The 72,089-nt window shown below is 40.3% G+C and overlaps 1 pseudogene; it reads left to right on the forward strand.

Annotated features, from left to right (window-relative positions):
- Nucleotides 1-18,662: 18,662 nt before the first annotated feature.
- On the forward strand, nucleotides 18,663-52,755 carry LOC132809962 (Ig heavy chain C region-like; annotated as a pseudogene).
- Nucleotides 52,756-72,089: the final 19,334 nt, after the last annotated feature.

Here is a 72,089-nt window from a genome sequence, read left to right on the forward strand (position 1 = left end):
CCACAATTAAAATTGCTTGGCCTTTTAACTCTTCCTACTTCTGCTGTACCTTTGATGGTGTGAGTTGCCCTTGAGGACTTCGAACATAAATTATTCAATTTACTGGTGATGGTTAGTACCTGAAAATAAAGATACTATGCGTGACTTGGTGATGGGAAGTAAATATGTTACCTTGTGTGGAAGGAAGGTTCTGGATATAAACAACATTTTTGTAAATAAAACAAACTCCATTCTGTCTGCTCAGTTTTTTCGTACACTGGTTTACCTTCAGCATATTTTCCTTATATTTTGATTAGTTCAAATTCATCTCATCCGCTGTTTTATACTTGTCAGCGCTTTGTTAACGGGTGTTTGCTGTTTCACAATGTATGTCGCCTTATCGTGTACGCTCTGGGAATTCAGTATTTGTAGTGTTTGTTGTTTCAACCTGTGCCTTGGTCTATTAGGCAAAATTACAGAAAAATGTTAATAGCAATTTAAGTTAAAATGTTAGGATATCGGAAGAACAGCTAAGCGCTTCAAAATATAACAGAGGGTTTTTGAGAAAAGACATGGAAAGCAGCAGGGTTTCCAGTCCGTTTGATCGCTGCCTTCCCTTATCGAAATCAACCTGTGATTTATCATTTTTGAGGATTGTTGTCCATTAATATTGGTGCATCAGATAGATCTCAGTCTCGAGCGGGTGTGACATGCCTCTTTGTTTTATGATGAACTCAGGGGTACATATAATATTAAGGGTGTAAATCCAAAGTGGTGCAGGAGCAGAGGATCCTCCGTTATATGTGCATAAATCAGAGAATGTACCATGACAGGTGGACGGAAGAACAATAAAACTTACTTCAAGTACGCTGTAATTATGTTAAACTGAAATAAAACAGTCGCTTGTCTCACCTGAAATAAAGCATCCAGTTTCAGAAGCCACATTTTTAAAATACGCAAATCTATGAGACAGGCTGCGTGCCGGATTCACAACACTGTTCCTGGGATGATGTACCTTACGGTTTCTGAGAAATTGGAACTGTTCCCCACTGCTGAACATGTGAATAGTTGCTATGATTGGTTCTCAATTCCATCTTGCGTCATATAGATTGCAACGGTTGAATATTTCTAGCACTTCTTGAGCTCTGCCTTGTCTGATCGACATCGACCACTGATTTATTATTTTTGAGGGCTTCTGTTCAGTAATATCCCTGAGTTAGAGAGACCTCAGTCTCTTTTCCTGGGATTTGACAGATATGGTGTTTCAAATAGATCCCAGAAATTGTTCTCCGTGACATTTAAATGTGAGAAAAACCCCAGTTCTGAGAATTCGCTCTTGGATTGTGCACGTGTTGTTTCTGAATACCTGACTGAACGGTGACATTTTTGGCTGATGAATGTTTCGTTGGGTGTGTAAGGTGGTGATTTGTGCATAACTAATCCACGCTGTTGCAACTTTTGGAGTAAATTTAATTTAGACAATGTAGAGTAAAGTTTCAATCTCCGTTGCCTGCCTTTTATAGGCTTCTGGCGGAGCAACGCTCCAAATTTGTATCATTATGTATATCAAGGCTGTGACCGTTAATGCGAAAGAGGAAAAGTTCTCTAATCATTTTGTTTCCGGTGTGTTCCACGAGGCATATCGTGATAAGTGGGCCACGTGGTGGCGCAGCATTCACCTAAATGACTGGATGAAACACAACCAAACAAAATAAGTGAAGGTATTTCGCTGGGAAAGGAGTGTGGGGACGTGAGAAAATGTGTTATTACTGACTGACCTTGAAGCAACAATTAAGCAAACTCAAGGTTAGTGCATATTCATTCGAGATTAATTAACCATTTTAGAAGGCATTTTTTATCCAAAACGTTGATGTAAAAGATAACAGAAGCAAATACTGTGGCTGGATGCCGCATTGAGACAAGAACGCATGCGCTGTGAGCTGTGAACTTTCTGTGTATCTGTAACAGTCACCAGAAATGGAATACAATGGCTCATCACCATTTTGAATAATGAACAAATAAAAACAAAACAAATAGGCTTCAAACAAAGGGGAAGCTACAAGTTCTTTCAACCACAATCATTACAACGATATCAAAGGATATAATAGGAAAACCCATCAATAATTGTCTCAGTTACACGCTGATAAACTGAAGTGATCTCAGCAAGTGAACAGTCAGCAACAGGGCTGATTGTCGATATGGAATTCAGCGACCTTGTTATGCAGATCAGGAAAACCTACGGGGTCGACAACTCATTCACTTTACCTGGAAAAGGGAGATAAAACAATGATGCAGATGCTTATGGTCAGGAGCATTCAGATTCAATTTTTATTCAATGGCACACTTAGAGATTTCACAAAACATATTCGGCTGCTTGGCGTGTGAAAGATGTTATTATTCTGACATTCACCAGAGTGGCAGCAGCGCTGTAAAAAGGTACTCAGGAAGAATAGGGTGATGAATGTGGAAGCAGTTGTACAGATGTTGCTGTTATCATCTTCATAATCTTCAATCCAAGTGTGATCTATTGAACCTACGAATATAAAGACGAGAGAACACACTTAAATAGTTAATTGACCCAGTCCGATCTATCTGCATCTAAGTTATGTAATTAGAGACCATTACATGTTCAGGAAGTAGTCAGACATTTATCAAACGTGACTCTGTTAGCTGTATCTATTAGAGCATTACTGATTCTCAGCAGGAACTTACAAATTCTAACTGCACATGTTCTTTCATCACTGACTGTCAGAACATTTCAAATTACTTTTTCTTTTAATCTATTATTGAAGAATATTATTATTTGAGGAATGGATATTAGGAACGAGTATCGTAATTATTTCCTTATATTTTAAATATAGGATGAGCCCCTCATAATACGTGTGAAGAATTTAGATCCATACTTGCAAAGGCAAGACACACAAGGCAATGGATCAAGTGCTGGCACATGAGACTGGAATAGTTAGGTGGCTGTTATTTATAGGATGGACCAAAGAGCTTTTTCCTGTGCTGTATAAGGCGAATCTTTTAAAAATGTTATAAATAATGCCTTACTCATGTTAATCACAGATGTTTTGTTTATCTAATTTACCACAACACTTACCCTGACATGGCATTTCTTTGCTCTTGTGCGACCCGCTGTGTTAAACCAGTAGATTTTGCTGGGGTAATCTACTGTTGACCCGGGCAGGGTTAATTGGCTGCGCTGGGTGTAGGTTCCCTTGTTGTATACCACTGATGGGTAAGTCTTCAATCCAATCGTGATTAGCTCTCCACCTTTATTAAAGATTACCTTGGTTATTTCAGGGAAATAGTCCATCGCCAAACAACCAAAGATCACAGAACCGGTATCGTGGTCATGACAGGACAAGAGCAGGCCATAAAGCGTGGGGGAGACGGGATAGAATGACCAATTGAGCACATTAGGTTCTGTTAATTTGTCCTTGTCAGTTACTCAAATGTATCCTCAGCTGTACAAGTTTGCCAGTATGCTCCTGCTGAAGTCTACAGCGTAACTGGAGTTTATTTTTGTTTCTTACCAGTTGTTGATCATGCTGTATTGATTCCCTCTTCAGAAACAAGCCCTCTAACATGACCATTACCATAAGATTTATGAAGAAGAACATCCTGATCCCACTACCAGTAACTATTTGAAAATCTCACCAACTGACATTTTCACTGGGTTGCAAGTGAAGAACGGAGAGGTTTCACAAAATACAAACCAAGTAAATACGGATTCATCAAAATTCGACAGTGTGTGCAAACAGGCCATTTGACCCAACAAGTCGACAACCACCCTTTGAAAAATAACCTATCCAGACACATTTCACCCTGACTAATGGACCTAACCTCCCAATCCCTAAATGCAACATGACGAAGTCACCCAGTTTGCACATGTTTGAACTTTGGGAGGAAACCCTGACAGACATGAGGAGAAAGTACAAACTCTTCACAGACAATCAGCCGAGGCTGGAATCGAACAAGAGTCCCTACGACTGCGAGGCAGCAATGCTGACCACCGAACCAGCACGCCACCCCACTATGCACTGTGCAGCTGGAAATCACAAACAAAATTGCTTGGAATTGCTTGACAAACCCGAAAAGCTGGCAGTGTTTCTGGCGATAAATCCAAGTGAATGGTTCAGGTCCAGTGATCGTTGTTCATTTATCAAAACAAGGCAGAATGTCCTCTCTGGGAAGGTCACTGCAGCAGCAGCACAGGCAGGAGCTGAGCACTGAGACTGGAGGATGTCTGTCACTGCTGACCTCATGCCAATTGTCTGGAGGTTGAAACTTGTAATTTACAATTATCTGAAGTCTGGTGGCTTCTGAAAAATGGAGGACTCATAAAGGTTCAGAGACTTTGGAGCATTTCAGCTAACTGAGCCGACAATGTACGTAAATCTGATTTGAAAAAATAAAAGTACTCTTTAACTTTAATAACTGTCAAACTGACACGCAGTTCACTACCAAAACTCTCATCTGTCACAGACAAACAACTGTTCTCCCTCCCTATCCAGACATGAATTTCCACACACATTGACAAACCTTACCCTGTTACACACAATTCGTGGCCGGAGTACAGCACCCCTTTCACAAGAAACACATCCAAGGCAATCCATATCGGTAGGGTAGATGAGCAGAGATATCCTTGCGTCCATGTACATAGATCCCTAAAAGTTGCCAGGCTCGTTGATAGGAATGTTAGGAAGTCATACTTTGAGTTGGCTTGCATTGGAAGAAGGGCTGAGATTCAAAACCATGACATCGTGCTGCAGCTGTACAAAAAAACTGGTGTGGCCGTACTTGGAGTATTGTGGTCACCACATTATAGGAAGAATGTGGAAGCTTTGGAAAGAGTTCAGTGGAGGTTTAACAGAATGTTGTCTGGTGTGGAGGGAGGTTTAATGAGGAAAGGATGAGGGAATTGAGGTTGTTTTTGTTTGAGAGAACAAGGTTGCGAAGTGACTTAATTTAGACATATAAGACAATCAGAGGGTTCGATAGGGTGGATAGGGAGTCTTTTGTGATTTACACATGAAAGAAGTTAAACTATCACTGTATTCTAACAGATGAAATGCTTAACAGTCAATCAATTTTTCAATGTATAATTTCAGTTATGGCACACTGAAAAGTTTTGCTATAAGTTCTGTGTTACGATCGAGCACTCCACAATTACCTGATGAAGGAGCGTCGGTCCGAAAGCTAGTGTGCTTCCAATTAAACCTGCTGGACAATAACATGGTGTTGAGTGATTTTTAACTTTGCTTTCCTAGTATATGCTTATAGAGTTAAAATCGCCTATCATATCCATCCTATTATTCTTACATATAGCTGAGGTATCCTTACACGTTTGTTTCTCAATATCCCTCCATCTATTAGGGGGTCTAGAATACAAAACCAAAGCGCATAATCATCCCTTTCTTAATTCTCAGTTCCACACAAACAACTTCCCTGGATGTATTTCCGGGAATATCCACCCTCAGCACAGCTGTAATGTTATCCCTTATCAAAAATATCAATCACCCTCCTCCCTTGCCCCCCTTTCTATTCTTCCTGTAGCATTCGTATCCTGGAACATTAATCTTCCAGTCCTGACCATCCCTGAGCCATGTACCTGTGATTGCTATGATATCCCTGTCCCATGATCCTAACCATGCACTGATTTCACCTGCCTTCCATGTTAGGCCCCCTTGCAATGAAATAAACACTGTTTAATTTATTCGTCCTACTTTGTCCCTGCCTGCTCTGACTGTTTGACTCGCTTCTGTTTTCAATTGCACTAGTGCCAGATTGACCTCTTTCCTCACAATCTCCCTGGGTCACAACACCACCCCTCTCCCTACCTTACTAGTTTAAATCCTTCCGTTCAGCTCTAGCAAATTTCCCGGTCAGAATATTGGTCCCATCCAATTTAGGTGCAATCCGTCCTTCTTGTCCATATCACTTCTAACCCAAAATAAATTCCAATGATCCAAAATTATGAATCCTTCTCCCATACACCAGCTGCTCAGACTCGCATTCATCTGCTCTATCCTCATATTCCTGCCGTCTGTAGCTCGTAGCATTGGGAATAATCCAGATATTACTACTTTCCAGGACCTCCTTTAATATTTTCTGCCTAACTCTCTGTAATCTCCCTTCATAATCTCAATCTTTTCCCTTCCTTTGTCCTTGGTTCCAAAGTGGACAATGTCCTCTTGCTGTCCCCTCTCCCCCATGAGAACTTTCTGCACTCTCTTTGAGACATCATTGATCCTAGCACCGGGGAAACAACACACCATTCTGCTTTTTCGCTGCTGGTCACAGAAAGGTATCTCTGCACTCGGATTGCAGAATCCCCGAACACAATTGATCTCTTTGAAGCCGATATAACCCTCATTGCATTAGACCTAGTCTCAATACCAGAAACTTGGCTGTTCGTCCTATGTTCCCCTGAGATTCCATCACCCCCTACATTTTTCAAAACAGCATACCTGATTGAATCGGTACAACCACAAAAGACTCCTGCACTAGGTGCCTACCTATCTTACATTTCCTGGAGTTAACCCATCTATGTGACAGTATCTGAGACATCGCCCCTTCCTATAACTGCCATCCATGAGATACTGTTGCTTCTAACTGTCTCTCCAACCGATCCATTCGATCTGGTAAGATTCGCATCAAACAGGACCTATGACAGATATAATCTGCAATAATGCTTAATCTCTCTTTAAACTCCCACATCTGACAAGAAGCACATACCACTCTATTAAAGCCAATTTTTACTCCTTCGTAAGTTACAGAGCCAGAAATTAATACAGTCTTATTCCTCGAGAAAACACTGCCCCACACAAACTTTAGCAATTCAAGTCAGTTGATGATGATTTGTTTCTCAAGGAAAAGCCTGACACTTCCACGCTTGTCTAGAGATGCAGATAATCACTGGAGGCATTGAAAAGTATTTACACGAATTGCGAATGGTTTCTTTCTGTGTAGTTTGGCTTCTTTTTCTCTGAACAAACAGTGTTACTTCTTAATCATATTGTGGGAATGAAGATTGCCTCATTTTTTAAAGCAGAAATCACACATTATACTTCCCTGGAATAAAGAAATATAATCTAAACTTAATGGAATATGGTGATTGGGATGTTTAAATTGTAAGTTATCAGAGATTTAAAGCTTATTTTCACGACCAATTAATTCCAGCCTCAATGGGTCACTTTAACTTCTCACAGAAATGTCTTTAAACAACGGTTTCTCCCTTTGTTAAGGAAAGTAAAATCATTGAACTATGGATAGGTTTTACTTGCTAGTCAAAGATGGAAAAGAGTTTTAGCCAAAGAGAGGCCTGAGAAAATAGTGCGCGGATGCACCCTGATCTAAGTAATGGGGGAACAGCTCGAGGGGCTGAGTGCCCTCCTCCTGCACTTTCCTATAATTGTGTCCTTCATTAGGCTAGCACTGACACTGAACAATTTTTATTAAAATATTTTAACAAATTAATTGTTTCACAAATTCTTAAAACATCTTTGATTATTTGGAACGCGAGCATTGACGTTCTATGTTTGAGTGATCAAAACAACTCCCACCCAATTACAGCAGTCACTGCAATCTGGAGTGTGTTGTTACTTCACGAAACAGTTTCTTGTGAAAATACAGCTTGAAATCAGGGTTTTCACATTCAATGATTTTCTGATATTAAATATCTCTGAACATTCTCAATTTCTTCAAACGCATCTTCTCTCTGTACAGCTTGTTTAATCGAACAGAACTTCTTTTTAATGAAACAACAAACTTTGATTGCTAGCAAACCAAAATAAAGACAGAAGTTTCTGAAGATTCTCAGTAGGTCTCGTGGCGGCTCTGGAGAGAAAGTAAGGTTGACATTGCGCGTTCCGAGATCCCCCTTCAAAAAATTGTTTTCATGTTTTTGGCACCTGTTGAATTAGACAGCGATTACGTTTGCTTGACTGCTGTTGCAAAAAGATTCTTAGCAAAGGTACTGGAATGCGTAAGATAGCAACTGATGACTAGTTGAAAGGCTATCACCATCTGCTGGAAGTGTTGGATTCAGCGGAACCCCCACTGCACTGAACAGTCAAATTCAACCACAGCACTGGTTAAATATAAAATAAAACAACCTAGGCATGATCTCAACAAAAATGCTTCAAAGCAATTCATTCTGGAATAGTTATACATGTTATTGTTAGAATGGTAATTTAAAAGCTGGGATTTATTTGAGGGGTTATTCCATTAACCCCAGCTAGTGATGTCCAAAAGCTTGTGAACAAAAATGGACTTGGAAAGAGCTGCTAACCGCCAAAGTTGTTTAATATCTAAGAGACACAAATCAGGATTGCGATTGAATAGATTTCAACGGCCTCTGTGAATGGAATTCCAAAAAAACTCCCAAACGACTCGATCTGGTTTTTTGCCCCGAATGAAACTGATTAGAGATGATGTTACATACGTCTCTAACAGGTTGTAAGTGAACACAGGCCACGTGGCATGGAGTCAGGGTCACTACTACAATATCACAGCAGACCTGAACACAATGAGCTCGACACTATATCGGAGAGCACAGCCCACCTGTTTTACAGTGCATAAACCATGTTAATTATTAACACATTCCAACAAATAAGGATTGTTCCAGAATGTTTATGCAATGAAATTAACATTGCAACAATTTTCCAGGAATACTTTGACTGTAAGTCTGAATTGTCCAAAGTCTGTGGGAACTACAGAGGAATAAAACTATGAATTGCACTGCCATAAATTCACTGTCACTGGACTTCAACGTTGAACTCCCTTCCTCTTACTCATTAATGTTGATGCACCAGATGGTCTACTTAGTTAGAAATAGATTAAAACATTTTGAACTGTATTATGACATTTTCCAGTGACATTAAAAGCTGGCAAAATGTTTTCAAATAATACAATGCAAATTAATTTCTGATCCTACATTGTGTCACTAAACACGTCCCGGACAATCGAGGCACAACGAAAATAAGCAGCATATTTTCCTCTGCCTCGCTCAATTATATATCCCTTGTTGCCAACAACCAATTGAAACACTCTTGCAATCTGCCTTTTGTTACTGATGTGTTCGTTCTGATACTAAAACATGACCAGGGCTCTCAATTCAGAGGCACCTAATCAAATATTCTATTTCTGGCAGATAAGCATGGTTTTGAAATGGGATATGAAATTGAACTGTCGGAGATTCAGGTATTGGAACCGGACAACTTACAAATGGTCAGGATCAGTTGACAAGTTAGTCGGAGATAGCACCGAAACATATTGTACAACAATCTTGGTCTTTCCAATATATCTGCTCAATTCCTCAGGTCCAATATGTTCACTGTAATTGAACATTCATCGTAGGAATGAAAAAGATAATACCCATTAATGTGAACGAGAATGGGTTCACAATGAACATAGATAATCACCGATTTAATCAACTAAATAAGTCATTGTAATTAACAACATTATTGATGTAGGACATATTGCAAATTTATGCACAGGTGCAAAGGAAATGGATTCTTCTTTAAATTATTTTTACGTATTCTGAAAACATTTCTTGTACTCGAAGATTTTACATATTCTGGACAAAGCCAATACTCCATTCCAGTGTGGCAATGCGTTTCTGTTGAAACAAATAGGGCAAGTATTTACTATCAGGTTTTCTTTACAATGGGTGGGTCAGTTTCTTGTTAGCTGTTTTGCAACATACGAAAATGTTTTAAAAAGGTATAAATTGAAAGCTTGCTTCTGTCTGGAGTTGCCCACTTTAAATGAGGTCTAAGTAAATATGGGCGGCGTGGTGGTTTCGTGATGAGCACTGTTGACTTTCAGATTCAGATTCCCGTGCTTGGTTCCAGCCTCAGGTGACTGTCTGTGTGGAGTTTACACATTCTCACCTGTGTCTGCATGGGCTTCCTCCCACAATCGAAAGATGTGCTGGCCAAGTGAATTGGTAATGCTGAATCATCCATAGTGTTAGGTGCATTGATCTGGGGTGTATATAGGGTAGGGTAATATGTCTGTGTGGGTTAGTCTTCAGAGAATCGGTGTGTAATTTAAGGGACAATGACCCGTTTCCATAGTGTAGGAAATCGAATCTAAATGATCGCCACACTTAACTAATGTTAAGTACATTGCAAAAATTGGTCAAGTACATTAATTAAAAAACCCTCTATTTTCAGTCTGAATACACAACGTGCTCTGATATCCTCTCGTTCATGTCTTCTGCAAATTTATGAACTCTGCATATGTCTGAACACGTCGACGCAGACTACGTTCTCTGCATTCGCAACAAGCATTCCTACTGTTTTACAGTAGATTTCCAACAGTATGGAAAAAGGCCACTGTACTCAACAATTCCACACCGACCCTCCGAACAGTAAGTAACACATTCCACCTACGCTATATTTACTCCTGTCTAATGCACTATAACCTACACATCCCTGAATTCAATGTTTAATTTAGCACAGCCAATTCACCTAGCCTGAACACCTTAGTGACTTTGGGTGGCGGGGGGTGGGGGGGGGTTGTGGCGGGGGTCGGGGGGCGAGGTAACTGGAGCACACAGAAGAATCCAGGACATGGGGAGAATGTGCAAATTTTACACAGGTAGTCACCCGAGAATGGAATCGAAATGCGGTCCGTGGTGCTGTGCAATGCTCACCACTGAGCCAGCATGCCGCCCTATGAGTTAATGCGTGAATTATTTTAACTAATTAAAAATTTGGCCTTGATCACATAATTCCACATAGCAGTTGTTTCCGAAAGAATGACTCTTCAATTGAAATTTTGTTGTAAAATGTAACTATTCATTTAAAACGCATGGATTGGGAACACCTAAAGCACTGTGCAGATTAAATCATTCAGTCACTGTTTTATGTTTTTCCTGCAATTCCAGTTTAATCAGCGACATAAAAATTAATTGACTCGTTTTACTTGTGCAACTGATCAAAGCAGTGAAACTGGTCTGTTCTTCATCGAATTGGGCAGAATTTCCAAATGGTCTTTGCCAATGATCTTTTCCAACCAGAAAACTGTGTGTAGTGTACAGCGGAATTGAAAAGTGATTCTTGACTAATTACAACATAGTCATGGCATCTTTGCTCAAGAGCAAGAACTATTAGAACAACATACTTTTGAAATTTTATTTACATTTCTCTATGACTTCCAAATGTTTGGAAGACAGAACTTGTGATTCAACTGGATAGTTGAGTTTTGACTTTGGATTGTAAATAGTGGACTAGATTAATCCTTAGTTATTACTTCTCATTACATTTAAGTCATCATTGTTCATGGAATAGTGCAGGTTAGATGGGCTTCAGATTGGTGTGATAATCCGGTGCAACATCGAGGGCCGAAGGGCCTGAACTGTGCCGTAACTTTCTATGTTCTCACTAAAACTCGCACCCTCAGGTATCGTTTTTTCCTTCATTTCCAAAAACATTGCGATTTGCCTTTCACGTAATACTAGGCTTTATGAAGATTCAACTGGCATGCTGATTGCATCGAATGAGATAACTGGAGCAGTTCACTGACACCAACCATGTTAACAGTGCAATAACAATGTAGAAACCAGAAACAGTTTCCCAAATGTAACAAAATTAATGTTACAGTCCCTCCTCCTCATTAGAGCAAAGATCAACAAATGACAACACTGAGGAAACCGATGGGATTGCAGCAGAACGGGCTCTGCAAACATTTCCAACCAAAAACATGATGTTACCTCACAAAAAAAAGAAATCAAAACAAAGTTGTACAGATTCCAGGCAGAGAATGATCAAATTGAATAGAAATACCAAATAATAACAGCAGCCTTGTTTGTGAGGTGATTTACTTAATACTTTAAGCTGTAAAGCTTTCGGAAACAGTTCAATTTATTTCCAATCTGTACACCTTTTGCGGTCATGCCATTCTTGTGTTGTGCACAGTACAGCAGTTGAAGTCATATAATGATTAATCAGATTGAGATCAAAATAAAGTTAGTTCAATAGGCAAACATTATGACATTATTATTTTAAATTATAGCAAGTTCATTTCAATAACGTAACCTGATCAATTCTGCAGTTTCAGATTTTAATCCCAAATTTTACTTTGAAAGATGTAACTCGAAACAAACTTGACTTAGTTTACAATTAGAGCTGAGGTTTTTTTTTAAAAAAATAATGCACTAAAATACTTTTTTCTCATTTCTTTCACTTCCGTGTTTCTGCCTTAAATTCGTTTTCAGACAGTTACAAACAGACGTAATGTTTTCAATCAAGCAGCAAAAAAAATGCCAGATGAATTTAATAAATGTAGCAACGGTTCAGCAAAAACAAAGAACCTCACAAAAATTCGTAATTAAAGTAATCCAGAGAGACCATCTCCTCACCAGAAAGAAAACACGAATTACTGAAAGTATGAAAACGCAGATCAATTTCACAAAATGAATAAGAATCCAATCAACTCACTGCAACTGAATCATAAAATAAACTCATAATAAAATCAACTGAAAACAACAGATTTAAATGAAAGATAATCAGAATCCAACCAACTCAATTCAACTGAATCTTATAAAACAATTTAAAAAAGGTAATCAGTGTGATTCAACAAAACCAAGTAAAAACAAAGTCGGAATCCAAGTCAACTCAATTCAACAGAATCAAACAAGAAAAATCAGAATCTAATCCACAGAAGGAAACATAGTATCCCAAAAAAATACATTTTATAACCAGCTTGTCATCAACAAAACTTACAAAATAAAGGAGAAAATATAATCATGGTAAGAACATTATGTATACAGAAAATATATTCAAGAAATGAATAATGATATTTTCGCATATTTTAATCATGTTTGTTAATATTTCAAAAATCTTTTAATTCTGAGCATTTACTGTCGATAATAAAACTCACAATTAGAGTGTCACTGACATTAAACATTATTTATACCTGACCGATGAAGCCAAATTAGGTGTTTCTCACAGAATGACCACCTGATTAAAAAAAAGATACACCGAGCAACTGACTCCGTCATCATCATTTTAACTATTTGCTGAACCTTAACTGAAGTCTATAATCAGCCTGAAAAAAATCAATCCGAACCAAATCACCTCAGCACAGAATGTGAGTTTCACTTAATTCAGAAATTAGTCACACGAATAGAGAGTTTTTAAAAAGTCTCTAAGAAAGTTCAAAGTTCTTACCTGAAGTCACTGTTACCATGATCCCTTCGCCCCAGTAATCAAGTTAGCCAGTGTTACAGTCTCTGGACTGCTCACACCATAACTAGATCTGCATTAAAAAAAAACAAAAATCAACCATTATTTTAAATTTTCGGACCCACGGGCAAAATAAAGTCACGATATATCTTAATCACATAATTGTGCTAGTGGATTCTGATCATTTTGACAAATTTTAATGTTGTTTTATACTTCACAGTGTAACATATGAGCTGATTCTGAAAATCACCAAATGGCGTATCAATACTTAGCAGCACTTATACAAATTAAACAAAGCTAAAAATCACACACCACAAGGTCATAGTCCAACAGGTTTAATTGGAAGCACACCTTTGTACCTTTTTTTTAACCTTTGTACACCCCAGTCCAACACAGGCATCTCCAACTCATGACAAATAAAACAGTGATACTTTCATAAAACCCCTCAGAACTAATACTGCACTGTAAGTTAAGACGATTTGTACAAGTAACCATTTAATAAATGCAGAAATAATGGAGGCTGAATACGGTTCTGCATTGATCATAAATGCCGTGTACCAACTGCACAGTCTTAAGGTTAATCATGTCCAACGCAAAAATGTTGTTTGAACTGCCTGTGGAAGCAGTAAATCGTCCTTCAATCGTTGGTGCACAGTTATTGTTAGATGAAGTTTGGTACCAAAGCAGCCACTCCAGGCCCTGCTCGGGAACTTGTCGGACCGAGTGCAGGTAGCAGCTGCAAAGATTGAACTTGCTGGTTTTACAGGTCAGTCTCAGGGTGCCTCTGGAAAGGCCAATCCCTGCCTCTGGATGAGTCAAAATAACCTTTTACTGGACATCTTTAAAAAAGAAAATAAATAAACCTTGAGCATGAACGCTGATGAAATGATGGCTGAGTCGTTGACATTCCTGCAGTAGACTGATATTGAGACAGTCACAAAGAGAGACTCGAACAAAAAATACTGACATGTTAAGACAGTCAGTAACAAGCTTAGAAAAATTGTCGACCTAATCGTTGTGATAACTTGTGGAAAACGGTTCTGTCAAGGTCTTTCTAAACAAAGCCGATCCAGGAGTGTTGAATTATGGTCCAGTGCCCAGGATTAATATGACCATCAGAAGGCTCAGGCTTACAGTTTCCACCTATTGGTTTCCTGCTGGATGCTGAGACCGGATCCTGGTATCAGCTTGCACAGCCCGAAGAGATGGACTCATGTATTTACATGAGGATATGCATTAACATGGAGATATACACATCTTGGGATATTTGTTTTGCTGAATAGCTTCTTTAGACGTTTTTTTTAAATGGTGGAAGTAAATTTGAGTAGCTTCCGGTCTGCTTCAGATATAGTCGCAAGTATTTTGTTTCAAAAAAACAAAACGAATTAAATTGAAATTTAGCTCCCTTTATTTCAGCGTTCATCCACAAGCAGATAAAACTAAAACTAAAGTTCAAAGATGTTGCTAGCTAATTAAATAGTTGAGTCTTTTTTCCTCTGGACACTGAAATTCTATGTTGCACTACAAAATAGCATGTAATTCATGCGAAACATTTCGAAATTCACTTTAGGCAATTGAATACAGAGCGTGTCCAAAGTGATTATATTTACAATATTCAATTAGAAGTTAATTCCCTTTAATTCTGCATTCAACCACAAGCAGATAAAACTAAAAAGAACTTCAATAATACTATTAGCCAACAAAGTAGTGACTTTATTTTTGCTGTCCCTCAAAGTCTCTCTGACATTACAAATTAATATTTCATTACAAATCAGCGTTTCTAAATTCAATGTAGGCAACATAATATGGAGCATGTCTGAAGTGATTATGTTGAGAATGTGAGTACATGTCACGAAACAGTTTGGACCCCGAGATTAGAAGTACCTCCTTACATTGCAGAATGTCTCTCCTTGCATCTTTTTTTTCTAATTGCTCCGACCCTAAAATGCATCGTAAAGGAAAGCTGTGTGCCTGAGAACCAAAAAATGATTTGGCAGTGATACCAAACACCCAGGTAACCTTTTGACAGAGCATCTAATGAACTGGAACAGGCCAGTCCATGAGTTAAAAGTAAATCATCAACATGTAAACCATTGTAGGTAACTGTCTTGTACGTCAGGAGTGTTTGGTTAATTTAGATAGTATTACAATAATTATTACCATGAATGTAGGTTATAAACAGTACATTAATCTGTTCACTGGTGGCTCTGACATGGGCAGTTAACTCGTAAATATCAGCAATAACTCGCCGTTACACTACATTAGTATTAACCATGTATAACGGGTCCTTCTAGTTTTAAAGAGATGCATGAATCAGAGGATGGTGCAACGAGTGATGTGAGTTTTAACCAATTCAAGTGTGTTAATTTACTTTGAGATGATAATAAATGATACTGCAATGTGCGATATGGGATTCATTAACTTCATATTCAGGAGCTTTTAAGATACTCAATAAACAGGCTGAACTAACCAGAACGTCATTGCATTCAATTTCCTGTTTTCTGGCAGTCTTACATTGAATGCTGTATTCAGTGACTTTCCTTTTTAAAGAAGAAATGCTACATGAAATTTGTCCATTGGGAGTAAACGGGCAAATATAATTTGTTCGGTAGAATTTTATCTTGGTTGATTCATTTTCCCTTTAATCAGCCAGATACAACGGTTGGCAGCAATTAAGCTGACTGCAGAAAAGGTCCTAGAGTTCCCAGGTTTATTTCCAGGAAGCATCTGAGTTTTTGCAGTGGATCAAAGATATTTTTGTCTCACTATTGACCAGTTGGTGGAAAGCCAACTGCGAGCCATAACCACTGCCTTCGCAGAAACAAATCTACACAGCAACAATGCTGGAGAAAATTGTCTTTTTCAATTTTGTACCTTGGAGAACTCGTCCCACCTCTCATTGAATGAAATATTCGCAGAGTATCGGACACAATCTAAACATCATCAGGTCATTCGAGGATCACTACAGCACTATTTAATATTGAGAAAATCGTTAAATCGTCTCAGAGTCATGGAGTGATACAGCATGGAAACAGACACTTCGGTCCAACCAGTCCATATCAGTGATAATCCCAAACTAACTGATCCCACCTGTGTGTACTTGGGACATATTCTTCCAAACATTTGTTACAGGTTTATTTATCCAAACGTCTTCTAACAATTTTAACAATACCCATCACCAAATCATCCCACATACAAACCATTCACTGTGAAAAAAGTTGTGTCCGTTATCTTTTTAAAAGTTTTTCTCCTCTTATTGTAAAAACATGCCCCCTACTGTTGAAATCCCCCACCATACGGAAATAACGCCAATGTCTCTGTCAAAAATTGAAAACAATCCCAGCTCCAAACATTTACAACATATCACTATGGGTCTTGCATGAGTCCAAAAAGGATTGCCCCCTTCGAACAATGATTTCTAAACTTTGCTTGCGTATCTGTTGTGAAGGACGTTTTCCAATAACTTCTGAAGTGCAAATTTTTCACATCAATCGGATGAAAGTAACATTTCGTGTGTTACCCCTCACAAAAAAACAAGCACGTTTGTTGACACGAGTTGCTCTGAGGAAGTTTATGATTGATACTTTTATATAACAAAAACATTTCCAATGTTGTGAGGGCTCATCTATCATCTGTGCAATGGTCTGAATTTTAACTTTCGTCCAACTGCAGATGAAACTGACTGATCTGTGTAAAAGTACAGTCTGTGCCTTTACATTGTCAATATTTATTGCTGACTTTAGTTGAATAAATGGATGCTGTCCCTAGCATCGTCTGCCACCATGAATTACACCAGTAATTTCCACATCGCTAGCTGGAATGACAGGTGGAGTTTATTGATATGTGATATTTTTGAAACGAAAGCTTTAAAAATTTCCGGAATGAATCATGCCAATTAGATCCATTCAACTTTCCACTCATAGCTTTATAAACTTATATGAGGTCACCCCCCGAACTCTCACCTCCAGTGAAAAATGTTCCAGTCTATCTGGATTTCCGACGTTGACTCTGTTCCCTCACATTCTGCTGCTAAAGATCCTCCCGCCACCCCAGGTCCATAGAGTGTATTCGTTGTTACTAGTTCAAAGAAAAGAAAGGAAGTTGTCCCAACATATTGTTCAACTTTATTTGGCTTCGAATACCATAAAAAATAAATGTTCATGTTATTGCTGCTTGATGGGAGAATGCCATGTACACTGAATCTGCTGAAATACCTCCAGCACCATCCTGAATCTGGTTCGCAGATTCACCTGTTGCTTACAAATGAAAGTACATATCAAGGAACAGTGAATATCGTCCACCAGCTACATACGCCCCCAATCCTCCCCGACCTGTACTTTGCACTTTGGAAATCCGTATTGTAAATAATCAGTTAGAAGAAGTGTTTATTTAAATAAAACTTGCTTAATTCATGTTGCTGATCTTGGCTGAATAAACGTATGCTGCTGTCAGCATTTCTGGGGAAATTATCTGCATTTTTTTCATGTCGGTTTACATTGATGTTAAGTAACGAATCGTCAAAATGTCTTGAGAAACAACGTTTAGAAATGGGCCCATTTGCTCCCCAGGCATGCACCAACTGTTTGAATGTTGATACAATTTTGCCCCGACTTTTTCCCCAAAAAACATGATTTACAGCATTTGAAATCATATCTATGTTGATATTGGATTAGACCCTAAGCAATGTTCACGAATCTTTATTTCAAGTGCTACCACCTGCAGGGTTACAGACAAAATGCTACAAAGTGAGTGTCGGCTGGAAGGGTCTGTTTTCAGGTGGCACAGGTGCGATGGGTGAAGTGATCCCTCTCTGTCATGAAAGCTTTCTACAACTCTAAATCTATCTTTCCTCCTTTGTCTAATTAAGAGGATGCAATTCACATGGTTTATACCGGAAACAATCCAAGCCTTCGTTTCAATTATATCACAAATCAATAAACACCACCTGATACTCTGGCTTGCGATGTGGATATTAATGGTCTAATTAATACTGACAGATGATGCCTGGGACAACATTCATTTATTCAACCATAGGCAGCATTATAAATTAATAATGTGAAAAGCACAAACTGTAATTTTACCCAGTTTCCCCTGCAGTCAGACACACAATTCAGACCATTGCACAAAAGGTAGATGAGCCCTCACAACATTGGAAATGATTTTGTTTGATAAAAGAATCAATCTTAGACTTCCTTAGAGCAACTTGTTTCAAGAAAGTTGCTTGATTATTTTTATGTGTGGTAACATACGAACTGTTACTTTATTCTGACTGATGTGAACCATTTGCACTTCAGGTTATTTGAATATATTCACAGCATATACGTGAGCAAATTTTAGTAATCATTGATTCAAAGGGGACTATTTTTCTTTGGACTCAAGCAAGATCCATAGTGATATTTTGTAATGTTTTGAGCTGTGATTGCTTTAAATGTTTGACTAAGATATTGGCGTAAAGTACAAAACCTCACCATTTACTCTAACATGAAACTAGCAACCACTGTGAACCAGGAAGACGATGGTTCAGAATTTAACAAGGCCCTAGCAAGGTTCGTGTAATGGACAGACAAGTGATACATGACATTTACCAAAAGCATTTATGAAATGATTAATTTAGATCGGAAGAATGCAAGAACACAAATACACGGCTCTGGCTGCATTTCAATATACTATCAATTACTTTTCGACTACAAATTAAAATAATTGTGTCTTTGTTTATACTTAATACACCCTATCTTGTTCCGGGGCTAAGATAGTTTTTTTTTAAATTTATTTCACTCAAGAATATATATACAAACACACACACACACACACACACATATATATGCTGCATTTTGCCTCTGTTTGGACCAAACTTGGTTTGGTGTCAGCTTGTATCACTCGAGCTGCTTTTTCAGGAAGTGAATCTCTCCATCTGTTATGTCAAAATACACTGTTCCTGCTTTTATCGAAATAAATCCTGACCATACCATTTAAATTCAGAACCAGTTATCTTGTATTTATTCAGTGGAAATGAACAGAATATGAACAGCCTGTTATTGATCGGTGGGAGAGGGAGTTAAAGTGTTCAGAAAAGGGGCCGTGGGGTTGATTGGCGCAGGTGTCTCAGAGATGTTCTTTGAAATGATCCACAAGTTGACATCCTGTCTCCCTGATGTAGATGACACCAAATCTGGTGGTACAGACTCAGACGGAGGTGAGGGGGAGGCGTAGGCGCAGGTTTTACACTTCCTTCGGTGGCAGGGGAAGATGACGGGGTGGGGAGTGGGCTGGTGGCGGGCGTGGACCTGACGAGGGAGTCGTGGAGGGAATGCTGTCTGCAGAATGCAGATAGTGGTAGGGAGGGAAATATACCCCAAGTAATGGGGTCTGCTTGCAGGTGGTGGAAGTGGTGGAGGATGATATGATATATGCAAGGTCATTGCGGTGAAGGTGACGACCAAGAGGGCTCCCTGCTGCGATTGGAGGGGGTGCGGGTTTCCAGGGCATTGTCGACCAGGTGGGAGGGGAAATTGTAGTCTTTGAAAAATGAGGTTATCTAGTACGTTCTATGGTGGAATTGGTCCTCCTGGGAGCAGATGCGGTGGAGGCAAGGGAATTGAGAAGAAGGGATTTTTTTTACAGAAGGTAGGGTGGGAGGAGATGTCGTCCAAGTAGCTGTGGGAGTCAGTGGGCTTGTAGTAAATGTTTAGTCGTTAATTCGTGATGGAGATGGAGTGGTCTAGGAATGGGAGGGAGTGTCCCAGATGGTCCCTGTGAAGTTGAGGTCAGGGTGGAATGTTTTAGTGAAGTTGATGCACTGTTCAAACTCCGAGATGAAATGGCGCTGATACAGTCATCAATGTAGCGGAGGTAAAGGTGGGCAATGGTACCGGTGTAGCTGTGGAAGATTGACTGTTTCACATATCCGACGAAGAGGCAGGCATAGCTTGGGCCCATCCGGGTGCCCATGTCTACTCCTTTAGGTTGGAGGTAATGAGAAGATTGGAAGTAAAAGTAGTTGACAGTTGAGCTGTTCAGCCAAGTGAATGAGAGTGTGAGAGGCAGGGTACTGCTTGCGTTAGTGTAACAGGAAAAACTGGTGAGCTTCAAGGCCTGTGTCATGGTGTTTGCATGTGTACAAGGCCTTGTCATTCTGTTCATTCTGGGGCTTATCAATAGCTCGCACTTTTTATGGAACTGCAAGGACAATGGCTGGTAACTCAGAAAAAACAATGTTTTAGACTTCCGCTTGAAGCAAATTTTGACCAGAACGTTAAATACCACAAAGCTCACTGTGGGAAATGTCAGTGACTTCAAATTTTAAGAATATTTGAAACTCTGTTAAAACTAGGCATTTTCAATCATAGTTTCTGAAATAATCGAGAAAATACTTAGCCGTTAGAATTAGCCCTTTCAACTATGATTTGCAAAGTTTGAAGCTATACAGTGCTGTGCTTTATTTCAATTCAATGTCGGTCAGCGTTAGACAAGACGAGGTGATCTCTCCATATATGGATTCTGTTAATCGGACACACCGACATACCTGTCTCTACGAAATTGTTTGCTTAATTGATGAAAATCTATTAATAGATCAAACAGAATGTATTCAGCTGGGGAGGTGATAGATACAGAAAACAGAATCTAAAACTGGGAACATTAAATCTGAAGTGAGAGTAACAAGAAGTTCCTCAAAGACAGGAATAGGTGCAGTCGATATGTTCCAGACGGTGGTGATTCGAATGGGTTTGTTACATAGTCGGGAGACTCGTCCAATGACGTCCTGGTATCGGACCACAAAACAGCGATTGAAAGGTCGTTTCAATGCACATTTTACACTTTGTGCCCTGATATAGGCCACATTGGCAGATGTTTCCGCCAGATTGTGTCCCCTGAGTTTATTTTCTGATGAGAAGTGAGATGTTTGCTAGCTGCTGGCACATACAAACAGGAAGTTGTGTGTCAGCTGAGAATGATACACCAGGCGCTACATTCTGTATTATCAGCACAAACAGTCATCTTGCCTCTGTGGGTGAACACACAGACAGTATCAAGAACAAACGGCTGTTGGCCTCAAAATTACATTCAATTCGATTCCCTTTTTCCAGAATAAAAACGAAGCGTCAAAAGATTATTTAAGTCATAATAAATTACCTATCTGAGAGATACGAAGAGTTACCATTGGGCCAAAGGAGGTAAACGACAATATGTAGTTTCGCTCATAAATCTATGTTTAAAAGTAGAAAGCATGAGGGAAGTTAATAAATAAATCTAAGAGACAGCATTCATTAACAGTTGGAATTGCAAGTTTTAAACATTAAAATTCAGCATGTCTTTGGTGGAAGTGATATCATATCGGACATGGTTGATTCTGCTTTCCGAAGAGGTAATGAGATTTGTCAACGAGTGTCAAAAATGAATGAAATGCTTCTTGACTTCAATGAGGTTTTTGACAAGAGCTTGTATCTTCAGTAAAGTAAAGAGTTCATGGGATCTTTTGCAGTTTGGCAAATGCATCGAAGGTTTAGTTGGTGGCAGAAGGTCGAGGGTAATGGTCGACGGTAATCTTTATGAAGACATATCTTGTCCAGTGGCTTGTTATAAGACTTTGTGTTGGATTCTTTGCTGTTTGCAGTGTATATTAATGATCTCGTCAAGAATGTAGCAATTTTGATGAGTAAGATCAAAGATAAGGTGAAAAACGTTTAGTTTTGCAATTGAGGAGGAGGAAATCCTTGGAATACAGTATGACATCGATGACTTGCCTTTCCGACAGAAGAATGAATTGAAAACGAAATATTATATCCTGAGGTCTGTGAAATAAAGCATTTTCGAGACTAACAATTTAAGCAAATATACGATGCACAGTTGGAACCTACAAAACACAAAAGGTAAGCGATCTCTTGTTGTGCATAGCCACATCATGTGGTGAGTTAGGTGTGGACGATAGTTTCCAGGTATTGTGGTTTGACTATTAATTCAGGAAACTCGGGTCTCAGACCGCAGTGCTGCCACATCAGGTCGTGAATTATGGTTTTTAATTAAACAACTCATTCGAGGAATAGGTTCCACAGATATTCCCATGCTCTGTGATAGATAGCATAACATATCAGTGCAAAATGTAAGGCTGCAGCATTCACAACAATCTTTAGCATGAAGTGCCAATTGTATTATCCATCTTGGCATCTTCCAATGACCACCAATATTACAGATACCTGTCTTCAGGGAAATTGCTTCCCTCCATGTGATTTCAAGACATTGTTGGGACTCTCGTTACTGCAAATGCTATGGAGCCTGACAAAATTATTACAATAATACTGTTGACTTCTGCTAGCCAAGCAGTCCCAGTACAGCTACTACACTGGAATCGACTCGACAACATGGAAAATAGGTCAGGCATGTCCTGTGCACTGAAAATAGGACAAACCATCCTGACGAATTACTGCCCCATCAGTCCAAGCCCAATCTTGAGTTAGGTGTAGGAAGGTGCTATCAACGATGCTATCAAGCAACAATGGCCCAGCAATAATCTGCTCGGTGATGCTCAATGTGGATTAGAAAGGCCAACTCAGCTCTTGTCTGAATTACAGACTTGATGCAAACATGGAGAAAGAACTGAATTCCAGAAATGATGGGAGAGTGACAGCCTTTGATAATCAAGTCAAATTTGACAGAGTAAGGTATTATGGAGCCCTGGCAAAACTGGAATCAATGGATATTAAGTGACAAACTCCCCGCTGCCTGGACAGACATTGGACGATGGTTCTGGTTGCTGAAGGTCACTCAATTCAGCCGAAGCAAATCTCTGTCAGAGTTCTTCAAGAAAGTGTCCTCGGGCCATCCATCTTCAGCTAATTCATCAATGACATTTCCTCCATCAGATGGTTAGAAATGAAAAGTGCACTTTTTTTGACTCCTCGCACACGGAATTAGTCCACAGTCAAATGCCAGAAGATCTGTACAATATCCATACTTGTGCTGACAATTGGCAAGTAGCATTCACACCACAAAACTGCCAGACAATAATCAGCGACCATCAGAGACAATCTAACTAAAACCCCATGATATTGTTACCATTATTGAATCTCTCACCATCAACATCCTGGGTTTTTTTGTTGATTAGAAATTGAATTGGAAACTTCATATAAATACATTGGTTGTAAGAGCAGGCCAGAGGCTAGGATTACTGCAGCGAGTAACTCACCCTCCTGACTCGCATAAAGAATTGACTGTAGAAAAGACAGAAGTCAGGACTGTAATAGCACAGCTCTACCTTTTATTGGATAGGAGCATGTTTAACTGCTGTCAAGAAGCTTGGCAATGTCCAGGACAAAGCATCCCACTTGATCAGCAGCATGTTCACAAGCGTCCATTGCCCCAGATCTGATGTTCAGTTCCTGCCATATGCATTATCTAAAAAACTACACTGCAGTCATTTGGCCACTTCCTTAGAGAGTAACTTCCTACTCCCAATTGCAACTCGAAAAACAAGAGCAGGAGATACATGGGAATAACAGAACTGTAAGCTCCTCTCTAAACCACTCTGCATCTTGACATGGAAATATATCATCTATCCTTTACTGTAGCTGGGTCAAAATCTGGCATTCCCTTCCTCAGGGCACGTTGAACATGGTATTTCAGAAACGCAACTTAATGCTATCTTCTGAAGGATACCGACAAACGGCTAATAACAACCACCACATCCCATGAGTCAATAAAATAACTATTCGTCGCAAACATGATAGCTCGATTAAGTGTTTGAGGGGGCATTACGAGTACTTAATAAACAATCAAAAAGCTTGGAGTAAAGTTCCAGAATCAAGATTTCAACCTCTAGCATGGCAACTTTAATTAATGAAAGGATTTGAAATGAAACTGCTGGTGTAATGAACGATAATCACAGACTTACCACAGTTTTGATGCACATTACATGTTCCAGTATTGTCCTTCAGAGGGGAACGTCTGCCCTGTCGACTTGGCCTGGCCTACCAGTCCAACAATAAGATGACGGTTCCTTTCCTGTGCCAAATCTGACTCAGAAATCCATTAGCATAAAGTGAGGACTGCATATGTTGGAGCTCAAAGTCGAGAGTGCAATGCTGGAAAAGCACAGCAGATTAGGCAGCATTAGGTATCCTAATTAAGGGATTATGCCCGAAACATCAATTCTTCTGCTCGTCGGATTGTGCCTGATCTGCTGTACTTTTCCAGCACGACACTCTCGAATAAGAAGTCAATCAGTTGTAATAAATCTTCTTCAGAAAGATCAACCATAATTACCCAAGCAAGATGGTAGGCTTTCAAAAAAGTAGCTGATGACCACCTTCTTGAGATATGTGACTGACATTTTCATATTTCAAACAAGAAGTCAAAAAGTGGAATTTGTGGTGGAGTATGGAAATCTGAAAGAGAAGCAGAATACAAATGTGGGAATTATGTAGCAAGGGAGTCAGGCTGCTCAGACAGTCCGATAGAGATTTTAAGATAAATGATTGGATGAATGGTCTCCTGTGACGTTGCTGTAAACAGAAATATAACTCTTGCCATTATTCCAGTCCAATATTGGTTCATTATACAAAGTGTCCGTATTATTGCATTTCTGTTTGTGACCGCTTTCCGTGCATGCCTCCTGCATTTCCAAAATTAGGAACACAGTGGTGATATCACGAGACCAGTTTTCCCGAACTCAATTTTGATGCTGAATGGACAGGGTTTGGAATACCATCGTTTTCCCAGGGTGAAATTCGAATTCAAAGAAATCATGGAATCAGAAAAAAAGCCGAATGGTGGCAATGTTATCAAAGTCAATGGAAAAAATACAAAATCAGCTGGTTCACTAATGAATTAGGAAAGTCGTCTATCGCCTTTACCTGATCTGGCCGACATGAGATTCCGGAGCAATCGGGAAGTAATTCATTGCGTTCTGAAGTGGCCTTCACAAGCTATACAATGGGCGTTCGGGGATAGGGACTCATTGCTGACCTTGCCAGCAATGTCAACATTTTAGGAAAGAATATAAGAAAATATATGCGTGATGAAACCTAGCAACAACTATATCAATAATGCTTGATGATATCTCGCAACAACTACATCAATTAAATGTAGTTGTTGCGGCAGTTCCTGATGTCACTTCAAATATTTTACATGAATATTCTAAAATGCACTTTGAGCTGTGTTGCACCTTTTGATATTTTCCTGTCTAAACGGACTACAATATAAATCAATGGGACATTCAGAGTAGTTGGACAGAGACGTTTAATTGCAGAACTTTCAGAACGGAATTCTTAATCTAAATAAAAGTGTTAAATTGTGTTTAATTTCCTGAAATAAATAGCATCTCTTACAATTAATGTTCATTAATTTGTATTCCTTTCTGCAAACTGTCAACATTCTTAAATAAACTTGTTTCGAATTAAAACTTACCAGTAAATTATTTCGTTCATCTGGCTTTGCTGTCATCAACACTTCCATGAAACCAATTAAGCATTTCTGTAACTTAACACAGAAATAGAACTCTCAGAATAGATTACAGAACAACAAAACCCCAATTTGTATTTCCCCACAAACACAAAGCACGATTATTGGCAAAAAATGCAAATAACTGAATGCATTCCAATAGTAATTTATGTTGGACCGTTTTGATACATAGGATGTATGATTCTTAAATGACAGAGGTATCAATTGTCATGTTTAGTCAAAAAAAATTAAGAGATATATTGGCACAACCAATGTTTCAGTCTCTCTCTTTCTCTCTTCCCCTCCTGCCTTGCCCCCTTTTGTCTTTAAAGCTGATGTCTTGTTTTGCCTCTCCACAGTCAGTCAAGGTTTTCCTCAATAACATGAAGTCAACACCTCATCAACATATCCTCTCAGCCAAATTCATCCTTTTCTTCACAGTGATTTGAATCAGTAGGGCAAGATGTTCTCGAAAATCTGTCTGAGTATTGAGTGACTGTAAATGGTTGAGACTGCAAAACTTTACTGTGTTAGTGTTATCATTTTATCTCACCAGTATAATTCTTGGCTGAGGAATGTTTAATGGCTCAGCGTAATGCATATTTAGCCTATATTTAACCTTTTCTGCATATCTCATGGAATGTTTAATATTCTACAAGGCGATTTATTCTGTATCGATTCTGTGTTGTGCCTGCTCTGGGAGGATTTTTTTCAGGGAATCCTGGATGCAGTTCTACTATAAACCAAAATGTATTTGATATGATGCATTGGACAGTGCAATATGGAGGGAGATTTACCCAGCACATACATCGACTGTACAATCATGGAAATCATTTGATGTAGCAGTGTAAAGGGGCTTGAACCCCTACTCTTGTCTTTCTGATTTTGTAATGTTGAGTAGCTTATAATGAACAGGCACACTCATGCACACACACATATGCAAAATATCTTTGAACAACCGTTTCAGTGTTGAATGGATGAGTGCTGTGAGAGCTTTAATGGTTTGAATTTTGGGTCTGACTGCAGGTGAAACTGGGTAAAAGCACAGTTTGTGCTTTTCGATTTGTTAATTAATATTGCTGACTTTAGTTGAATAAAGGAATGTTGTCTTAGGCATCATCTGGCACCATTAATTAGACCATTATTTTCCACATCGCGAGCTGGAGTGTCAGGTGGAATTTATAGACATGTGACATCATTAAAACGAAGGCTTGGAATGTTTCCGGAATGAATCATTTGAATTAGAGCCTCTGAATTAGACAAAGTAGGCAAGATGAATTTAGAGTTGTAGAAATCTTTCACGACAATGAGAGACCGCTTCGCCCATCGCACCTGTGCCACCTGAAAACAGACCTTTCCAGCTGACACCCACTTTAAAGTATGTTGTCCACAAACCTGTTGGTGATCGCACTTCAAGTAAATATTTGGGAACATTGCGTAGGGTCTAATCCACTTTCATCATAGATATGATTTCCAATGTTGTAAATCCTGGCTTATGGGGAAAAAGAAGGGGTAGATGTTTCTCAAGACGTTTTGAGTATTCTTGACTTAAAGGAGAAAAATGCAGACATTTTCCCCAGAAATGGTGATAGCAACGTACGTTTGTTTAGCCAAGATCAGCAACATGAATCAATGGAAATGACATGTGAAAAATGCAGACATGCTCTCCAGAAAAGCTGACAGCAACATACGTTTATCTTGCCAAGATCAGCAACATGAAGTAAATAAGTTTTAAAAACCACTTCCGATTAATTGATTATTAAAAATATGCAATTCACAAAGTGCAAAGTACAGGGGAGGTTGTGTGTGTCGGTGGGTTGTTGTGGGGATGGGCAATGTTCACTGTTCCCTGATGCCCACTTGCGTATGTGAGCAGCAGGTGAACCTGCAAATCAGGTTCAGGATGGTGCTGCATGTATTTCAGCAAATACTGGCACATTGCATTCTCCAATAAATCAGCAATAACATGAATATTTATTTTTGAAGCCAAATAAAATTAAACAATATAGTGGGACAACTTCCTTTCACTTCTTTGAACTCGTATCAAGGGACGCTGTCTGTGGACCTGGGGCGGCAGGAGGATCTTTAACAACGGAATGTGCGGGAACAGAATCAATGTTGGAAATCCAGATAGACTTGAACATTTTTCACTGGAGGTTGAGAGTTCGGGGTTGGGAGTGACTACATGTAAGTTTATAAAGCCATGAGTGGAATGGCGAATAGCTCTTCTTGACATGATTCATACCGGAAATTTTCAAAGCTTTCGTTTCAAAGCATCACATATCAATAAACTGTACATGACACCAGCGATGTGGAAATTAATGGTGTATATGATGGTGCCAAACGATGCCTGGTACAACGTCCCTCCAATCAAATAAAGTCAGCAATAAATATTAACAATGTGAAAGACTCAAACCATACTTCTACACAAATCAGTTTCATCTGCAGTCAGATCCACAACTTACAATTTAGACCATTGTACAGAAGATAGACGAGGCCTCACAATATTGGAAATGATTTAGTTTGATAAATGAATCCATCGTACACTTCCTCAGAGCAACTCGTTTTAACAAATTTGCTTGATTTTTTTTGTGTGTGGGGTAATTCACGAAATGTTACTTTAATCCGATGGATGTGAACAATTTGCACTTCAGAAGTTTAGGAAAACGTCCTTTACGACAGATACACAAGCAACTTTTAGAAACCATTGATTAAAGGTGAGATCTTTTTTGGGCACAAGGATGATCCAAATGATATTTTGTAAATGTTTGGAGCTGGGATTGTCTTCAAGTTTTGACTAAGATATTGGCATATTACATTACGTACAGTGTGGAAACAGGTCCTTCGGCCCAACAAGTCCACACCGACACACACCCACCCAGACCCATTCCCGTACACCTTACACGAAGGACAAGTTAGCGTGGCCAATTCACCTAACCTGCACATTTTTGGACTGTGGGAGGAAACTGGAGCACCCAGAGGAAACCCAAGCAGACACGGGGAGAATGTGCAAACTCCACACAGTCAGTCACCTGAATCGGGAATTGAACCCGGGTCTCTGGCACTGTGAGTCAGCAGTGATAACCACCGAGCCACCATGCCGCCCACTGTATTTTCACTCTGTTGGTGGATTTCAACAGTAGGTGACATATTTTTATTATGAGAGGAGAAACAATGTAAAATATATAACGGAGACAGCTTTTTCACAGAGAATGGTTTGTGGCGGGCACTGTTAAAACTTTCAGACGACATTTGGATAAGTAAATGAATATCAAACATTTGGAAGGATATGGGCCAAGTACACACAGGTGGGATCAGTTTAGTTTGGGATAATACTGGCATGGACTGGCTGGACCAAAGTTTCTGTTTCCATGCTTAATCACTCCATGACTCTGCGACTATTTATCTTTTTTTCTCAATATTGAACAGTGTTGTCATGATCCTAGAATGAACTGTTGACGTTTATATTGTGTCTGAGACTTCGCGAATTCTTGTTTCAATGAGAGGAGGGACGAGTTCTCCAAGACACATAACTTAAAAATAAAATGTTCACCAGCTTTGTTGCTGTGCAGAATTGATTCTGTGGAGATAGTTTGCAATTGGCTTTCCACCACCTCGGCAACAATGAGTCAAAATATCTTTGATCCACTGCAGAAACTCCAGTAAATGAAACTGGGAACTCAAGGACCTTTTCGGCAGTTAGGTTATTTGCTGCCAAGTATTGCATCAAAAGACGAAATGAAGCAACCAAAATAAGATCCTACCAAACTATATTTTCCCATTTTCTCACAATGGACACATTCCACTTTGCATTTCTTCTTTTGAAAGGAAAGTCACTGAATACAGCATTCACCGTATGATTATGAGAAAACAGGAAATTGAATGCAATTACGTTCTGGTTAGTTCAGCCCATTTATTCAGTATATTTAAAGCTTCTGAATATGAAATTAATTGACCAAAATCCCACGTTGCAGTAACATTTGTTATTTTTATTTCAAAATAAATTGACAAATACGAATTGGTTCAAACTCACATCACTTAATGCACGATTCTCTGATTCATGCACCTCATTAAAACGAAATGGGCCCTTTTATACTTGGTTAATACAGGTGTAATGTAACGCCGAATGTTTGCTGATTGTTACGAGTTAACTGTCCCTATCAGTGAGCAGAGAAATGTACTGTTTATGACCAACATTCGTGGTAATTATTATTGAAATACGCACTAATATAACAAAACACTCCTGATGTACCCAGACAGTTACCTGCAATGGTTTAGATTTTGAGGATTTTGCTTTAACTAATGGACTGGCTTGTTCTAGTTCATTAGATGTTCTTTTAAAAGGTTACCTGGGTGTTGTATATCAGTGCCAACTCACTTTTTGTTTCTCAGGCAAACAGCTTTCCTTTATGATGCATCTTAGGGTCGAAGCAATTCAAAAAAGAAGATGCAAGGAGAGACATTCTGCTTCTAATCTCAGGAACCAAACTGTTTAGTGACATACAATCATATTCTGAATATAATCTCTTCAGACATGATCTATATTAGGTTGCCTAGATTGATTTCAGAAACGCAGATTGGAAATGATGTATTATTTCGTAACATCAGAGAGACTTTGAGGGACAGTAAAAATAACGCCACTAAATTTGATGGCTAATAATATTAGTGAAGTTCTATTTAGTTTTATCTGCTTGTGGTTGAATGTAGAATTAAATTGCAATTGAATATTCTAAATATAGTCACTTTGAACACGCTATATATTCAGTTGCCTAAATTGATTTTTGCAATGTCTAGTATGAATTACATGTTATTTTGAAGTGCGACAGAGAATTGCAGTGTCCAGAAAAAAAAATGCTCAATTGTTTTATTAGCTGTTAATATCTTTGAACTTTGATTTTAGTTTTATCTGATTGTGAAAGAATTTAGAAATACAGGGAGTTAAATTCCAATTTAATTCGTTTTGTATTTTTTAAAACAAAGTACTTGCAACTAGCATTTGAAACAGACCTGAAGCTACTCAAATTTACTTCCACCATTTAAAAAAAACACTTCCAAAGAAGCTATTCAGCAAAACAAATATCCTAAGATGTGTATATCTCCAAGTTCAAGCGTAATCTCATGTAAATACATGAACCCATCTTTTCGGGCTGTGCAAGCTGATACCAGGATCCGGTCTCAGACTCCAACTGGAAACCAAGAGTCGGAAGCTGTCAGCCTGCCCCTTCTGATGGCCACATAAATCCTGGGCACTGGACCGTAATTCAACACGCCTGGATCGGCTTTGTTTAGAAAGATCTTGACAGAATATTTTCTCACAATTTATCAGAATGATTGTATCGACAATTTTTCTCAGTTTGTTACTGATTTTCTTATCATGTGAGTGTTTTTTGTTCAAGTCTTTCTTTGATACTGTCTCAATGTTAGTCTACCTCAGGAATGTCAAAGACTCAGCCATCATTTCATCAGCGTTAATGTTGCAATTTAATTTGTTTTCTTTTCAAAGGTGTCCAGTCAGAGGTTGTTTTGACTCAGCCAGAGGCAGAGACTGGCCCTCCTGCTGGTAGCCTGAGACTGACCTGTAAAACCAGCGGGTTCAATCTTGGCAGCAGCTACATGCACTGGGTCCGACAAGTTCCCGGCAAGGGCCTGGAATGGCTGCTGTACTACTATACTTCAGTCGACAAAAACTATGCACCAGCGATATTGGGCCGATTTACTGCGTCCAAAGAGACTTCAGACAACATTTTTGTGTTGAACATGGGAAACCTGAAGATCTAAGACACGGCCATCTATTACTGCGCAAGAGCAGTGGGTAGGTGGATATTCACTGCAATTATGATCGATACAAAAACCTTTCAGACCCTATTGTTTGCAACACGTCAGTGATTATTTCTACAAACCGTCTTAACTTGCAGTGCAGTATTAGTTCTCTGGGCTTCTGTGCATGTTTAATTTGTAAAAGTGGTGATAATTATTGATACACCAATTGGTTATTTTGAGAATCAGCTCAAGTGTTACTCTGTGAAATATAAAACAACATAAAAATTTATTAAGAATGATCAGAATTCACTAGCGCATGTGATGTAGCTTCATTGTGACTTAATATTGCCAGTGGTTCCGAAAATGTAATGGGAGATTTTTGGATTGTTTTATGCAGAGCTAGTTATTATGTGGCCCAGTGCAGACAATGTAACACTGTGCCTATCTTGATGACTGGGGCCAAGGGACCATGGTGACAGTGACTTCAGGTGAGAATTTTAACCTTAACTGTGATTTTTTAAAAACTTTCCATTCATGTGATTAATTTCTGTATTAAATGAAACTCATATTCTGTCTTGAGTTTGGTTTGGTTCGGAATAATTTTTGTTCAGGCTGATTATAGACTTCAGTTAAGGCTCAGCAAGTGGTTATAATGGTTGTGACGGAGTCAGTTACTCTGAGTGTCTCTTTGTTTCGATCCGATGGGCTTTCAGTGTGGCTGGGTTACTTAATGTCTCTTAATCAGTCAGGTATAAATAATGTTTAACGACAGTGACACTGGGACTATCGGTTTTCTTATCGACAACAAATGCTAAGAAGTTGAAGATGTTCAAAATATTACCAAACATGATTAAAAATGCTAAAATATCATTATCCATTTCTTGAATATATTTCCTGTACACATTATGTTCTTACCATGATTATATTTTCACCTTTATTTTGCTAATTTTGTTGATGACAAGCAGGTTAGAAACTGTCATAATTTTTTGCAGGGCTATGTTTCATTCTGTTGATTGAGATTCTAAGATCGTTTGACTTGATTCTGTTGAATTGAGTTGTTCGGATTTTAAATTTGTTTCAGTTGATTCGGTTGAAATGAGTTGATTGGATTCTGACTGTGCTCTTACTTAGTTTTGCTGAAGTGTGTTGATTGAATTTTGAAATTGTTTTATTTGGTTCTGTTGAATTGAATTGGTGAGATTCTGATTATGTTTCATTTAAGTCTGTTGTTTTCAATTGATTGGATTCTGGTTTTATTTTCCTCGAATCTGTTGAATTGAGTTGATTGGATTCTTATTCAGTTTGTGCAATTGATCTGTGTTTTCATGCTTTCTGTAATTGGTGTTTTCTTTCTGGCGATAAGATGGTCTCTCTGGATTACTTTTAATTGAAAATCTTTGTGAAGTTCTTTGGTTTTCCTGAATCGTTTCGGCATTTGTTAAATTTGTATGCCATTTTTAACTCAGCTTGATTGAAAAATTTGCATCTGTTTGTAACTGTCTGAAAACCAACTTAAGGCAGAAATAAAGAAGCGCGAGGAATGAAAAACTTGACTTTTTAATACAGTGGTGATTTTTTTTAAAAATCGCATTTCTAATTGTAAATTAACCGAATTTTGTTTTCAGTCGGTTCATTCAAAATAAAATTTGGGACTAAATTCTGCAACTGCAGAATTGCTCAGTTCACAAAATTGAAACTAACTTACTACAATATTATATTTTTTATATTGTCTTAATATTTTTCCATTAGAGAAATTTTGTTTTGTCCTTAAAGAGATTAATCATTATATGCCTAAAAATGCTGCACTAGATTGTCATGATCATCAAGGGTGTACAGTTGGGAAATAAATCTAACCTTTGCCGGAAAAGTTACAGCTTTAAATGTTACGTCCCCTCACAAACAAAACTGATGTTATGACTTGTTACTATTTGTTCAATTTAATCATTAATTTACTTGATTCTGAGCAGTTCTGTTAGACTTCAGTTCGGGTTTTCTTGTGAGGTTACATCATGTTCTTGGTTCTGTTGAAACTGTTTGCAGTGCTAGCTCTGCTGCAAACACATCGTGTTGTCATTTGTTGATCTTTGCTATGTTGAGTATTCTACATTGTTATTGCACTGTTCACATGATTTCTGTCAGTGAACCGCTCCAGTTTCCTCTTTCTCATTCAATGCAATCAGCATGCCAAATGAAACTTCACAAAGCTTGACGTTACGTGAAAGGTAAGTCGCAGGGTTTTGGAAATGAAGGGAAAACAGATACCTTCAGGCGCGATTCTTAACGAGAAGTAATAATTAAAGATTAACCTAATCCACTCTTTACAATCCACGTTCAGAACTCAACTACATAGTTAAACCACAATGTCTATCTTTAAACAGTTTAACAAGTCATAGAGAAATATAAATTGAATTTCAAAAGTATAATATTCCAGAAGTTGTTACCTTTGCAAACAAAATCCTTAACTGTGGTTATAATTGATCAAGAAATGCCTTTCCATTCTGCTGTATATTACACACAAGTTTTCTGGCTGGAAAATATGATTGGCAAAGACAATTTGGAAATTCTGCTCAATTCGATGAACAACAGATCAATTTCACTGCTTTGATCGGTTTCACAAGTAATCTGAGTCCTGAGTCAATTAATTGTTCTAGCCCTGATTAAACTGGGTTTGCTGTGAAAAATGAAACCTGAGTAATTTAATCTGCACAGTGCTTTAGGTATCCCCAATCCCTACTTTTTAAATAAATAGTTACATTTTACAGCACAATATCAACTGAAGAGTCATTCTTTTGGAAACAACTACTATAGTGAATTGGTGACCAAGGCCAAATTTCGAATTAATTGAAATAATCCACTTATGAACTCGGAGGGCAGCATCATGGCTCAGTGGTTAGCATTGATGCTTCACATCGCCGGGATCCCAGGTTCGATTTTACCCTCGGGTAACTATCTGTACGGACTTTGCACATTCGCCCCGTGTCTGCGTCGGCTTTCTCCAGGTGTTCCGGTTTCCTTCCACAGCCTGAAAATGGGCAGGTTAGGTGAATTGGCAGTGTTGCTTTGCACATAGTGTTCAGGGATGTGCATATTTAGGGTGCATTCGGTGGGGTAAATATGGGTTGGGTAAATGGGTTTTCGTGGGCTCCATATTGCTCGGGCGATCGGTGTGGAATTGTTAGGCCAAATGGCCTGTTTCCAATATGTTGGAAATGTACTCTAAAACAATGGAAGTACTTGCTGCAAAAGCAGAGAATTTATTTCCCATCGATGTATTTAGACATATGCGGAGTTCATAAATTTGCAGAAGACATGAACTAGAGGATAACAGAGTACATTGTTTGAACTAGAGGATAACAGGGCACATTGTTTATTCAAACGCTGAAAATAGAGTAATTTTTTTTAATCAATATACTTGACCGATTATTGCAATGTAGCAATCTGAAGGAGACTGCTCACGTTAGTTAAGTATGATGATTATTTAGATTTGATTTCCTATAGTATATATTGGGCCATTTGACCCTACAAGGCCACACCGATCCTGTGAAGAGCAACCCACCCAGACCCATTCCCCTACCCTATATTTACCCTTGAGTAATGCACCTAACACCATGGACAATATAGCACGACCAGTTCACCTGACGGGCACATCCTTGAATTGTGGGAGGATTCCCACGCAGCCAAAGTAGAAACTGTGTAAACTCCACAGAGACAGTCACCCGAGGCTGAAACCGAACCCCGGTACCTGGATCTGTGAGGCAGCAGTGCGCAACACAAATCCACCGCTCTGCCCACATTTACTTAGCCACTCAGTTAAAGCGGGCAACTCCAGAGAGAAGCATGTTTTCAATTCACACTTTTTTAAAAAAAAACATTTTCGTACATGAAAAGCTGCTAACAAGAAAATGAATTTGCCCTAATTTCTTCAACAGACATGCATTTCCACACTGTAATGCAGGACTAACGTCATGCAGTTCATGTAAAATCTCCACAGTTCAAGAAATGCTTTCAGATATGTAAAAACTATTTGGAGTATTATCCATTTCCTCCGGAGCTTTGCATTAATTGTTGACATATCTCACCATTGCTAATTACAACGACTTATTAAGTTTATTGACTCAGTGATTATCTATGTTCATTGTGAACACGTTCTCGTTTGCATTAATCCTTTGGTTAGTTCCTCTGATGAATGTTCAATTGCAGTGAATACATTGGATGTGAGGAATTGAGCAGATATATCTGCTAACATACAGATTGTTGTACATTTCGTTTCAGTGTTATCTCCGACTAACTTGTCAACGGGTCCTGACCATTTGTAAATTGTCTGGTTTGGGTACCTGAATTTTCGATAGTTCAATTTTATCTTGCTCTTCAAATCGACTTTTATCTGCCAGAACTGCAATATTTGATTGGGTGCCTCAGAACTGAGTGCCGTGGCTAAGTTATTCCAATCAGAACGAATACCACAGTAACAAAAGGCAGGCAGATTCCAAATGTTTTGATATTGGTTCTTGGCAATAAGGGATACTTGATTGAGCGATGAAGAGGGAAACATGCTGATTATTTCCTTTTGTGCCTCAGTTGGTCATGGACATGTAGCACAATGTAGAATCAAAAATTATTTTGCATCTTACTATTTGAAAACCTATTAGCGTTTAATATCACTGGCAACGGTCATAATGCATTTCAAAACATTTTCATCTATATCAAACTAAGTAGACCACGTGGGGCAGCAACATTCATAGGGGTTCTAGGGAAGGGAGTTCTAGGTTAAAATCCAGTGTCAGTGAATTGATGGTAATGTAATCCCACTTTTTATTCCTCAGAGAATTTGGACAATTCGGAGCTGCTGTCAAAGTATTCTTTGATAATTGTTGCAATGTTACTTTCGTGTACAAACTTTCTGGAACAATCCCTTGTTGTTGGAAAGTATCAATACTTAACATCGTGTATGTACTGTCAAACAGGTGGGCTGTCTTCTCTGAGATAGTGTGAAGCTCATTGTGTTCAGGTCTGCTGTGATATTATTGTAGTGTGCCTGACTCCATGGCAAGCGGCCTGTGTTCACTTACAGCCTGGTTGAGAAGTATAAAATACCAACTCTTATCCGGTTAATTCTGGGCAAAAAAGCAGATTGAGTTGTTAGTGTGTTTGTTGGAGTTCCACTCACAGAGGCAGGTGAAATCTATTTCATCTCTGTCCTGACTTGTATCTCTTAGATATTAAACAAAACTTTGGCGTTTAGCAGCTTTTTCGAGATCAATATTTGTTCACAAGATTTTGAGCACATCTAGCTGGGGTTAATCGAGTAAGTCCTTTAATAATTCCCAGCTTTATAACTGCTGTTCAAATAATATCACGTATAACTAATCCAGAATGTATTGTTTTGAAGCATAATTGATGAGATTATGCCTAGGTTGTTTTACTTTATATTAAACTGGTGCTGTGGCTGAATATGATTGTTCAGTACAATGGGGGTTCCGCTGATTCCAACACTTGCATCATATGGTGATAGCTTTTCAAGTGGTCTTCAATTGTTATCTCGGCTCATCCACTACCTCTGCTAAGAATGCTTTTCTCACTGCAGTCAAGCAAACGTAACCGCTGTCTAACTCAACAGGTGTGAGTTCTTGTGCCAATAGCATGAAAACAATTTCCTGAAGCGGGAGGGGATGGGGTAGGGGGGTGAGGGGTGTCTCTCGACGTGAAACGTTAACCTCGCTTTCTCTCCACAGGAGCTGCCAGACCTGCTGAGTTTCTTCAGAAATTTCTGTCTTTATTTTAGTTTTCTAGTATTCCAAGTTTTTTGATTCATTTCTAAAAATGTTCTGTTCGATTAAACAAGTTCTTCAGAGAGAAAATGCACTTAAACAAATTGAGAATGTTCAGAGATATTTATTATCAGAGAATCATGTTTTACAAGAAAGCATCATGAAGTAACAGCACACTCCAGAGTGCAGTGCCTGCTGTATTTGGGTGAGAGTTATTTTGATCAGTCAAGTAGTGAATGTCAGTGCTCCCATTCCAAATACCTGTAATCAACAGAATTACTTTTTAAAGAATGTGTGAAACAATTAATTTGCTAAAATATTTTAATACAAATTGTTCACCGCCAGTGCTAACCTAACGACTGACACATGATAGGGATGGGGAGGAGGACAGCACTAAGCCCTCGAGCTGATCCACCACTTACTTATATCATGGTGCATCTGCGCACTAACTGCAGACGCCTCTCTTTGGCTAAAACTCTTTACTACCGTTGTTTTGCAAGCAAAGTCTATCCCAAATTTAATGGTTCGACTGCCCATAACAAAGGAAGACACCGTTTTTGAAAGGTATTTCTGTGAGTATTTAAAGGGACACAATGAGGCTGTAACATCCCAGTCTCGTATTCCACTAATGGTACTTCTTTATTCCAGGAAAGCATAATGTGTGATTGCCGTGCTAAAAATGAGGGAATCCTCATTTCCATTATATGATTACGAAATAGCTCTGTTAGTTGAGTGAAAACGCAGTCAAACCACACAGAATTAAACCATTCAACATGTCATCTTGTGTGGGCACGCAAGTGCCTCAAATACTTTTCAATTCTTCCGGCGGACAGGTGTGGAAGTATCAAACTTTTATATCGCATTGAAAAACCAGTTGTCCTCAGCATACTTGAATTGCTGAAGCTCGTGTGGTATTAGCATTCACAGCACTGTTAGAAAGTGAGTCCCATGGCTGTGATTGAGGAAAAGTAAAACGGCAGGGAAATAGTTGCAAGTCAAGGTGGAGTCTAATTTGGAGGTAATCATTCAGATGAAGCATTTTCATGCATGCACGCCCTTATCCTCAAAGATCACAATTTTGAAACATGTTGCCAGGGACATGTTAGAATACAAATTAGAAGCTGAATTAGGCACCTCGGTCACTTTAGAATGCTATTGTATTCATGGGATCATCATAAATCCTGCTGCTCACCAGTCTTTCCAACAGCCGATAAAATTGAGCCCGATTCTTTACTGTTCAATGAACGAATGGTGAACCATTGGAATTCTCCGCCACTAAATTGCTTGAGGTTAAAACATTAAGTGATTTCAAGAAGGAGATAGATTCCTTCAATTCTGAAGATATACTACGAGTATGTGGAAAAAAAGACAAACAGGGTACAATATCGGTTGAAAGTCATGAGAACGACGAATGGGGCATGGTTTGTAAATTTGCACATGAAACCAAAATTGGTGCTATAATTGGCAATGAACGTTATCTAAAAGAGATCGTGATCAATTGGGCAATTGGGCAAATGGGCTGAAGAGTTGCAATTGGAGTATAGATTAAATGAAAACGACCTTTAAAGAAGATAAAGCAGGTCACAACTTGCAGAGATAATTGTAGGGCACTGGATCGTGTTGTCCAACAGAGAGACCTGGGAGTTCAGAAGCATCGATTCTTACAGCGTCATATAGTCATAGAGATGTAGAGCAAGGAAATAGACTCTTTGTTCCAACTCGTCCATGCCGACCAGACATCCCACCCCAATCTAGTCCCACCTGCCAGCACATGGCCCATATCCCTCCAAACACTTCCTATTCATATAGCCATCCAAATGCCTCTTAAATGTTGCAATTGTACCAGTCTCCACCACTTGCTCTGGCATCTCATTCCATACACGTACTACCTTCTGTGTGAAAAAGTTGTCCCTTATGTCTTTTTGTGTCTTTCCCCCTCACCCTAAACCTATTCCCTCTAGTTCTGGACTCCCCGAACCCAGGAGAAAATAAACTTTGCCTATTTACTCTAACCATGTCCCTCAGGATTTTCTAAACCTGTATAAGTTCAAGCACTAAGTCTCTGAAGTTCCAGGGAAAACAGCCCCAGCCTGTCCAGCTTCACCCTCTAGCTCACATCCACCAATCCTGGCAACATGCTTGTTAAATCTTTTCTGAACCCTTTCAAGTTCCACATCATCTTTTCGATAATAAGGAGACCAGAATTGCACACAATGTTCCGACAGTGGCCAAAACAATGTCCTATACAGCCACAACATGTCCTCCCAACTCCTGCATTCAATACTCTGACCAATAAAGGAAAGCATAACAAACGCCTTCTTCACGATTCAATCTACCTGCGACTAGACTTTCAAGGAGGTATTAATGTGCACTCCAAGTTCTCTATGTTCAGCTACACTCCCTCGGACCTGACCATTAAGTGTAGAATTTCTGCTAAGATTTGCTTTCATAAAATGCAGCACCTCGCATTTATCTGAATTAAACTCCATCTGCCACTTCTCAACTCATTGGCCTATCTGGTCAACGACCTGTTGTTTAATGAGATAACCCTCTCCGTTGTCCTCTACACCTCCAATTTGGTGTCATCAACAAACTTACTAACTGTACCCCTTATGCTGGCATCCAAACCAATTATGTAAATGACAAGAAGTAGAGGCCCCAGTACCGATCCTTGTGGCACTCAACTGGGAACTGGCCTCAAGTCTGAAAAACAACTCTCCACCAAGACCCTCTATCTTCTACCTTTGAGCAAGTTCTGTATCCAAATGCTGAGTTCTCCCTGTATTCCGTGAGAGCTAACCTTGTTAATCAGTATCACATGGGGAACCTTGTCAAACGCCTGCCTGAAGTCCATATAGATCACATCTACCACTCTGCCCTCATAAATCCTTTTTGGTAATTCCTCAAAAAACTCAGTCAAGTTTGTGAGGCAGGCTTTCCCATACACAACATCATGTTGACTATCCCTAATCAGTCCTTGCTTTTCCAAATCCAGGTACAGCCTGTCCCTCAGGATTCCCTCCAGCAACTTACCCACAACCTACGTCAGACTCACTGGTCTATAGTTCTATGGCATTTCCTCCATAAACAGTGGCAACACGATAGCCAACCTCCAGTCATCCGGCTCTTCACCTGTAACTATCATCGATACAAATATCTCATCAAGGGTCCCACAATCACTTCTCTAGATTCCCACAGAGTTTTAAGCTACACCTGATCAGGTCATGTGGATTTATCCATCTTTACCCGTTTCAAGATATCTAGCAATGTCTTTAATAACATGGACATTTTACAAGATGTCACTATGCATTTCCCTATGTCTTTATCTTCAATATCCTTTTTTACAGTAAATATTGACGCAAAATACTCTCGCCATTTTCTGCGGCTCAACACAAAAGCCACCATGTTGATCATTGAGGGGCCCTATTCTCTCCCTCGTTACTTTTTTGTCCGTAATGTAATTTTAAAAACTCTTCTGATTCTCCTTAATTCTATTTGCCAAAGCTGTCTCATGTCCCCTTTTTGCACTCCTGATATCCCTCTTAAGTATACTCCTACTTCCTTTATACTCTCACTGGGTAGTAATGTTGAATACAGGGACCAGGGGGTTCAGATACATAAATTCTTGAAAACATTGCCTCAAGTAGACAGTGTGTTGAAGGTTTGGCACATGCTCCTTCATTGGTCAGAGCATTGAGTGCAGGAGTTGAATCTTCTTTCTGTAACTGTACCAGACATTGGAATGAAATGCCGGAGGAAGTGGTAAATGCAGAGACAGGTACAACACTTACAAGACATTTGCACAGGTATAGGAATTGGATAGGTTCTGATGGATGTGTGCTAATAGCAGACAAATGGAATTAGTTTAATTTGAAAACTCTGGTCAGCATGGACAAACTGTACTCTGACCAATAAAGGAAAGCATAACAAAGGAAATGTTCTGTGCTATGTGGCTTTATGACTCTATGGCTTCATTGTGCAGTTTGCTCAACGTTGGTAAGCAAGTGAGGGGATAGATTGGGAGTATGAGATTGTTTGAGTTAGTAGGCTTTGGCTGGCCATTTACCAGTACGGAAAATTTAGCATTGCCAATTCACCTATCTGCATATTATTGGATTGGGGGAGGAAACCGGAAGAAACCCACGCAAACACGGGCAGAATGTGCAAACACCACACAGAGTCGCCTGAGGTGGGAATTGAACCCGGGTCTCTGACGCTGCGAGGCAGCAGTGCTAACCACTATGCCACCGTGCTGCCCACAGTTTCGTCAAATTGTGCTTGGTAAATGAGGGACCGTTTGAGTTGAAATACAGGAGGTCTATCTTTGCCAAGCTTGTTAGCGGAGAGATCAGCAGAGTGCCACGCTGCTGATTGGAGAGATGTGCAGGATGCCAGGCTCTTTCGAGAGCAGAAGGTCACTGTAATGCAGTGGCAGGTGGACTTGATGTCAAAATGCAAAGCTCAGAGTCTGGAGAAATGGAATGAGGTAAAGGACAAATGCGAAAGGAGCTAGGATGCAGTGTGCACACGTTGACTTGGATAAGATGAGAGATCAGTGACCAAGGGCTGAGGTCATGCCTGGGTAGTGGGGTTCTGACAGAGGTTGTAAAAATGAGGGTGCCATGTCCAGTCAGGGCCAAATTCAACATGGACAGACGCAGGGTGGCAGCAGTGGAATTACAGGGTCATATAGATGTACAGCATGGAAACAGACCCTTCGCGCCACCAAACCATGCCGACCAGATATCCCAACCCAATCTAGTCCCACCTGCCAGCACCCGACCCATATTCCTCCAAACCCTTCCTATTCATACACCCATTAAAATTTCTCTTAAATGTTGAAATTGTAACTGCCTCCACAAATTCCTCTGGCAGCTAATTCCATTCATGGATCACTCTTTCCATGAAAAAATCCCCCCTTAGGTCTCTTTTACATCTTAGCCCTCTCACGTTAAACCTATGCACTCTTGTTCTGGATTCCCTGAAACAAAGGAAAAGACTTTGTCTATTTATCCTATCCATGCCCCTCATAATTATATAAACCTCTGGGATTGACATTATGTATCAATCTAGAATGTAGAACATGGAACATTAGACTGCAGTACAGTCCCTTCAAGCGTCTATTTCATGCCAACCTGTGAAACCAATCTGAAACCTTTTATCCTCCACTATTTCATTTTCACCCATATGTTCATCCAATGACATTTCACATGTCCTCAAATTTCACACATATACTATTGTTGAGACAGTGCCGTCCACACCCTTACTACTCTCTGATTAAAGAAACTACTTCTGACACCTGTCCTCTACCTATCAGCCTTCAATTTAGGGCTATGTCCCCTCCTGCTAGCCATCATCATCCAAGGAAAAATACTCTCTCTGCTTACCCTATCTAACCCTCTGATTATCGTATATCTCTCAATTAAGTTACCTCTCAAACTTCTCCACTCAAACAAAAACAGCCTCAAGAACCTCATGCTTTCCTCATAAAACCTTCCCGCCACAGGAGGCAACATCATGCTTTTGAAACACAGTCCCTCTACTAATGAAAGCCAACTCAATGTATGCCTTCTTAGCAATCCTATCAACCTGACTGGCTCTATACACATGGACACCGAGGTCTCTCTGCTCATCGACATGACCGATATGGATTGTCTTGGATGTGTTTCTTGTGATAGGGGTGGTGTATTCCGGGGATGAATGGGTGAGTAACCGGAAGGATTTGGCAATGTGAGTGGAAATTTAGGTCTAGACAGCGAGGGAGAGCAGGGCTCAGTCTGAGACATGATGGTTTTGGTGGTGAACTGCGTGTCAGTTTGAAATGTATTAAAGTTAAAGAGTACTTGTTAATTTTTCAAATCATATTTACGTAAATAGTCAACTCAGTTAGTTGTAACCCTTCAAAGCCTTTGAACCCTAATGCTCTTCCATTTTTCAGAGTCCTCCAGAATTCAGATAATTTTAAATTAGAAGTTTCAACTTTCAGACAATTGACATGAGTCCAGCTATGATAGACTTCCTCCAAGTCCCAGTGCTCAGCTCCTGCCCATGCTGCTGCTGCAGTGACCATCTTTCCTGAGAGAACATTCTGCCTTGATAAATGAGAAAGAGTCACTGGACCTGAACTGTTCACTCTGATTTCTTTCTAGAAATACTGCCAGCTGTTGGGTTTTTCCAGCAATATCTGATTTCGTTTCTGATTTCATGCAGCACGGTACCTAGTCGGGTGGCACACTGTTTCCGTGGTTAGCATTGCTACAACAAAGCACTTGGGACTCGGGTTCTATTCCATCCTCGGGTGACTGTCTGTGTGGAGTTTTCACATTCTCTCTGTGGCTGTGTGGGTTTGTTCGAAAGGTCTATAGATGTGCAAGCTGGGTAAATTAGCCATGCTGTGTTCAGGGAGAAAGTGAGGTCCGCAGTTTCAGCATTCTGTGTTCAGGGATTGGCATGTTAGGTCCATTAGTCAGAGTTAAATGTAGAGTATTAGGGTAGAGCAATGAGCCTGGATGGTTACTTTTCAGAGTGTTGGTGTGGATATGTTGGGCCAAATGGCCTGTTTGCACACACTGTAGAATTTTGATGAATGCGCATTTCCTTGGTTTGTATTTTGTAAAACCTCTCTGCTCTTCACTTGCAACCCAGTGAAAGTGTCAGTTGGTAAGATTTTAAAACAGTTACTGGGGTGGGATCAGCATGTTCTTCTTCCTAAATTATATGGTAATGGTAAAGATAGAGGGCATGTTTATGAAGAGGAAACATATAGATCATGATCAACATCTGTTAAGAAGTAAAAATAAACTCCAGTTATACTGTGGACTTCAGCAGGAGGATGCTGGAAAACGTTTACAAATGAAGATGCATTTGAGTAACTGATATGGACAAATTAACAGAAACTAATGTGCTCAATTGATCTTTCTATCGTAGAGACACCGTCTCCCCCCACGCTTTATGGCCTGGTCTCCTCCTGTGAGGACCACAACACCGGTTCTCCGATCTTTGGTTGTTTGGCAATGGACTATTACCCTGATGTAACCAAGGTAACCTGGAAGAAAGGTGGGGAGTTAATCACGACTGGATTGAAGACTTACCGATCAGTAAGAAACAAGAGTGGAACCTATACCCAGAGCAGCCAGTTAACCCTGCCCGGGTCAGCAGTAGATTGCCCCACCAAAATCTACTGTGAGGTTCAACACAACGGGTCACACAAGAGCAAAGAAATGCCATGTCCAGGTAAGTGTTGTGGGAACTGAGATCAACAGAACATCTGTGATTAACATGAATGAGGCATTATTGATAACCATTCTCACAGAAGCATTTTATACAGCACAGGAAAAGGCCCGTTGGTCCATCCAATCCACACCTAAAAATAACAGCCACCTAACTGTGCCAGTTTCATGTGCCAGCACTTGATCCGTTGCCTTGTGTGACATGCCTTTGCAAGTATGGATCTAAATATTTCATACATATTATGAGGGGCTCAATCTCTACATAACTTGTCAGCACTGAGCTCCAGACTCACATCACCCTCTGTTTGAGATTGTTTTGACTTGAGATCCATCCTAAAACTCCTGGCCTTGCCTTCACCCTGTGCCCCTGAGGCATTGATCTCTCCCTCAAGGGGATTGTTTTTGTCCAGTTCAGCCTGCCTGGAATTATTTGAGGTATAGACATCGCAATCATCTTCTCCTTAATTCTCCTCTGCTGCAAGGATATCCCCCGTCTGTCTAATCTTTTCATAAATAAAATACTTCAACCCAGGCAAAATCCTTGCAAAGCTCATTAATGCTGCTTTCAGCGTAATCAAATTCTGTCGATAGCATGCACACAGCACTTCAGTATGGCCTAATCAATGTGTTATTAAGTTCCAGCATCATCTCCCTACTCTTCATTGTCAATGTCTCACCTAAAATGAACAAATATCCTCCCGAACTTCCTCGCCTCTTTATCCATATGACGCATTAATATAGGGGATCAGTGGGTGCGAACACCAATGGCCCTCAGCTATTTCCAGGTTTCCACCATTCAAAACGTAATACCTCGCAGTTTCTTCTGCCGCAGTGCAATACTTTACTCTTATCTAGAGTGATTTCCATTTGCAACTTCTCTTCACATATAATCAATCCTTGTATGACGTCCTGCGCTCTAAAACTATCATGCTCATGACTTACCAACATGACAATTTTCCTTTCATCTCCGAAGTTGCTGATTAACCTTCCTACATTCCATTCTCAATCATTGGTATATAAGAGAAACAGCAAGGAAATCAGCACTGATCCCTGCAGAACATCATGAGACATAGATTTACAGTCACGCAGACACCTTATGACCATTATCCTCTGCTCCCGACCACTCAGCCAATTCTCGATCCAATTTGGAAATTTAACTCTGATCCTATTGGCTCTGATTATTGCTGTCATTTGGTCATTGATTTATCTGTCTGAAAACTACCACCAAATTGTTAAGATATGATTTTCTCTCAATAAAACCATGCTGGAAGTTGTTGATTGATCTTGCAAATGAAGACAAATTCTGCTCCTCAATAGTTCCAATAGTTTCCCTACCACTGAGACTTGCTTGAAAGATCTGCATTTTCATTGTTTATCCCTTCCTTCCTCCTGCATAACAATGCAACGTTGACTGATCTGCACTCACATGTCAGACAGTAATTCTAAACCATTGTCAGCGACACAACTATTGCATCCTTTGCATCACTCAACAGCTTGTTATATATTTCATCTGCCCTGGAAATATAAGCACGTTTCATCCAGCAAGACAACAAAGAACATCACATCGTCTGACCGAACTTTTGAAAGTACATTACAACACTCCTCCATGATTTCTATCCCCACATTGTTTCTCTTACTGTTGAAAACTGACACAGCACATTTGTTTCGACTGCAACGTAATCCTCTGGCTCATGCCAATAATATCATCTAATGGGTATTACTGTTCCCCAAATTATTCTTTTATGAATGAACCCATAACTTATTAAAATAGTTTTCTTTATTTTGACTGTTATTATTTTCTCATGGTCCCTTTTCCTCTCCTAATACATTTTTTTTCTTGCAAATACCCATTTGCACATTCTGTCCTTCATTCTAATTTCTATTGTTTTGAGATTTCAGTATAGAACGGAAGTCTCCCTTGTTTCTGTTCATCTCACCCGCTATGTCCTTTTACGTTCCAGGCTCGCTGCATTCTTGGTCCCACGCTGTGGATTCATGGGAAATGTTCTCCCTGCGCTTTTCCTATTTCTTTTATTTTAAATGTGCCACAATGCTCTGATTTAGATTTACCAGGAAGTTTCAGATTCCAGTCCACTCTGGTCAAACCATTACCTTATCTTATTACCATTGTCCTTCCCCTTTCAGAACTTTGGACCCATTTCTATCCTTTTCCAGAACAATCTGGAATCCAACAGATTGAAGATCACCATCTGCAAAGAGCTCCACCATTGATTTTTACCTACTCGATCGATTTCAATCTCTAAAGTAAAGTCCAGGTTCACCCCTCTCTTGCAAATTCTGGATTAAAATGTTCTGTATTAAACACTAACTTTGCGAAAATATTCTCCTGGGGGCATTTTCAAAATTCTGTTCCCTCTAAATTTTTGGCAAAATGAATATCCAAGCCTACGCTGAGGAAGACAAAATCCTGTTTTCTCATTTAATTTACGTTTAAGATAATTTACGTTGCTCTGACATTTGCCCATGTATCTGCACTTCTCAGCCATTTGGACAAAACAGTAAGGTCTATCGTGCTCTGCCAGTGGTTATGTTTGCTGTATTCTGGTTTGGAAGTACTGTTTATTTGCCTTCGTTTCTCTTTCCAGTCTAAAATACTCTTGTCAGAATTACTACAGAACGGACATTTTCGACCACTCACCCACTCCCCCATTTTTCCCATCATTCCCTGTCTCGCCTGAAGGCACTAAATTGTGGAATATTGAATAGTCACTTCTGCCCCTCTCTCAACATGTCACCATGAGAGCAATCGCATAATTTCCTCGTTTAAGCCATTAATTCATCCGCCTTGTTCATCAAACTCTTTCATTATAACGAATACCATCAAAAGTTTTTACGTCACTTCTGATTTGACCAGCCTATCATTTCTATGCCTCTTAGATTCCCTTGCAGAGTCCTCTAATTTTAGCCCATCACATTGTCCTGCTGATCTTTCTGTGTGGATCTCAGCTTCTCTAACACTCTGCAAATTATGATTCTGGTAATATCGGGGTTAGTATAATATATAAGATCTGTTTGCGGAGCTGGAAGTTTTTGTTGCGAACGTTTCGTCCCCTGGCTAGGAGACATCATCAGTGCTCTGGAGCCTCCTGTGAAGCGCTTCTTTGATGTTTCTTCCGGTATTTATAGTGGTCTGTCCTTGCCGCTTCCGGGTGTCAGTTTCAGCTGTCCGCTGTAGTGGTTGGTATATTGGGTCCAGGTCGATGTGTTTGTTGATGGAGTTTATGGATGAATGCCATGCCTCTAGGAATTCCCTGGCTGTTCTCTGTCTGGCTTGCCCTATGATAGTAGTGTTTTCCCAGTAGAATTCATGTTGCTTGTTGTCTGAGTGTGTGGCTACTAGGGATAGCTGGTCGTGTCGTTTTGTGGCTAGCTGATGTTCATGGATGCGGGTTGTTAGCTGTCTTCATGTTTGTCCTATATAGTGTTTTGTGCAGTCCTTGCATGGTATTTTGTAAACTACATTAGTTTTGCTCATGTTGGGTATCGGGTCCTTTGTTCTAGTAAGTTGTTGTCTGAGCGTGGCTGTTGGTTTGTGTGCCGTTATGAGTCCTAAGGGTCGCAGTAGTCTGGCTGTCAGATATGAAACGCTTCTGATGTATGGTAGTGTGGCTAGTCCTTTTTATTGTGGCATGTCCTCGTTCCGTGGTCTATCTCTTAGGCATCTGTTGATAAAGTTGCGCCTCACTACACACTTCACAGTCAACAATCAGATATACGAACAAATCAACGGAACACCCATGGGATCACCAATCTCGGGACTCATAGCAAAGGCAGTTATTCAAAGGTTAGAACAAACAACCCTACCACAAATTCAACCCAAACTCTGGGTCAGATATGTCGATGACACTTTTGTAATCATCAAAAACACAGAAATAGAAAAAATACACCGGATCATCAACGCCACACTCACAGGAATCCGATTCACGAGAGAAGAAGAAAAGGATAGCCAACTCCCATTCGTGGACGTGTTAATACAGAGAACACTGAACGGAGAATTCACCACAAGGGTACACAGGAAAACACCACACACAGACCAAGTCCTAAACTATGAAAGTAACCACCCCATCACACACAAACGAAGCTGCATCAGGACACTATTCAAAAGAGCCACAACACACTGCAGTACACCAGATCTGCGAAAAGAGGAAGAGGAACACCTATAAAAGGTATTCGCCAAAAACGGATACCCGCGCAAATTTATCAAGATGCCTAAGAGATAGACCACGAAACGAGGACATGTCACAACCAAAAGGACTAGCCACACGAGCATACATCAGGAGTGTTTCATATCTGACAGCCAGACTACTGCGACCCTTAGGACTCATAACGGCACACAAATCAACAGCCATGCTCAGACAGCAACTTACTAGAACAAAGGACCCGATACCCAACATGAGCAAAACTAATGTAGTTTACAAAATACCATGCAAGGACTGCACAAATCACTATATAGGACAAACAGGAAGATAGCTAACAATCCGCATACATGAACATCAGCTAGCCAAAAAACGACACGACCAGCAGTCCCTAGTAGCCACACACTCAGACAACAAGCGACAAGAATTCGACTGGGAAAATACTACTATCATAGGGCAAGCCAGACAGAGAACAGCCAGGGAATTCCTAGAGGCATGGCATTCATCCACAAACTCCATCAACAAACACATCGACCTGGATCCAATATACCAACCACTACAGCGGACAGCTGAAACTGACACCCGGAAGCGGCAAGGACAGACCACTATAAATACCGGAAGAAACATCAAAGAAGCGCTTCACAGGAGGCTCCAGAGCACTGATGATGTCTCCTAGCCAGGGGACGAAACGTTTGCAACAAAAACTTCCAGCTCCGCGAACAGAACCACAACAACGAGCACCCGAGCTACAAATCTTCGCACAAACTTTCAATAATATATAAGAGCTGACTGCATTTGTTATTAAATTCGTCAGATAATTTATTCATATATATTTCCTTAAGGTCCAGATGTTTTCCCTCCAACTCTTCTCCTGACTGTGAGTCCCAATGAAGAAATCACAAGCAACAAGTATGCCACTCACGTCTGTTAATATTCGATTTCTATCCAAAGTCAACCTCAGTGATTTGGTTGAAAGATGGCCTACCTTTGGATTCTGGCTTCTTCACGTCTCCTGTGTGTGAGGCGAGCGGGAACTTTTCGGTGACGAGTCGCCTGATGATCCGTTATAGTGAATGGTTCGACAGCGCAGTCTATACCTTCCAGGTCACTCATGGAGAGAACACTCAAAGTAAAAATATCACCGCATTCCAGGGTAAGAGGCACATACTAAGAGGGTTACAAATCATTTTGAACTCGCCTATGAATCAAACACACAGTTTTATCAGGCTTAGTAAACAAATCTGTACAGCTTCTCATTTCCCAAAGTGTCATGTGCCTCGTATTTCTGTTTGAGTGTCGCATTAGCATTGCTCATAATTCATTATTTTAGCTCATCAGAAAAGCATGTTTCCTCTTTGTTGAAGACGAGTAGACAGTGAACTTTGTTAAATAGTTTTTTGGCTGACCATGCTGGGAGAGGCATTCAGAGTGCCGAGCCCTTGCCTGGTAGCGGCCAAAAGGATAATTTGTGGTCAGGGGTGTCTGAGAGGCATCTGATTGAAACCTGACAGTCCAAGTTAGAGTGAACGTGTAGTAGATGTTTTGACCAGTAGGCGATAGTAGGGTCCACGGGCACAGTCTCAAAGTCGAAGGGAGCACCATTTGATACTAAGATGGGGAGGAATTTCCTCTTCCAGAGGGTGATTAATCTATGGAGCGAATTGCTGCAGAGTGCTGTGGAGCGCAGGCCATTGTCAGCCTTGAAACAGAGATGGATCAGCTCTTGCTTAGTACGGGGAGAAGGCGGGAGAATGGGGTTGAGAAACATATCAGCCATAATTGAATGGTGGAGAAGACTTGATTGACCGAATAGTCTCATTGTGATCATCTATCTTATATTTTGTGGTCTCAAAGTGACATGGTAAAAATATGCAGTAAACCTTACTTGCAAACAAATGAAAACGTCCAATACTTCATTCCATGCTCAAGAATGACGTATTGCCTTGTTCATTGTACGACACAGACTTTTATTTTATATCTGGTACTAAGCTATTCGACTTCATTTATGGGATGTGACCACAGAACAAGTGGGTTTCACATTTGATTAACTAGGATAAACGCAATCTCACTGAACTTCTTACAGATGTTCTCTGTAATTAGCGAATGAGGCAGGAAAATAAATTCTGGTGGGAACGCTCAATAGGGATGAATGAACTAGGAATTAGAGCCAGGCTGATTCAGTCTGATTTGGCATGGAAATGTTTACATAATGAATATAAATCTGAATAAAACTAGTGCAAATTTCCATCGAGTTTGTAGATTAATTTAAGAAGTTTCTGCTTGTTTTTTTTTCAATGAATAAAGTAAAAAATGCAGCCTGGTAATTAAAGTGAATCTACAGACCTGTCATTAACTCTTTGAATGGAAGGAAAGACTTGAGGGGATGGGTGTTCTTCACGATGTCTGGTGCTGTACTCAGTGCCTTGTTTTCAGGTTAACTCCAAATTCAACCCACAAGGAATAATGACATAAATTAGAGAATTGTCTCACACCAATATTGCCAAGTATTTTCAATCACGTTAAATATAATGATCAGAATTTCCATGGCCATTCACCGTTCCAGTAACACTTTAAAACCTCTGCAAATGCATGAAGACAAAGAGAATAATTATGTTGAAACACAATTTGTCCGAAATTCGATAACTGATTTGGCAATTAGTGTGACCAGCAGCATTTGCACGTAACGTTCATGGACATAGAAATGAACTCATTACATACAGATTACTCTTGTCCCAAGTATCAATAGATGGTGTTAAGTAAGAGACCAACTCTGAAAGAAAGATAACTCCGGGAATTACATTATGGTATCTTCGATGATTTTACTTTTTTCTCAGGTTTCACTTTTTACAAAGCCAGTGTTCTTTAGGAATTATTACACAGATTACGTTATAGGTAATCACGAATTCTTTCACAGATCAAAATATATGAACAATAGTAAGTATCGTTTCAGCAAGAGTTAGAAGTTGCCATTTCGAAGGTGGTTACTTCACCTTGTGACGACATAACCTGAAGAGTGGGTGTACTGAATCTGAAGAGGCATTTTACATTGACTTTGATTGCTGTTTCATAGGAGATACTGTGCGCCACGATTACACAGTTAAAATCCTCCCGCCACCAGTAGAACAGATCTTGCTGGAGGCGACGGTGACTTTAAGCTGCCTTGTGTCCAATCTTCCTTCTGGAGTCAACGTCACCAGGATACAAGAAAAGAAGCCTCTGAAATTAGAAATTGCTGACCAGTCTGGACAGAATCCTGGCAGTGCGATTAGCAAATTAGAAATTTCGACTGAAGCCTGGCTGAGTGGCATTACTTTTGAATATGTGGTGTACCATCAGAATCTACCAACTCCGTTGAGAGACTCCATCCACAAGAAGAAAGGTGAGCGGTGGGATTAAAGCACAAAGAATTCCGTGTGTAATTGAGATCCAGGCACATCAATGGTAAGCTTTGATTGGTAATGAGCAAACACTGTTGGGAGCATAAATCATGCACTTGATAGCAGAAAAGCTAAGTATCTGATTAAGAAAGAGACAGACCAAAGGCTATTCTATTCCGATTAAATCAGATAAGGTGGGAAGGAACCTAGGTTGTTACGTCACCATCAGCGATGACACATGGACAGAATGTCCTTGTTGTGGGCTGGAAACATGGACACGACTTTCAAATTAAACTTTTTACATCTTTTATTGAACATAATGTCTACCACTCTGCTCCTATTAGAAAATGAATGTGAATAAATCCCAAATTAAGAATGGCATATTTTAATATTTAGTGAAATCGTGATATTGATTTTGGTTTTTATAGTTGATTTATATTTGTCTCAAATATTTTGCAGTGATTAATGCACTGGAGCCATCAGTGTCTGTGCTCCTGCCACCAACAGAAGAAACCTCCGTTCAGAGGTTTCTCTCCCTCACCTGTTTAGTGAGGAGTTTCTTCCCCCGAGAGATCTTCGTCAAGTTGACAAACAATGACAAGTCGGTGAATCCCAGTAACTACAAGAACACCGAGGAGATGGTGGAGAGCAACAACACCTCCTTCTTCATCTACAGCCTGTTATCCATTACTGCGGAGGAGTGGGCCAGCGGTACTTCTTACTCCTGTGTGGTGGGACATGAAGCGATTCCATTGAAGATCATCAACAGAACAGTCGATAAGTCGAGTGGTAAAACAAGTTTTGTAAACATTTCACTTGCACTGATGGACACTGTTAATTCATGTCAATAAAAATCTCAACGTTGATTCAATAATTCAACAAAAGTAATAAAGCATTTTTTTTTCGTCCAGTTGTGAGCTAAATATACAACTGCTGAATGAATTGATTCTCATTCTTACCTCTATTCCATCTGTGCAGTTTAAATGAGATGAGATTCCCTTCAGTGTGGAAACAGGCCCTTCGGCCCAACAAGTCCACACTGACCTTCCGAAGAGCAACGCACCCAGAACCATTCCCCTTCATTTACCCCTGACTAATGAAATCAATACTACGGGCAATTTAGCATGGCTAATTCACATAACGTGCACATCTTTGGACCGTGGGAGGAAACTGGGGCACCCAAAAGAAACCCACGCAGATGCGCGGACAATGCACAAACTCCACAAAGTTAAATTGGATCTTTAACAGGTCTGGGAAGCGTGTCTTGTGCAGTTATGTTCCCTGCTCCGATACACCCTGGGTGAGAGACTGAGTAAAGCTCACTCATTGCACGATTCCGCCAAGTACCTCATCCATCCTAAATCCCACTGTGATGGAATCTGACAATGTCCATTCTACATCAAGGGGAGAACACAAGTTTTGATCTTGGTGTTCCTGATTCCCCGATTGGCCATTCTTACAAAATTCACGTTTCCTACAAAACAAGGTCGATGTTATGTTATCGTGGGCAATCAGTTAAAATTAGAACCATCAACTTAGAATAATAAAAATTGCAGTTTGGTATAAGAGCAGAAGCACACACAGATACAGAGAGATGCTCACAAATACACACGTAAAGACATTTATACAGACTCTCACATAAACATAAACAGTTATGCACATCCACTCAGATGTGCATATAGATAAGACATCACATACGCGTACACGCACAGAACCACACATGCAAATGGTACTTAAACATTCATCTGAGCTTTTCCAAAAACTCACATACACCGAAAGAAAAGCTCATACAGAAATAAACAGGGGTACTTATACATAACCATGAAAAACATAGACACACGGTAACACATAAATGGACACAAATTCATATGCATTCATGCAGCACAGTGCATTCCTGAAGAAGGGCTTATGCCCGAAACGTCGATTATCCTGCTCCTTGGATGCTGCCTGACCTGCTGAGCTTTTCCAGCAACACATTTTTTCAGCTCTGATGTCCAGCATCTGCAGTCCTCACTTTTTCCTAGCACAACGCATTCAGGCATACATGCATGAACACAGATATAACATACCAAAAATGCCCTCCTGCATGTCGACACACACAGGCACGTAAGTGCACAGAGAAAACGTAAATTTCATTATTTTCCTATTTTTCATTATCACAAACATATGATGACAGAGGCAGCTTTTTTTTTATATTTACGCCACGTTGATCAGCACGTATACGCGGTCACATGCACACACAAATTCAGAGTCTCACATGCAGACACGCAAGTGCACAGATCAACAAAAAGTGGGGCATTTATTAAACAAGGATAATGGCACAAGCATCAGCAAGCATCCACACACAATAACACAAACAAGCTTATCAGGATATGATTTAGGATAGATTGCCACACAAGCAGACATCATCACATAAATATAAACATCCATCAAAACATGATTTTATATGCTAACACTTATTAAGCATAAACATGAAAATAAACTAGTGAAGCGAGAATCTGAAATTGATACATGAACACACATTTTAGATAGCACTAACGAATAATGAACAATCACAGGGACATTATGAGATAAACATAGGCATCAGTGAAATGGCATATTTGCATAAAGATGCTTATGCACTGTGAATTGAACAAAACTTACGTGCACAAACGCATGAACACACCAGCAATAAAGGAGCATGAATATGTTTATTCGTGCACAGACTCAAACATGGGTAAGAATGAAGTCAGAGTAAATCATAACTACATGCAGAAACATTAAATGAAAACCATACACATCAAGCAGTAGATCAAATAAATTAAGGGATACATGCACAAAAACATATTCCTTAAAATAGAGACCCTACAAACAAAAATATGAAGCAAAGTTGTAATTGTGTATGCAACGTATATTCATAATCTGCCAAGCAATTTCTCACCAATAAATAAAAATGAGAATCACATTTGAACTTTTATGCAATGATGGCTACGATTTTCAACTAAACTGCGGTCACAAACTATAATTAAAATATCATGACATAATTAAAATACTCATTCCTAATAAGCGTTCCTCAAATAATAATATCCTTCAATAATAGATGAAAAGAAAAAGTAATTTAAAATGTTGCTACAGACAGCGCAGAAGGAACATGTGCATTTATTTTTTGCAAGTTCTTGCCAAGAGTGAATAATGCACTAAGAAATTCAAATAGTCACAATTGAGAAACATCTGCCTGTTTATGAAGATGCAATGGTCTCTAGTTTCTGACTTGGATATGGATAGATCGGACTGGATCCATAAACATTTTAAATGCGTTCTCTCGGATTTATATTCATAGATTCAATGAATTGCACTTGGATTGAAGACTATGAGGATGATAATGGCAACATCTGGACAACTGCTTCCACGTTCACCACCTTGTTCTTCCTGAGTATTTTCTACAGCGCTGCTGTCACTCTGGTGAAGGTGAGAATAATCACATCTTTCACACGCCAAGAAGCCCAATACGTTTTGTAAAATCTCTAAGTGTACCATTAAATTAAAAAAAATATGAATGCCCCTGATCATAAATATCTGCGTCATTGCTTTATCTCTCTTTTCCAGGTTAAGTGAATGAGTTGTGGACCCCTTTGCTTTTGCTGATCTGCTTATCAAGGTCTATGAATTCCCAATCTCTAATCTGTCTTGTTGCTGACTCTAACAGTGAGATCATTTCAGCTTCTCAGCGTGTGACTGAAACAATTAATCATGGATTTTCCTTTTTACTTTGGTATCGTCGAGATGATTGTAGTTGAAAAAAATTGTAGCTGCCCAGTTGTTTAAAACCCATTTGTTTTTTCTTTGAATTTGTTCCTCATTCAGAATGGTTGCCTACCCTTTATGATGAGCTATTGTATTCCTTTTCTGTTGACAGTTACGGATGTACAGAAACTCACAGCTCCGAGTGCACACGATCTCATCTCAATGTGGCATCCAGCCATTGTATTCACGTCTGTTAACTTTAATATTAACGTTTGAATAAATTGCTTTCTGAAATGGTTAATAAATCTCGAATAAATGTGCACTAACCATTCGTTTGCTTAATTCTTTCTTCAAGTCTAATCAGTAATAATACATTTTCTTACGTCCCTCTCGTTTTCCAGCTAAATACTTTCACTTGTTCTGTTTGCTTGTGTTTCATCCAGTCATTGAGGTTAATGCTGGGCTACCATGCAGCCCTCTAATGTAAATGCATCTTCCACACGATATGCCTGATGGAACACTCCAGAAGCAGAATGACCCGAGAACATTTCCTCTTATGCACAAAGGGTTACGGCCTCGGGTCACATAATGATAAAAATGAGGTGCTTCGCTCCACCTAAGCAGATAAAAGGCAGGCAACGGAGTTTGAAAGTTTACTCTGCTCTGTCTAAACTAAAAGTACTCCCAACGTCGGGACAGTCTGAGTTAGTAATGCACAATTAACCAGCTAAAGCGCCCAACAAAATATTCATCAGCCAAAAATGTCAACGTTCAGTCAGGTATTCAGGCACAACACATGTATAATCCAAGGGCAGATTCTCAGAACTGGAGTTTGTCTTACAAATAAAACTCATGGAGCATAATTCCTGGGATCTATTTGACAAACACCTGTCAAATCCAAGGAAATCAGACTGAGATCTATCAGATACACGAATATTATTGAACAGCAACACTCAAAAATAATAAATCAGAGGTCGATGTCGATCAGGCAAGGCACAGCTCAAAAGTACTGGAAATATTCAGCTATTTGGATCTATGTGACGCAAGATAGAACTGAGAACCAATCATAGCAACTATTCACAGCGTCTGGAATCTATCAGCAGAGGTGAACAGTCCCAATTTCTCAGAGTCGGCGAGGTACATCATCCCGGGAACAGTGTTGTGAATCAGTCATGCATCCTATCTCATAACTTTACATTTTTCCCAAAATGTGGCTTCTGAAACGAGATGCAATATTCCAGGTGAGACAAGCGACTGTTTTATTTCTGTTTAACATAATTGCTTTGCGTTTGTTCGGTACAGAGTACTTGAAGCAAGGTTTCTTTGCTTTTCTGTTCACATGTCATGGTTCATTCTCTGATTTGTGCAGATATACATGGAGGACCCTGTGTTCCTGCACCCCTTTGGGTTTACACCCTTATTATTGTATATTCCACTGAGTTCATCACAAAGTACAGAGGCATGTCACACACCCCTGACATTGAGATCTATCTGGCACACCAATATTAATGAATAAGAATCCTCAAAATTATAAATCACAGATTGATTTCGATCAGGAAAGGCAGAGATCAGACGTACTGGAAAATCTGCTGTTCTCCATGTCATTTCCCACAAACCCTCTGCAAAACGTTGAACCTCTGAGTTGTTCTTCCAATATCCTAACATTTTACCTTAAATTGCTATTAATATTTTCTGTAATTTTGCCTTATTGATCAAAGCACAGGTTAAAACTGCAAGCACTCCAAATACTGAATTCCGAGAGCGTACACGATACGGCGACCTATATTCTGAAACGGCAAACACCCGTTAACAAAGGGCTGACAAGTACAAAACAGCAGGTGATATGAATTTGAAATAATCAAAACGTATGGAAAATAGCCTGAAGGTACAACGGTGTGAGCAAGACCTTAGCAGTCAAAATGGAGTTCGTTTTTTCTAAAAATAAATGTTACTTATATCCATAACTTACCTTCCACACAATGTTACTTTTTATTTCCCATCACCAAGTCACCTATAGTATTTTTATTTTCAGCTACTAACCATCATCAGTAAATTGAATAATTTATGTTCAAAGCCCCTCAAAGACAACTGACACCATCAAAGGTACGGCAGAAGTAGGAAGACCTAAAAGGAGATTGGAGTCAATTTTTCTTGTGGTGAAATACTAGTGCTGTTCTGACAGAAGGTATTTCTGAGGGATGGTCCAGTAAAGCTATGTTGGTGGAACTCAAATAAGAAGAGCATGATTATGTTGAGGCAATTGTAATAGTCTCCCCAGTAGTCAGAGTGAAATTAAGTAATAAATATTTTGAGAGATCTAATTTGTACCTAAGAGTACTAGGGTTGTAATAATAGTAAATTTTAACCTTCCAACCATAAAGCGGGACAGTCATGGTCTTAAGAGTTTGAGTGATGAGGAATTTGTTCAGTGTTGAAGGAATTCTTTTCATTAATATGCAAAAGAAGCTACCGCAGAAGGAGCAAATCTGTTCTCCTCTTGTGAAATAAAGCAGGGCAAGTGACTGAATGGTTAGTAGGGGAGCAGTTTGGGCAAGGGGTCATAATTCGATTAGTTGCAAAGTACCTATGGAAAGGATTGGCATTATATACAAGTTAAAGTTCTGAATTAGACGAGGGAAAATTTTGACAGTATAAGACAAAAACTTTCAAAGATTGATTGGAGTAGACTGTATGCAGCTGGAGGGAAGGCCAGCAAAAGCGAGGCTTTCAGATGTGAGATAACGAGACTTCAGAGGCATGATATTCCTGTTAGAGTGAAGGTAAGGCTAGGAAGAGGAGGGAACAATGGAGGAATAAAGATATTGAGGCTCTGTTTAAGAATAAGGACAAATCATATATTAGATATAGATAAATGAGATGAAGTGAATCTCGAAGAGTACACGAGGTGCACGGACGTTCTAAAAAGGGGAATGAGGAGGGCAGGAATGAAAAAAATGAGATAACTTTGGTAGATAATGTTAAAGATAATCCAAAGAGATTCTACTCGTACATTAAGAGCAAAGGAGTAGTGTTATGGAGTCATAGAGATGCACAACATGGAAACATTCCCTTTGGTCTCATTTTCCCATGCTGACCAGATATCCTCATGTAATCCCATTTGCCAATACCTGGCCCACATCCCTCTCGACCCTTCCTATTCATATACATACTAAGACGCCTTTTAAATGTTGAAATTGAACCAGCGTTAACCACTTTCTCTGGCAGTTCATTCCATACACACACCATCCTCTGCATGAAATGGAAAACAGCAATTGCAGTCCGGATAATCTCACTATATCATTTGTGAAAAAATAGTTCCCTGCTTTGACCTTGCAGTTAATAGAGCCTATTAATTAGTCCTGTGCTTGTAATAATTCTCCTTTATCTGTCATTCTACATTTATTTGCTATAGTTATCATGTAGATTACTGCACCTCTCCAAGTGTTTCACCAAAAATTCAAATCAAACAAAATAAAACTGGAAATTAAATATTGTCTCTAATTATTAAAAAAAAGCAATTCAATGACACCAAATTGGAAGAGGAATGTTGAAAGATAGTCAACTCTGAGGACTACAAACGTTGCAAGAGATTATTAATTAATTTACTGCATGGTCAAAAAATTAGCAAATGAAGATCCACACAGATAAACGTAAGGTGTTACACCTTGGTCGGAATAGTGTACAGGTCACATATTCAAAAATGCGTATTTAAGTGTGGGAGACAAACAATGGGATCTCAGACAATTACATCCGTCACTAACCATTTCATCACAGATTCTGAAGGGTATAAAAATGCAAACAAAGCACTGAGCCTTATCTCTAAAGGGGTAGATTTGAAAGTAGAGTCCCTATAAAAATTTGATTGACTATAATTAAGAGTATTGCCTGCAGCTCCAATTGACATATTATAGAATGTGCGAGAGAGAGTGAGGAGAAGATTTATAAGAATGATAAACAAATTTCTGACTGTGTATATCAGGGAAGAATTGTGCTGTTCACTTCTCTCTTGAAAAGAAGGCTGACAGTTCTGAAATTATGAAAGGTTTTGAAAAGAAAAGGTACAGATAAAACGTTTCTCAATGGGGTGGAACATAGCTAGAGGCTGACAATGGAAGTCAGTAACTCAAGAAATCCAAAAGGGAATTCAGAGGAAACATCTTCACTGATAGAATGATGAGAACGGGGAATATGTGATCAGCCAGAATAGTTGAAATTAATAGTTTAGATGTATTTCAAGGAGAGCACTTACAATGGATGAGAGTAGAGAATTACAATGGGCGACTTACAAGAAAAAAGATGTGAAACAGCTTGAGTGGAACATAAACACTGGCATGAACTGATTGCGCAAAATGGTCTGTATCTCCTCTGTAATTCTATGTAGAAAAGCACAGTTGTATGAAAAAATCAGATCATTAAGATCATCTAGAGGAATTATAAAATTTCTCACAATAAAGTCTCAAGCATTCAGCCCTGAATATAAATGATTTTATCACATGCCCAACCTTCACTATTTGCTTGATATCACTGAAACAGCAGCAATCACAATAATCTTATTCGGATTAGGAGTAACCCATTGTCCATGCACCAATTGGGGGATTTTAATGACTCATTAATGGCCTCATTGGATGTCCCAACCTGGTTCTGGAAATGTTCAGTACACTCTAGCCCTCACGACTTCTTTCACTCACCTACTTTGATTTCCAGTTCCTGTATTGATCGCCACCATGGACAAGTGACTGTTACAGTATGCAGGTGGGATACCCTGTTGTGAGTCGTGAGGTACTTCTTTAGGAGGGACATCGAGCAAGCGTGCCTCTAGAATGCAGGAGGAGGTCTACCACACAATGGAGGACCCGTCTGCTGCTAATAAACTGCCAGAATTGGCGGGAATTGACTCTACATTGACTACCTGCATAGCCATCCATTCCTTAATTTGGGATCAATAAAATACTACGGACGTGGAAATATAAGAGTCACTGAAACTTCTTCCTTACCTGGTCATCTTCCACCGTATTATACACCTATTCCCCTTGCAGCCTGTCCCTAAAGGACTGATAGAACCCAGTTCCAATCCAATATTCCAGCACAAGAAGGGCTGGCAAACTGGTCAAAATTGATAAAGCTCAACATAGAGCAATCTTGACCTGTCAAATTCCAAAATGTTACTTGAGATGAGTTCACCAAAATGACGGAAGTACAGAAACAGGAGACGTTTGTTGTTATGTCTCAGAAGAGTTAGGACTAATGACCAGAAACACGAAACAGACATTTCTGCCCATCCAAGCGGACCCAACTACAGGGATATATTTCCCTCCCTATCCCTTTCTGTCTTCTGCAAAGAACATTCCCTCCGTGATTATCTGGTCAGGTCCACGAACCCAACAACCCACCCTCCTGTCCTGACACCTTCCCTTGCCACCGCAGGGATTGCAAAACCTGCGCCCACACCTCCTCCCTCACCTCTATCCAAGACCCCAAAGGAGCCTACCACATCCGTCAAAGTATTACCTGCACATCCATCAATATCATTTGCACCCAATGCGTTCTGCTCTACATCAGGGAGACTGGACACCACTGAGCAGAGACCTTTAGAGAACATCTCTGGGAGATCCACACCAATCAACAACACCGCCCTGTAGCCCAACATTTCAACTCCCCCTCCCACTCAGCCGTGGACATGGAGGTCCTGGGCGTCTTCACCGCCTCTCCCTCACCACAAAACGCCTGGAGGGAGAATGCCTCATCTTCTGCCTCTGAACAATTCAAACCCAGGGCATCAATATGGACTGCACCAGTTGTCCCATTTCTCCATTCCCCACCTCACTACCGTTCCAAACTTCCCCATAACACTGTCCCCATAACTTGTCCTACTTTCCTGTCTTCCTTTCCATCTCTCTACTCCACCCTCCTCTCTGACCTATCACCTTCATCCCAGCCCTATTCACCGATTGTGCACTTTGCTACCTTCTCCCACCCTCCTCCTGACCTATCATCTCCATCCCAACTCCCATTCACCCATTGTACTCCATGCTACTTTCTCCCCAGGCCCACCCTCCTCTCATTTATCTCTCCACCATGCAGGCACTCTGCCTCTATTCCTGATGAAGGGCTTTTGCCTGAAACTTCCATTTTCCTGCTCCTCGAATGCTGCCTGAACTGCTGCGCTTTTCCAGGACCATCTAATCTAGAATCTGGTTTCCAGCACGTGCAGTCCTTGTTTTTACCTTTTTCGTGAGTGCTCAGTCTGTGAACGTGCAATTGATCAATAACCACAAAATTAATGTCAAATTAAAATGGTTGCTGGGTCTTTAACTTATTGTCAGGCATTAAAATTACAGAAGTCTCACAATACTGCATTTCAAGTACTGAGCAGATTATTTAATGAAACAAGGTCATACTTCAAATGACAAACTGCACAAGATGGTGAATATTTCTTTAAAATTCCTCAATACTTTTACATGAAATGACACTGAGCGCCAAAGCAAATTGCCAACTGTGGTGGCAGCAGGAGGCAACAGAGAAAGTAGCAGGCACAAGGAGTGAAACCATTTCTTCAACACTTTGCATTTGCCACACAGTCTAGAAATTTCAGTCTGAGATAAACTCAACAATTTAACGCTCTATTGCTGCTTGTCCTCCACTAAGTACTCAGCATTTCTTGTTCCAAGGGAGAAGGGAGAAAATGTGTCAACAATTGAGAAGCCATTTCTTCATGAATGTACTGTGATTGGGAGTTGTGTCCATGCCATTTTTGTGTGATATGTCTTATCGAGTAGCATAAAGCACGGAAACATTGAAATCTTCATGAAACGAATTCTGATGATCAAACATATGACCACCCTTTGTCGACTTGTTGTTTCGCAAATGAAGCATAACATGGTCATACACTGGAGCAAACTTACTTTTTGACCGTCACTTTCTTTTCTTTTGAATTTAAATTGCCAACTTCCTCAGAATTTAGACAGAGTTTGGACTCCATGTTTGTCTCACAGCTTCAATTGAACGCAAGAACAAATTTAGAAACTTCAAACAAGCATTTTCAACTATAATTAAAGAGGGGGCTTGATATAGCACTTGTGGCAAATGGGATCGAATATTATGGGGAGAAAGCTATTGAGTTGGACAATCAGCCATGATCGTGATGAATGGCACAGCACACTCGAAGGATTGCATGGCCTCCTCCTGCTCCTATTTTCGATGTTTCTAAACTGGTTTAAATACTCAAAAAAAACTGAAGTTTAAGAATTATAGGCCTTCATCACATGATTTAGGTGAACGGGTTACACACGAGATATTTTAGTCAGCATATAAAGTTAGTCCATATGATCTCCTAGTATCGTTGCTTGAGGCTGAGATTACAGTAGATTAGAAGCTTTCCTCCCACTAAGATGAATCTGTTTGTTGGACTTATCCAGACAACTTTGAACAAAAATATTTTAAATGTTGTGATTCTCCAGTCTCTGATTCCATACCTGTATTTGAACTGGATTAGGTTGTTGTGGACATTACCACTGTAGCTTCAATATTACTTTTCCCTATATCAGAAGTTGTCTCCAATTCAGTTGTTATCAGTTACCAACACTCTATAAATATCAGCCTTTCTTATTGAAGAAGAAATTGCAGCAGAATTCTGCTTTCTCGCCACAAATGCTGCCAGACCTGCTGAGATTCTCCAGCAGTTTCATTTTTGTTTCAGATTTCCAGCATCTTCAATTTTATTTTATTTTAGCCTTTCTAAAATTCTGTCAAACTTCATCTCATCTAAGTATCAATTGCATATTTTTTTCACCATGAATTTGACATCAACTTCCTCTTCATAATGCCTTAGCCAGGTCCCTGCCTCTATGAAGTTTAAACAGGGTATGTATGATCATTGGCCACAATCATTGTTTTGCTACGCTTTCACTGTTTGTGACGAAGGATGACTTTTGGATTCCCTTTTAATTTTAGTTGCCAGTCTCCTTTACTCTTCACGTCCCCACTGAACTGTCTATATTTCGCACTGGGGTTATCAACAATCCGTATCCATTGCAAAATAATCCAGACAATTAGAGTTTTGTTTTTGACACCATTTCCTGCTGGTGGAAATGATAAGCTGCACTGTAGAACTGTAGCTGAACATTTCCCAAAATTTGTGCTCAAATGTCCTTGTTCAAATGCCCTCTTGCAGTATTGAAATCAGGCCCACTCCACCTCAGAATTATTCTGGATTGTTCTTTGTTCATTTTATACACAAGCTTATATATTTTCATACAATGATAAATGCTTCCTGAACTGATCCCAGTCTAATATTTAATGCAGTTTATGCATATTGTGTGCATGCGCACAGGTTATGAACTTGGTTGTGCGGATTGAAGATATCATTAGGATTCTAAACTTTTTAAATAGGAAACGTCACATGGAAAATAAGGAAATTGTGACAAAAGTTTATTAAAAAACCTGCTTTTCCATCACAGCTAGTATCCATGCTGCATGCTTCAGGAAGGGACTTGAGAAGGTGCACAAAAGATACACAAACATGTTACCAGAGATGAACAACTGGACAACTGTGTGGCTAGTTTGAAGAAGCTCGGACTGCTTTTTATGGAGAAGAGAAAATGAAGAAGACATTTTATAAGTGTTCAAAGTTATGAGGGATTTCGACAGAGCAGAGTAAAAGGGTTTGGGAGTGCATCTGGATTGGTTACTATTTGAAGGGTTGGTGTCGACTTGTCGGGCCAAGTGGCCTGATTCCATACTGGATGCATTCTTCTTTAAAAAGCCCTGAGAAGAAAAGGACACGGTTAAAACGAATTATTTTTTGAAAGAAACAGCATAGTTTGGGAACTGGATTGTTCTGCCTAATAGTGTAGTGGTGGAGGCACCTTCCATGGAGTTGTTCAAAAGAAATCCGCAATTTTCATCAGGAGAAGTTTTGCAGTATAAAATAGTAAAAGGACTTGGTAGCGAACGTACCATGTCCCCACGCCGATCGCCGCCCCCACGCCTAACCCCGTCCCCACACCTAATCCCGCCCCCACTCCCAACTCCAATCCCACACCCGGTCCTAGCTCCTAGCTCCTAGCCCTGCCGTATTTTCACCATCCCTCCAGACCTCCCCCTCTCTGAGGATGAAAGATTAGTCATCAGCAGAGACCTCACCTTCATCCCCCTACGCTCCCAGATTAACAAATTCAACACGCGGCAAGACATCGAGCATTACTTCTGCCGCCTTCGCCTCCGTGCCTATTTATTCAAACAGGACTCCCGCCCACCCTCTGACGACCCCTTCTCCCGCATCCAACACACCCCATCCACCTGGGCACCTCGTCCTGGCCTCTTACCCACCCTCGATCTCTTCATCGCCAACTGACACCGTGACATTTACCACCTCAACCTGTCAACCTCTCTCACCCAGTCCAACCTCTCACCCTCGCAAGATGCATCCCTCCACTCCCTCCGCTCCAACCCCAACCTCAGCATCAAACTGGCATAAAAGGGAGGCACGGTGCTTGTTTGCTGCACCGATCTTTATATTTCTGAGGCTAAACACCAGCTCACGGACACATCCTCCTGCTGCCCCCATGACGATGACCCCACCTCCCACCACCAAACCATCATCTCCCAGACCATCCATAACCTCATCACCTCAGGCGATCTCCCATCCACTGCCTCCAACCTCATAGTCCCACAAGCCCCGCTACCCCCTGCCCAAAATCCACAAATCTGCCTGCGACGACTGACAAATTGTTTCAGCCTGCTCCTGCCCCACCAAACTCATTTCTGTGTACTTTGAGACGGTCTTGTCCCCCTCAGTCCAAGAACTCTCCATCTACAAGCCCTCTATCTCCTCCATAATTTTCGCTTCCCCGGCCCCCAATGCCATATCTTCACCATGGACATCCAGTGCCTATACAACTCCATCCCCCATCATGAAGGCCTCAGAGCATTCTGCTTCTTCCTTTCCCGACGAACCAACCAGTACCCTTCTACTGACAACTTCCTTTGACTGACTGAACTGGTCCTCACTCTGAACAACTTCTCTTTCCAATCCTCCCACTTCCTCCAAACTAAAGGAGTAACCATGGGCACCCGCATGGGCTCCAGCTATGCCTGCCTCTTCGTTGGATATGTGGAACAGTCCATCTTCTGCAGCTTCACTGACATCACCCCCCACCTTTTCCTCCGCTACATCGATAACTGTATCGGCACTACCTCGTTCTCCCACGAGGAGGTTGAACAGTTCATTCAATTTACTAACCCCTTCCACCCCGACCCCAAATTTACCTGGACCATCTCAGACTGCTGGCTCCTCTTTCTAGACCTCTCCATTTCTATCTCGGACGACCGACTCTACACGGACATTTACTATAAACGGTCTGACTCCCACAGCAACCTAGTTTACACCTACTCCCACCCTGCCCCCTGTATCAATGCTATCCCATATTCCCAATTCCTTCGCCTTCGCCGCATCTGCTCCCAGGTGGACCAATTCCAATACCGAAACACTCAGATGGTCTCCTTCTTCAAAGACCACAATATCCCCTCAGACGTGGTTGACGATGCTCTCAACCACATCTACTCCAATTGCCGCTCTTCCGTCCTTGATCCCCGCCCCTCCAATCGCCACCAGGACAAAACCCACTGGTCCTCACCTACCACCCCAAAGCCTCCAGATACATCGTATCATCCTTCGTCATTTTCGCTACCTTCAAACAGATCCAACCACAAAGAATATATTCCCTCCCCACCACTATCAGCATTCCTGAAAGACCACTCCATCCGCGACTCCTCATCAGATCCACACACCCCACCAACCCAACCTCCACTCTCAGCATCTTCCGCTACAACTGACCAGAATGCAAAACTTGCACCCACCCCTCCCCCTCACTTCCCTCCAAGGCCCCAAGGGATCTTTCCATATCCGTCAGAAATTCACCTGCACCACCTTCCGTCTATCGTATTCCCAATGCCCCTCTCTGAAGTCCCTCCTCCCTACCTTTTATCTTAGCCTGCTTGGCAAACCCTCTTCATTCCTGAAGAAGGGCTTATACTCGTAACGTCGATTCACATGTTCCTTTGATGCTGCCTGACCTGCTGCGCTTTTCCAACAACACATTTTTCAGCTCTGATCTCCAGCATCTGCAGTTCTCATTTTCTCTGATTAGCGATCGTAGGCAAGCTCCTCTTCGAGAGCTGATACGAACATGATCAAATCATTGTCTCCGTGTTGTTAACATTGATGGTTATTTAACATTGCACAAACTGCCAGCTCTCCAGTGATTTCCTAATGGTTTGCCATATTCTGAAATAATGACTATCTTAGTCATGCAGTCAACTTAACTTACTTTGCAATTACTTCACTTGATCCAGGAGAACCCGCATTCCCATTTCCTCACCGTTTGCACTGACAATGTCTCCAGAATTGTAATTCATCGAAGTGCACAGATTAATCATTTAACATAAGTAAACTTATCCAGAATTAACTCCAAAACAATTCATCAAAAAAAAATCGCAGACTTGATAGTCAGTATTCTACGCCTGGTTAACGAGTTTTATTAAGTTAGTCAATGACTGTGCAAGATAATCGTGTTGGTATAGGGTTCTTTTGATTTCCACAGGATGGCGACAGTACACCACAATGAGGCAATACTGCGGTTGTGATGTGGAAGAGACAGCACAGAGGGAAAGGAAGAGAAAACCATTTCTTCAGCATGTCACCCTTGTTCATAGTAATTTCTGGGCAATGCAAGACCTTCATACTGAAATACAAGCAAAATTCAAGCGACCACTGAAAAACTTTAGATGTTTTGTGCTGATTCAAAATTGACCTCTCAAAATGAACCAACATTTCTGAACTAGTCAAGCAGTTGTTTTCTGTGATTGTTCTCATCTGTGCTGGTGTTCACCACGCTGCCATGTGATGCCTTCGTGAGGCAATCCTGACATAATCTTAGAACGACTGCCAGAACTTTCCATTCACATTATTGATACTAAATATAGCAGATTTCATCTGACCTCAGAACAAACGTACTTGCCAACCCATTTCCTTTAGCTTCTGGCAAACGCAGGTTTCCACCTAATTCACGGTGTGACTTAACAACATTTTCACAGCTGCAACTGGTCATGAAGTACCAGTTTAATCAGTTTAAGTATGTCCATGATCACAATGTTAATATTTGGCACTTCATAACACCATTCAGAGTTTCCGCTGTGAGGGCAAGAACTGGTGGGTGTGGAATAAAGAGGTCTGCACTGGAACAGAGGGAAAACATACCACATGCAAGGATTTAAGTTTAACTTCATTACTTCGGAAAAAAAAACTCAAGCTCTTTATACACTATTGCTCATTTATCCCTTACACGAACAAATGTTCGATTCAGAACGCGAATACAGTAATTTGTCATTATTCAAATTCACTGAAGCTTCATGTCATATTCGCCAGTACTGGCTGTTTTGTTGAAAAGAGAATTTTATTCCTTTTCCTTTCCTGCTCCTCCATCCGTTCGGAGTTCACTGAAAGTTCTTGCCATAATAAACACAGGAGTAATTACACATCTCTGACCTAGAGCAGTGTAATGACCTTAATAATTAAACTTCTAATACTTGATGATATCAGTGAAACGGTGAGGATGTGCTGCTGCCTGTATTGAACTCGCCATGGAAGACGTTTATAAGCTTGATTCAAACAAATAGGAATTACTTGGGAAAGGGCTTGAATCCGTGGATACGCATGGCAGCTGGCCAACTGAGATTATAAAAAATGCAAAGCATTCAATGGAGACACTGAATGGGAGATAAACCCAGGCGAGGGGACCAGGAGTCGGTCACAGTCTGCAGCCATATTTCTTCAAATGTCATCAAGTGTTGGAGGCCATGGCAATATTTTTGGAGGTTATGTCGAGTGGGGGATGTGGGAGTGAGGGATGAGCAGGAAAGAGAAACAAAGAGAAACGATGAGGTAGGGTGAGGGAGAGGAAACCATTTCATTAGTATTATAACGACAGACAGCTTCCAAATGAGGCCTTTCAGAGACGACTTGGGCTATGTTTGACAGACAGACTAGTTCAGGAATCCGTGGTGTACTGTGACACCAGCGCATCTTTGAACCTGCCCGCCTGCACAAGGAATGCAAACGCGGTACTGCTTTTTGTGGAAGATTCAGAACGCGGTAACTACACTCTGAAGCAGAATGTCATATGATCAGACCCAGGTTGGAGAAACAACTTTACAATGCTTTGCAAACTAACTTAATGGAATTGCATTACATTTCAGGAAGAGAGCAAATTTGTTCGAGCAATTTCGAAGGCAGGTTTTGCAGATGGGAAAACAAACAAGAAAGTCCATGTAAAAGACTGTAGTTGAAGAATAAAGCAGTCTCTGCCCAGTTTCGAAGTGAGGACCTTTCGCGGGTGAGGCGAACGTGATGACCGCTATACTACAGAAACAGGCCGCCGGCAGTCGCGCTGCGGCTCTGTGGCATCCAGCACTGAAAGTTGAAGACATTTTCCGTTTCACCTTTCTTTTTTCAATAGCTTATTGTTGTCCAGGGTAATTGACATCTTGAAAAAGTTAAGAAAACAAGAGGGACGTGAAATTGGGGACAAAATATTAGCAAGGATGTCGTCAATGTTTGGACTGTAGAGTGAGGTGGAATAGGCTGGGACAATTTTCCTGACAGCGTCACGGCTGCGAAATGATTTTATGGAAGGGTTGTGAACTGAGCATTTACGTGTTTTACCCAAGCTGGGGTGAGTAGGAAACTCGAGAGCATAGGTTTAAGGTGGGTGGTCTGAAATTGACAAAGCACCTGAGGCACATTTCCCACACACAAGGTTAAGGGTGTATGGAATGAGCTACCAGAGGGAGTGGAGGAGGCTATTGCACTCAGAAAATTGCAATAATTGCACCAGAAACTAATAGAATGGGTTCAGAGAGATTGAGGCCAAAGGCTGTGGAATGGGACTTGTTTAATTTTGGCTGTGCGGTGAGCATGGATGAGATACACCGAAGTATCTGTTTCCACGCGATGTACCCCAATAACGTTGTGTTGCTTACACCGGTTTTAAAGGATTACTTTTTAGCGGAGCTTGCCTTCGCAGTCTGCGGCACAATCATTTAGTCTGTTCGACTGCTCACGGGAAAGGTAGTATTGTGAAACACTGCAGAAACGAACGACTTCCTCACTTTTGCTGTGACTGACCATACTTAGTGCAATTTTCCCAGATTCTCAGTTGAGGATTTTTGCTGCTGCAAGTTACCTCAGAAACCTTGTTAACTCGTTATGTATTGAGCGAATCGCAAACAGAAAGCAATTAACACGGAACACAAACAAAACTGGCATACCTAATGCATGTTGAGACACAGCGAAGCATGAATGCTAAATGGGAGACATTCCGAGGGCATGAGGCATAAAATAATCTCACAACTAACAACAGGGCAATTCCAAGCTACTCTTTCAAACATACTGCAGCCTTAGTGCACCACCACTTCCCAGACAATGCTAAAAAGAGAGTAAGAAAGAATATAACAAGTAGGGGCCATACAAAAGTGAATTTCATCAATCACAGTCTCGATTAGATTACCTCACCCTAGCGAAGTCTCTAGGATGGAAATGAAGGAAGTGGGAAAAGTTCAATAACATATGTATTGGAATGATTTTACCATTCGGCATAAAGGCAAATAACGATGAATCGACTCACCACAGGACTTTGTTTCACAACAGCGATGAAATAACAGTTTCAACTTGCTTGGAACGTAAAGCAACAGTTGCGCTTTTTGCGATTTTAAGCACGGAAGGCGAACACCATTATACCAGCAGAGAAACTTCACAATATTCAGCACGTTCTCAAACCACAGTCAATTCCCCAGACAGCTAACCAATTTTATTTTTGCTTCACAATGCTGCGGCAGGGGAGTTGATCAGCAGAAATGGCAGTGGTGGCATTCCAACCCACGACCCTTTCGAGACTGGAACCTGGATTCAACGCCTTAGACGACTTGGCCACACTACCAGCAAGCCACGCTCCCCAGTTTCTTGCATTTCCAATTGTGCCCCTGCATAACAACAGATGGAAAGTCACATGCAAAGTGTTCCATGGTCCCTCTCCGACTCGCACAGCTGCTGGGATGTGCCCTTCTCCAATGTCAATTTCGCAGCAGATAACAAAAGCCCATCAATCCGTACAAAAATCAATAGTAAGTCTACCTTCTCAGACCCTTTTCAGCTACAAATGTATCTGTGACTGCGTGAGAATATATGTTCGGTTATGAATTGGTCAAATAACCATGAGCTGCTTGACATTACTTCAATTTCGATTCTTGCTTTGCTAAATGATTTCACCCATTGCTCGAAACAGGACAACTTTCACGTTTACACGGAACACGAAACACACCAGACTACAGGGAAAATGCACAGAGCTGAGCAGGCCGTATTCACATCATACCGTGCAGCATAGTTTCAGTCACTGTGTCTGTTCGAGATGCCACTTTCCTTGCGTTTTACCTTAACCGTGCAATTTACTGCAGAGATGTTCAGACCTGGACATGAGCCACATGGATATCAACTGAGTTGGAAACCTGTGTGGGAATCGACAAGAAGCGACTCAAGAAATTTTGCTAAACTCCATGGTGCTTATTAGAAATGCAGTTTCTGTCCAAGTCAATCGAAAATGCAGTTTCTGAAATAGTAACAGAAGTTACTGCTCACCCCCCCCCCACACCCCACACTCAGGGAGAGGTGCTAACTGCCCTTGAGTGCTTTTCGTTCTCGATGTGAAGAGCTCTCACGCATGAGTTACCTTCACGTCTCTTGTTGCTGAGAGACTCACAAAGAAGGAATTTCACCAGAGCTGCAACTGCCTCACTTTCCCACTCGCTCTCCCCGTTTACATTTTCCTGCTCGTCAGTGATTTAAAGAAAACCAAAAGGATGCGATTTCATTCTGTAACCTCTCTGTCGATTCCTCCGTTTCAGTTCCAACACGGCTTAGATCTCAGGACACACCTTAATTCTAGCGATGTTATGAAAGCACAAGTCCAAATTTTCCTCTGAGAGTGTAATTTCTTTCATTGCTGTTGCTGATTGAATGAGTCACTAACGTGCGAACTGATCCAAACTATGATTCAACACCTCTGCTGCCAATTCTCGCACGTTGAATAACGACAGACAGCTTCCAAATGAGGCCTTGCAGAGACGACTTTGGGCTACGTTTGACAGACAGACTAGTTCAGGAATCCGTGGTGTACTGTGACACCAGCGCATCAGGTTCTTTGAACCGGCCCGCCTGCACAAGAAATGCAAACGCGGTACTGCTTTTTGTGGATGAGTCAGAACGCGGTAACTACACTCTGAAGCAGAATGGCATATGATCAGACACAGGTTGGACAAAAACTTTATAATGCTTTGCAAACTAATTTAATGGAATTGCATTACATTTCACGAAGAGAGCAGATTTGTTCGATCAATTTCGAAGGCAGGTTTT

This window comes from Hemiscyllium ocellatum, unplaced genomic scaffold (genome assembly GCF_020745735.1).
Source record: "Hemiscyllium ocellatum isolate sHemOce1 unplaced genomic scaffold, sHemOce1.pat.X.cur. scaffold_148_pat_ctg1, whole genome shotgun sequence".
Classification (NCBI taxonomy): domain Eukaryota; kingdom Metazoa; phylum Chordata; class Chondrichthyes; order Orectolobiformes; family Hemiscylliidae; genus Hemiscyllium; species Hemiscyllium ocellatum.